Source organism: Dromaius novaehollandiae, chromosome 22 (genome assembly GCF_036370855.1).
Source record: "Dromaius novaehollandiae isolate bDroNov1 chromosome 22, bDroNov1.hap1, whole genome shotgun sequence".
Classification (NCBI taxonomy): domain Eukaryota; kingdom Metazoa; phylum Chordata; class Aves; order Casuariiformes; family Dromaiidae; genus Dromaius; species Dromaius novaehollandiae.
This window is the reverse complement of record NC_088119.1, coordinates 8,673,539-8,743,217: the sequence shown is the minus strand read 5'-3', so window position 1 is coordinate 8,743,217 and position 69,679 is coordinate 8,673,539. Positions and strand designations below refer to the sequence as shown.

The 69,679-nt window shown below is 45.8% G+C and overlaps 3 protein-coding genes across 16 annotated transcripts; 1 reads left to right on the top strand and 2 right to left on the bottom strand.

The window, feature by feature from the left end:
• Nucleotides 1-12,451: 12,451 nt before the first annotated feature.
• Nucleotides 12,452-16,541, bottom strand: SLC35B1 (solute carrier family 35 member B1). Of its 2 annotated transcripts, none has more exons than XM_064524616.1 (9): nt 16,316-16,541; nt 16,115-16,218; nt 15,879-16,009; nt 15,263-15,293; nt 14,885-15,042; nt 14,403-14,529; nt 13,442-13,548; nt 12,907-13,153; nt 12,452-12,803 (listed from the first exon to the last, which is right to left on the bottom strand). In XM_064524616.1, exons 1-8 carry the CDS (start codon nt 16,513-16,515, stop codon nt 12,923-12,925), a joined length of 1,089 nt encoding a protein of 362 aa, XP_064380686.1. In that variant the 5' UTR covers nt 16,516-16,541; the 3' UTR covers nt 12,452-12,803; nt 12,907-12,922. The 2 variants fall into 2 exon arrangements, with proteins under 2 accessions (XP_064380686.1, XP_064380687.1); XM_064524617.1 differs by having other exon boundaries at nt 13,000-13,153; nt 16,316-16,539.
• Nucleotides 16,542-17,081: 540 nt separating this feature from the next.
• FAM117A (family with sequence similarity 117 member A) lies at nt 17,082-51,608 on the bottom strand. Of its 12 annotated transcripts, XM_064524609.1 has the most exons (13): nt 51,517-51,608; nt 51,257-51,353; nt 50,672-50,750; nt 48,546-48,765; nt 47,609-47,746; nt 45,090-46,513; nt 25,710-25,876; nt 21,933-22,049; nt 21,273-21,386; nt 20,784-20,918; nt 19,862-20,084; nt 19,350-19,470; nt 17,082-18,812 (listed from the first exon to the last, which is right to left on the bottom strand). In XM_064524609.1, the coding sequence occupies exons 7-13, from the start codon at nt 25,728-25,730 to the stop codon at nt 18,473-18,475; spliced, it is 1,071 nt and encodes a 356-aa protein (XP_064380679.1). In that variant the 5' UTR covers nt 25,731-25,876; nt 45,090-46,513; nt 47,609-47,746; nt 48,546-48,765; nt 50,672-50,750; nt 51,257-51,353; nt 51,517-51,608; the 3' UTR covers nt 17,082-18,472. The 12 variants fall into 12 exon arrangements, with proteins under 12 accessions (XP_064380679.1, XP_064380681.1, XP_064380678.1 ...); XM_064524611.1 differs by lacking the exon at nt 51,517-51,608 and having other exon boundaries at nt 50,644-50,750; nt 51,257-51,441; XM_064524608.1 differs by lacking the exon at nt 51,517-51,608 and having other exon boundaries at nt 51,257-51,441.
• A 73-nt stretch (nt 51,609-51,681) lies between these two features.
• Nucleotides 51,682-64,335, top strand: KAT7 (lysine acetyltransferase 7). Of its 2 annotated transcripts, XM_026106938.2 has the most exons (15): nt 51,682-51,815; nt 52,719-52,866; nt 53,871-54,047; nt 54,221-54,460; nt 55,023-55,105; nt 55,348-55,437; nt 56,276-56,374; nt 56,540-56,650; nt 57,529-57,720; nt 58,060-58,149; nt 59,111-59,251; nt 60,045-60,138; nt 60,831-60,977; nt 61,748-61,854; nt 62,527-64,335. In XM_026106938.2, the coding sequence occupies exons 1-15, from the start codon at nt 51,801-51,803 to the stop codon at nt 62,626-62,628; spliced, it is 1,836 nt and encodes a 611-aa protein (XP_025962723.1). In that variant the 5' UTR covers nt 51,682-51,800; the 3' UTR covers nt 62,629-64,335. The 2 variants fall into 2 exon arrangements, with proteins under 2 accessions (XP_025962723.1, XP_025962722.1); XM_026106937.2 differs by lacking the exon at nt 51,682-51,815 and having other exon boundaries at nt 52,447-52,866.
• Nucleotides 64,336-69,679: the final 5,344 nt, after the last annotated feature.

The window sequence follows — 69,679 nt, the reverse complement described above, 5'->3', positions numbered from 1 at the left end:
CCAAGGAGACTGTGCAACCTCCATCCTTGGAGGTTTCCAAGGCCTGTGCCTTGATTAACCTGGCTTGAGGTCATAGCTGACCCTGCTTTGAGCAGGACATTGGACCAGATGACATCCTGAGGTTTCTTCCAACCTGAATTATCCTGTGATCCTATGATCTTCTCTGTGTGTGGATGCTCTCCTGTTCTGATCTGCAATGCTTTGTAACCATAGGAAGCAAAGCTCTTGGTATTAGTATTCTTTAATTACTTAAATATTTGGAGAGAGATTTATCCTGAGCTAGCCTATCTTTCCTGCTTGAGTTTTCAGTCTCATGTTGAAGCGAATTAATACCGTTACACACAAAGTACCCAAACAACTAAATTAGGCATGTACAAATTATTACAGAGTTGAGCTAGGATACTGATTAGTACCAACTGTGTAGTAGGAAATAAATTAAAAAGAGGGTGGGAGGCATTAATATCCATGTATTTTGGTGAATGTGAAGGTAAACTGTTCATCGCATCTACCCTGTACTATGGTACACTGACACAGTAGCCTATGACCATTTCTGAGAAACATGAACTCCTGATTCTCTCTAAAATTCTAATAGATGGTGAATATACAGAAGGGACATATGCAAGATGATACCTGTGCACTAAAGCTCCTACTCATACACTTCTGCACTGAAGCATAGTCCTTTATCAGAGATTCAGTGGATTTGTGAGTGGTAGTAATTGATGAGAAACCCTATTTATGAGTAAAATTGGAAAGGGATTTTAGTTAATTCCATGATACATAAGCCCCAAGGCTATCTCAACTACCCCTACTTAAAAAAAAAAGTGCATGAGATTTTTATTTCACAAGCTCAGATGAAAAATGAAGTGTCTCATAGCACAGTGGTCCTATCCACCAGGTTTCCACATTTGTCCAGTACTGACTCAGAGAGTATTGCCTGTTTTATTACTAAAATTTTCTGCAGTATCCTGGGTTTTCTTGGCAAGTATCTCATCCAAGGCCTCACCAATTCTTGGACTCTGCCTCGTTCCTTTATTTCACAAACTGCTGCCCATGGTGACAAAACAGCAGGTAATGCTGCATTGTAATGAAAAAATGCCATAAAGCTGCCTCTTGGAAAGTAGAGAATTGGTATTAGCATTCCTATTCTGGATATGCATTTCTCCTAGAAACCTATTTTCATACCCTCTCCATTATCCTGACTTCCATATTTGCAATATAAACTGTGGGATTTTACTGATGTACTCATTCTCTTACAGTTGGAGCACAATTTTAGAGAAAACAGAGATCTTTTTTCCCCTCTCAAGCACTTAGACCATGGAGTTTTGATCCAAGGAGTTTCTAGATAGAATAAATGGAAATTTCTCCTTTAATCAAGACTGTCTATGTGTCGCTTAGCACTATGGAGGTCAACCTCTTTTGTAGTTTATGACGTTCTTCTGATCAAAGTTTTCATGTTCTCAGGAAGTGGAAAATTCAGTCAGGTATCTGTGAAAAAAAGAAGGTGGAATTTTACTTCTCCAGCACATGAATAAGTTATCCAGGGTCAGTCAGTGGCAGACAACTGAAATACTGTCACTTACTCTTCACAAAACATACCCTCTGTCTTTAATATATTTCCATAATGAAATTACTGGACAATTCCTAGATGCAGGTACTGCTTTGAGCTAGGGGTATGCTGATGTGTGTTCTTTGACACTAGTGTGCATGTGAGAGTACCAAATCCTCAAGTACATATATTTGGGGTATAATTCCCTGTACTGTCTGAATGATACAAGACAGGTTGTTTATCCTGCATGAAAAGATCCAGCAAATGCTAATGTAGATAGAGCTTTGGAGGTGTTACTTCTACAGCTTTTGTGTAAATACAAGTTTTTTTGTGTGAAGCTGATTAAACTGATGTCCTTGAAAGAGTTGTGTGTAAGAATTTTAAATAACTCCTGCTTTTTATTATTCACTCCCTCTTTGGTTTTAATTATTTTGTTCCTACATTTTCCCTTTCAATTTACTAAAAATCTAGAAATGTAATTAGAGAGAGGCTGAACTCAGAGAAAGCTGCCAGCATTTCTACATCATGATTAAATATATCAGCCATCCCTTTAGTGAGAGACTGAAAAACAGGATTCTCATAATTATCTCCCTGTTATCCAGGAAAGAATCTGCAACACGTACGGATACGGAGTTACTGAAAATGCAGCACTAATTAAAATCTCATATAAGCTTCTGATGATTGGGAAGTATGAAAACACAGTTATTTAATTATTTCCCGTATTTGCTATCTTTGTTACAAAAACAAACAAAACCATTCTAAACAAAACCCATCTCCAATCACCAGAGAGACTTAATGAGGCTTTTATATATGCAACAGTCAAATGATGTGAGTTACTTGATTCACCTCTCCTTATGCCAGTGAGGAATCTATACACCTCATTTTCCATATGTAATCTGAAGAGGAACGCTGTGGTGTATTCACAAGCAGTAACAGAATCATTCCTTGGTTTGAGGATATGGTCACTGTTTGTATGTTTAAATTTTAGAATATAAAAAGAATCTCAGTATTACTGGCTTTACTATTTCACAGTGAAACCACACAGTATTTGTGTCAGAGCCATTTGAAAAGCTAATATGTTATCCTTCCAGTGCAGCTTCTTTCTAGATTATCTATTATACTGTACTCTCACCTAGTCCGGTACGAAGCCTACATTGTTTATCTTGTCAAAGCAGTCTAAGCTTTGGCACCAGCAGAACACACTAGCGGACAGTAAGTGCTGATATGGTTTGTGATGAAAGGAAAAGCTTCTGAGATACAGGCTTCTTTGAAACCAAGGAAGTCGGTGGATTCTCCAGGGAAAGGAAACTGGTGAGACTTTTCTTCTGCATCCCTCTACCTTAAATTGAATTTGCAACAAAACAGCAAGTACTGAGCTAGATAGAGTCCAGTATTCCAGCTTTTGCTTCATTGTAAATAGAATAGTAATTAACACATTTTCAAAATGTTGTACAAATTAAGTAATCCTCAGTTTTGCATGGAGTAGGAAGATAAGTTAAATATTTATCTGTTTCTTTTTTTTTTAACTGAAGTGTAGAGAAGATAAGCATCTCATTCAAGTTCATGGAAAAAAAAACTACTGGAATAAGGACTACTTTAGAAACTGGTTGCTTCTGGTTCCTAAGCATAGATCCAGAAAAGAATATAGGAATTAGGTTGTTTTCAGGCCTCCAGATACAGAACTGTGACTGAAAACAATTCTTGTTCAACAGCTGTATAAAATGACAGGTGCCTGAATTTTCCAGGTACCACCCTCCCTGACCTGAAAGTTCATGAAGTGTTGCCAGTTTCTGGTTATGCATGTGCTCAGAATCGTCATTGACTGAGTACATTCCCGGGTCTGAGCATACAGCTATGCATATTTCTTGTCAGAATTTGCTTTCCTGACTTCAAAATACTGTAAGATAACTTAACTTACACATTGTGGCTGTGATTCAAAACTAGTTTTACTTATGAGTAAACAAACATTGTTTAAGAAAACTTGACCTCCTTTGGAAGAACGCTGACTCGAAGACTTTAATTGCAGGGAATCTGTTCATAGTTCTATTTTTACATACACTGGAAAAGTATCAAAGCTAATTTTTTAGTGGAGGAAATTATACTTTAAAATGCACTATTGTGAGAAAGTGACTCCCTAATGTCTTTGAGTTGGTGCTTTGTTTCTCGTTAGAAGCATCTCCTGTCTTCCCTGATGAGCCTGCTCTTGTTTTCAGTGCTGGTTTGCTTTAAGATGCTTTTGATCCTGTATTCATTAAAATCTGATCCTGCTGCTTCCCACCAGCCCTAATGGTCTGTGAAATTATTTTCCTTTCTCTAAGACGCTGTTAACTCTGCAAGTGCCTGCAGAGTAGAGAAGCTCAGAATATTGTCAAAAGTCCTGCAATTTATTCAAACCAGCTTTTCTCCACAAACAAAAATTAATCTTCGATGTTATCAAAGTAATCTTTAGTGGAGAAGTGGGAATGGACTGGAACAGAGTCTACAGGTTTTTATCACTGCTGTTTTCCCCTTCTGCAGGTACAGAGAGATAACTGGTCAAAGACTTGAAAATTGAGGCTAAGATTCACTCCATATAACAGGGCATGAAAGTATGAATGAGCAATAAAGGGCTCAAACAGCTGCAAAAAAAAAAAAAAAAAAAAAAGAGGAAATGAATCACGTAAGAGAGGAAAAAGTAGGGAACAATGAAGAAAAAGGATGTAGTAAAAGAAAAACATAAAACTGCATTTGCTTTGAGAAACTGGAGAATGGAGAGAAAACAAAACGAAGTCTGGACCTTGCAGGGAATAAAAACAGGTAAAGAAAAGGCAAGATTTTAAAGAAGGTATCCACAGACTAAGAATTTGGCTTTCAATTACTTTGTGTCAGGATATATAAGTGGATAACAGTTTAATCATGGCCTGTTTTTTTGGTTTTTGTTTTTGTTTTTTTTGTATATGTTGGTAAAAGGGAGGAGAGTTGTCAAAGCTTGTGTTTTTGATTAGACCACAATGATGAAGGTTAATATTAGTTGTCAATATGCACTTTATTGCACAAATTCTAGTGACTACTGTGAATTGGATAATGCTTCTCTATAACATTCTTATAGAACTGACCAGTTTAACGTGGAACTAATGAGCTTCTTGTTTATGCCTTCTCCATAGCCATGTCCTGCAATGACTATTACAGCATTAAGTTATCGCAAACAAAATGGCAGTAATAGGTATTCAGATCTTTAATTTCATTTAAAGATGCACTCAATTATTGCATCAAAAATTGTTTTCTAGAACAGTGATTTCAAAAGCAAGCATTCAGAAGTCATGAAGGCCAAATTCATTTTGGTCTTTTTATAGCCTTTAATTGCATACTAAAGTCTTTAATACTATGATTACATATTATTCTTAACCTGATTTCCTAAGGAAACAAGGCTTATATTGTTGATGTTCCTATCTTCCTATCCCATCCCTCAATAATTTCTAACTCAGTAGTGATTTCCATCCAAATTCAAAAAAAAAGGGGGGGGTCTTAAAGATAATTGCATTCTACCGCATTCCGTGAAACTAGAAGTTGGATAGAGAAAATGGATACCCCTCTCCCCCAAGTGCTCTAACACACTACTCTATAGATTTATAAACGTTAGTGAATCCACATGAGAGAGAAACCTTCTGAATATGCTAAGTATGGAGAAAACTTGAAACAGGAGCCACAGTCAACCACAAACCGCAGAGCTGGAGGAAACTAGGCTTTGCTAATTCCAGTGTTGACAGAACTACTTTTTCACTGGACTGAGCTAACCCTTTTTGTGAGTGGGTAAGTGTGTAGATAAAATGAAATGCTGCCTTCTGTATGTGTCCCCAAATTTTAACACACAATACCTAAAATATTTACTGAGTGCACACAATCATTAATCGCCTCCTGGCCATTTCCTCAATAATCAGATAATGGTATCTGACTGCTCAGAAATATTAATGAAGTTATCTTAACCAGTACCCCAGTGATTTTCAGTGATAATATGCTTTACAGAATATGGATGGGTGAAATAAATCCTCTTAAAACATAGGAAACCAGAGAAAATAAAGCTCTAATGCTGTCAAAAGTGTGCACTAATTTAAAGTGCCCAATTTGAAATACTTCAGATCTGATTATTCAGAGAACTTGGTAATTTAATGGTGTTTTGTGTATTCAGAATATAGTTCTAGTTCTCTACAGCTGTGCCTGTGAACACTCACCTTTTGCAAATCTAGCCCCGCTGTTCATACAAAAATGAAGAACTACTAAATCTGCAGAGCCTTATGTTGCCACGCAGGTCCTAAAGCAGGGGCAGAATCTCCTAATCCAGACTGGTGTTCAGTTTCTTAATCCGGAGACCATTCTTCCCTCTCCCTGCTACATTCACTGTAAAACTAATCAATTAACAAATTACTGCCCATCACACTCACTGAGTTCTGCCAAGACCTCGTGAGAAAGTGACACTAGAATTCTGAGAAGAATAAACTAAATCTGAGCAGGAACTTGTAAATCTGTTTTGAAAAATAAGAAAAGTGCCTTAAAGCTGATAAAAAGTAAGAGAGGCAGTGTTTGCCTGGAAAGCTGAACACGCTGTTCTGAGGAGAAGTGATTTTAAAAACTTTAGCTAATGAGTGTCAGGCGATCATGCTGCTAAGGGATACAAACTCAGCTCTCTGCTTTTTCCACTGCTGCAGTAGATGGAGAAAATGATCTCTATTGTTTGAGTGAACATGAGAGGGGTGAGATTTTATTGTCTTGTAATGTTTAATTTTAGGTAGGAAATAGTCCTTTGGAGGACAGTTTTCTGTCATCAACTGTAAGAGGCTGTTGCAAAATGGGCCTGTTATGTTCTCTATTCATGTTCCAGGCGCGCTGCAAGATTACTGTGTTGTCTCATATAATAGTCAGGATTTAAAGGGGAAATTATAACAACAACAACGTTTGATTAAAAAGTGTGGGTTGCTTTGCCTAGTCTCATCCCCAGGCAAACCTCCCTATGTATGTGTACCATTATGGAAATCTTTCTTTGCTATCCCCCAAATTATGTGTGCCTATTAAGAAGATATTTCACCTCATTCCCACTCATCTTTTCAAGCCTCAGTCAAGCAAAAGACTTACTCCTCATTTCAAGTAATGGAACGTTTCCACGACTGACCTGGTTGGATTTTCATTTTTACGGATTCTCCAAGCATCTCGTCTGTGCTAATCGAACTGCTCTTGGGAATGCCTCACGCATGCGATATGTCTGTGCTACTCTTGGGATATCTGAAGACCCAGTCAAGGACTTGAACCTGCTTGCAGAACCCCCCCCCCACACACACACACAAATCTGACCGTTATTTTTTTGCATTCTTAGAGCAAAACATCTCTGCTAAATGAGTCAATATTTCAATGTGTGCTAGGCTGGGTATGAAAAGCACATTGTGTCTTTTAAGCACTTTTTTTTTTTTTAAACCAGGTTAACTGCTCATAAAAATTCTGGAAATAGGCTATTAGCTTACCAAAGTAAGATAAAAAACATGCTAAAAATATTCAGGATCATATATGTGTATGCATATACAAAAAGAATGAGAGTGACAGTGCAAGCAGAAAAGCATAGCAAGAGAAGGAAAAAAATCCTTATGACTTTTTTTGCTGTTTTAATTTTGAAGCCTTAAGTGCAGTCTTAATTTTTCTTTAAAATATTAAAACCCTTAAATACCTCATTTCAGTGTGACATCCAGCTGCCTCAATTTCAGTCTGAGGTAATTACCTTTGTTTTGCCTGTTCTTTAAATGCATCCCTGGCTCTCTGCTGCTGAAATTCTATTAGTTATGAACTATAAATCTGAATATGAAACTGTTTATCATAAGAGCATATATTTCAAATGCATATCCCATCCCGCTTGCCCTTACAAGCTTTTTCTTACTCCCAGTCAGCATACACTTATTATGTGATGAAGTGGGACTCTGAAACGTTTTCCCCTATGGGTGCTGTTTTAATTATCATGGGTGCTTATCATTCTGTGGCAATCGACAGGGATTCTTGTTTCCTTTGAAAGAATACACAGAACCTTGCAAGATGAACTCATAATCAGGCATTTTGTACTTTTCTGGGGCCTGGGTTTTTTCCTCTAGAGTTTTAAATACAGGCTTGTGACTTCATGATACAAAGGTGGCTTTGGAGCAAAGCCCAGGCTCAGAGTGAAGGTACCTATTCTAGGCTTAGCTGTAGGGCCTGAATTTTAGCCATCTGTTTTAAGTAACTACTGATTTTGTAGGCCTGCAGGGAGAAACCCTAAGGGGAGGCAGCTTGGGCTGTCTTAAGAATCAAACCTATCAAAATGAATATCATGCTGGGGACTCTGACTCTTTTAACTGAGTGGCAAAGCACAAATCCTCATTTTTGAAGAATGAACTTTTTTTTAAGATGTGGTAGCTTTAAGACTGATAACTCATTGATTGCAAAGCAGTAATGATCACTTCCTTATCCCTTAAACTGTTTTCATCTGAGCATGAGCCTTTACTATCCTGTGAGAAGAAAATTGTGTGCTGCAGTTATATGCACATACAGTACCACCTACCTTATTCTATATGCTCTCTAAACATTTTATATTTTTAACATCTGTTGATGCAGTTGCAGAGGGAGCTAGTAAAGACAAGGAAGATGAAAGAACAAGGAAAGCAGCTGCCAAGTTTTCCCCCTGTGGATGCCATGTCTCAGCTAGCTATGAAATAAAACTTCACCTTTCTTAGCTCATACATCAACCAGTTCCTCCTGGAAGGACAACAGGCACAAACAGTGCAGCAGTATAATCTGCTGTTTATTCGCAGTATGTGCATGACTCTCCTCATCTGCCCTGAACCACCACAAACTGACAAGGTTCCTGGGAGGATTCCGGCAGAAATGCTTTCAAAAACATCGACTGTGATGCCTATGGCTGCTGTGCATGAGAGCAGCTGTTTGTGTTATATGAGGACAAGAGGACATGCAGGTGGGCACATATGTATTTATATGCATGCTATTGGTAATGAAGGACTATCCTGCTGAAAAGACAGTGACTGTTTTAAAGCTTCTAATGACTTAGCTTCAACATAGTCTTTGCTGATGGTCAAAAAGAAATAAAGTAAAATCAAAATGGAGGAAGACCTTGATTTCCACATTACATTTCTAGTCTAAGCGTGAAGACTCAGGTCAATTCTATCACTAATTAGACAGGAACTGCTTTTTTGTTGTTTTTCTTCTTGTATTTCTTGAAAATGATTGAAATAAGAGTTCCCCCTGCTGGTAACTTGCTGAGCCATAAATGGACAGATGTGTCAGGGCTGGAACTCTGGACCCACGAGAAGATGACAGAAGATGGAGTCATTTCATAACTTGTCAGCCTGACCCTCATCTTTCGCACTTGGAGGATTTTGTTTAAGCCACTTAATAAATTTACCTCCTATTCAATGGATTTCCCTTCCTGTTTCTACTCAGCAGAAGGTCAGTTGCACGTGTAAAGGAAGGAGTCAAACCACAAGCATTCCCTTTAGTAGCTCCCTTGACAAGTCAGCCCAAACTCAAAAGCTGAGATTACACAGCAAGCATTCAAAGTATCTGCAAGGTTAGCTGCAAAGGGTGATGTTTTACACCCTAAGAAAGATTTTCATTTTGAAAAATATTTCACTACCACAATAAAACTGTTGCTTGCTTGCAGCTGGGGAAAGGAAAACAAGCGACAGATCAAGCACACAAAACTAAAGAGAGCAAGGTAGTGATTTTTATTGAAATAGGTTTGCACCCTTCTGACAAACTGCAGGATGTCTTAAAAAGCAAAGACAGACACAATCTGAGTCCCAGCAGAACTGGCCAAGCCTCAAGTTGCTAAAGGGCCAAACTGTTGGTAGAGAACACCTGGGTACTGTGCTTTACTCCTTGAAACCTCTGAACTGCTTATAGGTGCAGATGCTACCACAAAACTCTTCCTTCTTTGAATAAGCAAAATATAACTTGCCAGCAGCAGTTAAGTTAAAGATTCTTTTGCACAGCCATATCCCAGATTTTATTCAATTTCTAAATCATATCAGATAAATTCCCTCTAAACTTTGCAGACTATTAACCTGTTACTTCTAAGACAGAAGGCTTTTCCTGACATTTTAACAGAACTGCATTGCATCTCATTGAAGACACTTGCACCGTTTAGAAAAAGGAACAAACCCAAGAAACTATTAAACCTAATTATCCCTCTGCAAGAAGTGCCTGACTGAAGGAGCTTACAGTTCTAATAGGGAAAAAGTAATACAGAAAATGAAAATCTTACTAGATCCTAAACCCAGCTCCTTTAGAGTTTACCTGCCGTACTGCTCTTTACTTATACAGAGACAGCTCAACTCAGGCAGCAACGTGTACCAAAAGCCACCAGGCAAGCCTCTCGAAATGGGGTAACCACTCTGCCAAGGCAGGGAGTCATTGCAGCAGTGCTCCTGGCAGTTCAAAGCTAGGGACCTGTTCTGTGGCATCATCCAAGAAGAAAAGTCTGTGCCAATTGGAAGATAGCTTCTTCAATTGCTTTTGTAGCCTCTACTGATCTCACAGTACATGAGGTCTGGAAAAAGGACAGCAAGCTGTCCAAGGAAATCCAAAGGGTTCAGACTCTGGGTAGACACAAAAGCTGCCTTTAAGAAATTTTGATTGACTAAGAGTTGGAGGTGTAGCAAGAACCAAGTTGGAGCAATACCAGGAATAGGCTTTAGAGCTAAAGTGGGTCAAGGGAGCCCGCAGCAATCGGGATAGAGACAAATCTGCAGTTCCTCCATTTTCTTTCTTCTTGGCAGAATGATCCTTAAATCTGTGCTCTGAATACAGACAAGTTGAAGATATTGGTAAAGCCATATCTTGGCTTAGAAAATAGGCCATAGGAAGCTCCCAACTTTTGTCTTTCTGCTGGTCCTCCAGGCTGCTGCAGTGTGGGGCAGGAGACAGACCTGTGAGCTTGAGGAAGAGTTCCCTTGAACCTATGGTGGTTTCATTTCAATGGTTAAGAAAACAATTGAAACGAAAGCTTTGTGTTGCTATACTCAGTTTTAAGACCCTGTCTCTCCTAGAGCTGCAGCAAGACTTGGAGGGGAGGGAGAGTTCAGGAGGAGCAACCTTCCTAGCATATATAGAGAAGTAGCTTGAAGTAACCTGCCCCTACCCAGTTCTCAGGAGGTAGTTTGGCTTGAGATGCTGCAAGTGAAGAGGAGATCATCTATAACTGACACTCAGTGAAGTGGAGAAAGGCTGCTAGTATCTCAGTCCCACAGTTTGTGATTGTGATAATTACTGCTAAAACAATCAGAGAGATTTCCCTTTGGTAGTCAGAACAGCAATGACTCAAGTATTTTAACGGGTGACATGTTTGAATGGGAATTTCAAGATGACCATGAAGAGGTGGATGGAAAGGGAGCAAGTGCATTTTTTTCAGCTATTTGAATGTGAACACTGACAGGGGTACCTGGGTCTACTCCTACATGAGATTACTAATTTAACAGAAGAGAAAGCAAGTCTGTTAAACTAATAGAACTGAGAGCTGACCTAGGATCTTTTTGCTGCTTTTGGTTACCGAGTTTGGGAACTGGTTAGATTTAAGATACACTCCTCTCTGTCTCTTAGCACTAAGTCCTTTAAACACAGAGAAAGGACAGTTTCATGATTAAGACACAGGAAAGAAAATTAATACCCACCTCTGCCACAATATTTATGTAAAAGTCATGCAGTTTCTCTGTTCCTTCTTATAAAATACAAATAGTATTTTTTTACCTTAGACATACGGGGAAAGATAATTGTCTTCAGAGAAGTAGGAATCTCCATACAGTAGCAGATGCCAGCAGATGGCATTCATTGGGCAGGATTTATGGAGTTAAGTGACAGAAGCTTTTACTTCAGGATTCTCTACCACTGAGAACATGTTTGCTTGCTACTTATCACTTGACCTTTAAGACAATAAAAGTTAGCAAAGAGGTGAAGGTGGCAGAAAAAAAACTCTTTGAGGTAAACTTCAATATCCTCAGGTTTAATTTTGCAAAACCCACATTTTTTGAGTAGAGCAATGGGATAGTAAGAAAGATTAAATCAAAACCAGATTTGAGGCCAAAGAAGTTGTAAGAAACACTGGAGGGGTGGGCGAGGTGGGGGCTAGAAAAAAAGACTTACAACAGCCGCTCAGGAAAGAGATCAAGATCCCATCTGGAGGGGCAAAAGGCCAAAGCCACAGAACAGATGGAGACCAAATGACAGCTGGTAGAAACATGCTTTCATGTGTAAAGTTTGCTCTTTGGAGAATTTTGCTCTCCAAGTCTGAAGGCATCATTATGATAATAACTCCTCCCCTACAACGCTGGGGAGCTGGCAGGTGCACTCGGGAGCAGGCGCTTCCAAAGCTCTCAGTGACAGTGGTTAATTAACAAGGCCCCTTTCAACATTTAGAAGCTGTTGCCACACAACCTTGGCATGGCTTTAGCAGCAAAGGGTCTTGTTCCTTCGTCAGCAAGGGGGATGAAAAGAATTAATTTGGCCCCCAGTGGTTAAACAGGTTTCCTGTAAACTTTTACATATGCCAAGAGTTATTTCTGTTTTAGAAGGGCTCAGGTGAAGGATATAATGCAACTCAATGTTTATATGTATTATCTTAATGGAAGAACGTCCGACTGGCTGCTCTACCAGCCAGTTCTCGGTTATGGAAAAGTCATACAGTCAGAAGAGTGGGTTCTGCCTTCATCGCACGCATTTAATCCTGAGGCCTTTCCAGGCTACACCAAACACACTAAAATAAATTGTCCTAAAACTAGTCCTCTCCTTGGAGTAAGGTGTAGTATTTGCACTAAGCAGATTCAAAAGAGAATGCGGCAAGATCCAAAGATAGTTCTTCCCCAAGATCAGTCAGCTGTACTGAAATTAAAGTTCTGGAAAAATGGCCATTATCTCCTTTTCTTTAATAAAGATATGAAGTCTTTCCTCCTGTTAAGGCAAGAATTTCATCCTGCTGCTAGAATCTAGTAATGCAGCTTTGATTACAGAAAAAAAAATTAAACATTTGGTTACAGTTAAAACAAAAGTATTACACTTTAAGACAATTCAGAATTAAAAAAAAAAAACTAGAAAAAAAATCCAAATGCTCCCCTTCTAATTACCCATCCTGAGTCCAGTTTCATAACAGAGTTTGAGGTACAAGACAATAAATTAAAAGTTCATTCCAACTGCAGAGTTCAAACATCTCAATGGGATGTCTTCTTCACTCCCTTTCCAAATTTGGCATCAAGTCCAAGGCCTGCAAAGAAATAAAATAATCCATATGCATGGCAAATTCACATTCTTCAAACAAACCTAATGCAAGGGACTACATGAAAATCGGCTTAACAGCACCAACTTACTACTGAGTCACTTTTGTTAGCGCTCTCCTCTATACATCATCTCTGCATAAGTTAGTGGCGGGAAGACTTCAGATGTCTTCTTCACAGACTTACCCAAGAACACCAGGACTGTTCCCACCCACTGCATTGTACTGATGGGATTAGCAAATAGAATGACGGATGCTAAAATCGTGAAGAACTTCCGTGTTGTGGTGATGATGGAACAGGTCAAAGGTCCAAAGTACACCACAGTCATGAAAATGAAACTCTGTTAGAAAAAAAAAGACTTTTGTCACTCTGCCTGGAAAAAGCACCCCACATATCGTCTTCATATTTTCTTTTTTTGGCAGGAAAAGCCATAGTCCTAGCCATAAGAGTCTGTTACAAATCTTGATTATTGGCATACAAGCTTAAACCAACTTTAATCTTGTAGGTAGCCTGTACAAAACCAAGCAACAACCAAAGCAAGGGAAGGTGAGGCAGCTTTACTTTTTAATCTAACTATGCAAGCAAATCCCAATTAAGACTGCAGAATAGGGAAGGGAAATGTATTTACCTGACCCAGTGCACTTGTCAGGCCAAACAGTAGGATATTGTAAAGGATGCTGGGGTAGCGTTCAGCAAAACTCAAGAACTCCCAGAGCTCTCCAGTGAACAGTATCCCTAGAAGAAAGATTAAAATGAGAAACATGAATTAGCAGCCCAGAGACAACCTGAGTAGCCACTGCCTACGTGGCATAATTTCAGTTAATATTCATTAGCTGACAAACACTAAACTCCACCTAGTGAAGGCTGGTGGCAAGCAGTGAGCTTCCCCTGACAGCAAACTTGTCACATGAAAAAAACCCAAACCCTCAGAATCCCTCTCCTGCCAGTTTTGCAGCATCTCTCCCTCACACACCACTTACTGGCTGAAGCCAAAGTAAAAGGGAAGCAGAAGGTGCCCCAGCAGAACACAAAAATGCTTTTATGTGCTAGGCATGCACCTTCCACCAAAGCAAAATTATTTAATAAAACCCAAAAAAACCCAGGATAAGTGAAGAAGATCACCTTCCTCATTAACTAACAAAAGAAGGCAGTCATTACGTGCATCTCCAATTCTGAGCAAGCAGTCCTGAGCAATCAGTTAGAAGCGCTACTTCACTGGAGCAGAGCTACAGGGACAGGGCTTCTGTGCCACAACAAGAGGGCCAACAGGCGTAAGCCCAGGTGCTTACATCTGCATCACAGAGCCAGCAGGCAAGCAAGAACTTTTCAGAAGCGAACAGGCTTTGGGTAACTAAACTGTGCATGGAGCAGTGTCCTCTAGCGGGCATTAAAAGAGCTACACTGAACAACCCAGATGGTATTTTCAGGTTAAAAAAAAATACAAAAAAACACCGAACAAACCCAAACTAATACTGTGTGCAGAACACATTCTAGGCCCTTTTCAGAACAGGACAGCACGTCTCTTCCCCCAGGGTGTCACACCGCAGCCTCGGGGCTCGGTGGCTGTGCTTTCGTAGGCTGTTCCTTACCGGCCCCTAGGAACAAGGTGGACCATAGATTAACGTTTAACATCATGTGATTGGAGCCAGTTTGGTAGTGAGCTCTCATGTGGTCCTGAGATACACCAGTCAGTCCATCCAAAGTCAGAGACAGCAGCTAAGGAGGGGCGGGGGGGGAGGCAGGGAGAGAGAAGAGCAAAGAAAATCTTTGTTATTTCTTCCTTATAGGGAAGATCTTGAAACACCCCCTATTTTTCCTTTACATTTCAATCACCTGTTAAATAGCAATTACGCAGCCTCAGAACTTCTGCTAGGAGAGACACACGTGTACTCATGCACCGATCCCCTGCCACAGCCTGAGAGCGCATTCCTCAAGCCAGTGATGCGTCCGTGTTTTAATACCAGCTTTAGAGCACGCTTGCTGTACAAAACACACAGCCAGACCTGCTTTTTCCTCATCAGAGCGGCCACCAACGCAGCCCCTGGGTTGTTTGTACTTTGGCAATACTCACCAGAAGGAGCTCTCCATAGCCAAAGATGTGATCATCGCTTCCAGCCCCCTTTTTAGGCTTGTACATGAACAGGGCCACACCTGTGACTATCAAGAGGACGCAGAGGTATTTGGCCAGCGGATACTTCTTTCGCAGCAAAGTCACTCCTAAAAGCATGACTGCAAAGAAGAAGCAACGTTGTGAACTGCTCCCAAAAGCCTCTCATGGGAATTTAATTTTGCCCAGTAAAAGGTTAGGTGGATACTGCACTGCCTGCTCTTGTTGCAGCAGCAAAGACAGAAAAAGAGAGATACTGTTTTTAGAAATTAGATCCACGGACTGGTTCAGAGCATGAGAAACCCACACAAGTATACGAGAAGATACATGAAGTCTGCTTACCTGGAATGGGCTTACAAGATTTGCCTAGGACCTATAAAAGAAAGAATACCTTAACTAACCACATATCACTGCTTGCCTACAACAAGCCAAGAGATCACGGAACCGCAAAGGTAACCGTACCGGAACAGACCACCCTGACACGCGCTTCTGGCAAAACGTACCAGACGCCTCAAAAGACAAGACAAGGGCCCACGGCAGGGAGACCATCCAGCAACTGTCTGTGAAAGTTTCAGAGACAGTCTCCAGCCCCCACACACCAGCACCAACCCCCACTTTCAAATTCCCACCACTCCTAAGTATTGTTATTCCCTTTCCCTTATTTCTCTTAACTCTATTAACCCACCTCCGCAACACACAGGGCTGCTGGAGGAACAGTGACAGGCCGCAGTCCCGCAAAGGCAGCCTTAGAAAGAGGAGCGCCAAAGGCACAGATCCCTCCCGATAATTATTAGCAGCTTGTGCTTTCACAACAAGAGCTTCTCGGCACAGTAGCTGCAGGGCGTATAAACACCTCAAGCGAAAAAAAGTTGCAGGAAAAGCAAGCGAGCTGTAAATCGGAGGTTTAACGCCTCCTTGCCCTCTCTCAAGCTCGCACCCCGCAGCCCGTCCCCTGCACCTGAGTTGGGTAGTTCACAAACTGCAGAGCCGAGTTGCTGGAAACCATCGCGCCCAGGTAGGAGAGCGAGCAAGCCGCGTAGAGCCAGCTCTGCGTCCGGTCCACCTTGACGGAGTCGAAAAACCGGATCACTGGAAGGGAGAGAGAGCACGGGAGAGTCGGGGGAGCTGCGGGCAGGCGGCGCCGCGCAGGTGCGGAGCGGGCCGGGGGCGGCCGCCGGGGCCGGGGGCACTCACGGAGCCGGGCGAAGGCGGCGTTGATCACGCACTGGATGAAGACCAGGGACAGGGCGTACTGGAAGCGCTCCTGCGCCGCGCCCTCGCCGTAGCGGCCTCGGGTGCTGCGGGCAGAGCGGAGCAGAGCGGAGTGAGCGCGGGCGGCGCCCCGGCCCCGGCGTCCCCACCCGCCCCGGCGCGGCGCGGCGCGGCGGCGCTCACATGCTCTCCTGCAGGATGCCGTAGTAGAAGTAGCAGGCGAAGACGCCCAGGAAGCAGACGGGCAGGCGGAGGCGCTCGGGCAGCGCGGGGCCACCCGCGCCCATGGCGGCGCCGCGGCCGCTCAGCGCCGGGGCCACGTCCAGCACCACATCCCGCAGCGCGGCCGGCGGCGGCGGCGGCAGCGGCGCGGGGGGCCTCATGCGGGCGCCCTGCGCCCGCCCGCCTCGCGGGGCCCGCCGCGCCGCGCCGGGGCCGCCCCTCGCGCCGCCGGGCGCGGGGCAGGGCGGAGGCGGGCGCGCGGCGCGGGGGAGCCGCGCAGGGCGGCGCGGGAAGGGCACATCGAACTCTCCGGGGGCGGCGCGGGAGCCGCAGCCCCCGCGGCCCGGCCGCGCTCACGGCCGCGGGGCGGCTCTCGGGCCAGGCGGCGCCGCGGTCAGCCCTGGGCTGGGGGCCTTCAGCGAGGGCGTCCCTGGTGGTGACGCACCCCGATGTGGAGCGCGCGGATTGGCTTGGCGGCCGGGTGCGGGGCCAGAGGGCGGGGCCCTGGTGGCGTTCGGGCGGTCGCCTGAGCGATTCGGGTGCGGTGCGCGCATACGCAGTACGGTGCCGAAGCTGACGGGGGCGGTCCCTGCCAGCAGAGCGCCGCGCAGGTCCTACCGCCCGCCGGTCCCTCCCTGCCCGCAGCCTCCGCTACCGCGGACCGTCAGCAAGCTGCTGCACGCTCCCGTGCCTCCAGTTTATATTAAAGCCCAAAGAAAAGAGGTACTCCGGATGCCTGAAATATTTATTCTTTTTTCCTTTTAACTGGCAATATCAGGATCTGCAAAAAAACACCCTCCTCTAAACACAAGACAAGAACTCCAAAGCTAACATTCCTCCTTTAAGCTCTGCAATACATACATAAAATACAAACTTCAAACAGCTGCAAAAATAGTGTCTTTGGAAGAAAATAGAGTTTCTACATCAGATACAAGAAAACAGGCTCCTCCAGTACAACCCCGAGCCTTTGCAACAGAACACAACTCAAATACTTTTGTTGTCAAGAGGCATTGCAATCAATGTTCCCATGTTATCGCTTTGCTGTCCAAGGCATCGTTTTGGGACAGTGCTGCTGGATTTGGCATGTTTCAGGGACTCCTGCCCAGGCACGGTCCCAGCCATCACTGCTCTAGGTGCAGCAGAGCAGCACCCTGCCCCCCCACCCCCAGCCCTGCTGCCCAGGCCCATGGCTGGAAAGCAGCACGTAGTTTCTCTATAGCAGCAGCCTCCCTCAAGCAGGACCTTTGTTATTGCCCACTTAATTTCCACCCCCTTTTCCCACAGGGAGGCCGAGGCACTGGGAAGACCCTCGCCCACCCGCAGGGAAGCCACTGCAGAGCAGCAAATGCCACCCTCACCCCAGGCACATGAGCAGCTTTCCAGCCCCCAGGGCCCCTGTGTGCTGCTTGGAGATGCACAGGCCTGTGTTTAGTCATCTGCATTTTCCCACACCTGGCAGGGGTTTCTCAAGGCTCCTCAGAGCTCCAGGCTCCCTTCGAGGTGTCAGTTGTCCCCAGGAGGCACCATCAGGGATCCCCAGCCCCCCCCCACCATCCCAGTGCTCCGCAGTCTGAGTGATCTGTCTTAATAGTGCAGATACACATCAAGTTCTGCTCCAATACGTGTTTTCTAGAGGCATCTTGCCCAGGCTCTGCCTTCTCCAAGAGCAGCTCTGCTACAAGCCCCTTCTCCCCACTTCCCACTCCCCAGGATTCAGCAAGGCCCGGCAGCCACAGGGGGAAGCGCTGGGAAGCTCCACCTGAATTCCCTTAGCTCAACCTCCTTCCGAGCCAGGGCGCCTGAGTTTGCCTCTGCTCGCAGCAGCAGGGCCCCGCTGCTCTTCACCAGCAAAACAATCACACAGGAAACAAAGACATTTCAACACAGGAAAGTGCTTTGAACGGGGGAGGCTCGGAGAAACAAGCCTCTCCAGCAGCGAGGAGTCCTGTGGCACACTGCACTTCAGTTTGTCACCCTCAGAGGAAGCCTGCTGCGCTTCTCCACCCCGGGGCTGCCTCTTAGCTGTCACGTCCCAACCTCAAGGCACTCGTCTCCGCAGGCTGGCTAAGCTGCGCTGAGGAGCCCGCGATGCTGAGGCCGGCCAGCCTCCCCAAGGCTTCACACCACAAGGGAGCTGTGGAAGACGACGCTCTCCTCCGGCTGGCCACGCTTCCAGTGTTCGTAGTTCAGCGAAGGCGATTTAGACACCTCACTAAAGCCATCTACCGCGGGGTCCTTCCGCACCCCAAGGAACGGGGTGGGGGCCGAGGACTGACAGGACGTAAACGAGCCCGTGCCAGGGCTGGAAGAAGCAGGAAATCCCCTGAAGAGGAAGCCCACGTTTGGGAAGAGAGGCTTCACCAGGCTGACCGGGCAGAAGGCAGAACCGGTGGGGTTGAAGTGCACTTTGTTCTTATCTGGGCAGGAAGGCTGAAAAGTCTGATCGGGGCTGGGGGATCTGGAGGAGAGAGAAGAGTGGAGGTGATTAGGAACAGACACTCCCAAGGGCACAGAGCTGTCAGGTTTGCAGCTGCAGGGAAAACACCTGGAGTTCTGCAGCCTTCGAAGAGCCTCACTGAAAGCTGTATTGCTTTTACTGTGAGCTGGCCCATTCTTCAGGCACAGAACAGGCTCTGCAGAGCAGCATGAAGAGCCTGTTGTTTCAAAAGCACACTTATTTATAGGAGAACCAGCTCTTTTTCTTCAAGATGCTGTGATGGCCGAGAAAAACCTACTGCCTGGGAAGGGCAAGGAACCAAGAGATCCCTGTGAGCATGTCTGAGGGTTAGTGATTTGGATTTCCAGCTCTTGCCGCAGGACCTGAGCAGGCACATTTCTGCTAGGAGAGCCTTTCCTTTAGAGGCAGCTCTGCACTTTCTAGAACAGGGGGTGGCAACAGGAGCGGCAACAGAAGCCTCAGCTGCCCCCAGCCCAGCATCCTGCTGTAGCACCACCTCATGTGAGCTCTCTTCTGCCAACGACTCCCCATACTTACAAAGCTTCTTCAAAGGCCCGGACTTTCTCACATCCCTCAGGAGGTTCCCGTTTAAACATGTAGCTGTGGTTGGGCCGAGGAGAAGAAGCAAAGGCCAGGACTGGAGAAGGGCTGCCACCCTCTAGGACAAAAGGAAGATTTTTTTTGAGAAGATTTTAGAAGAAACCAACAGAGCTCTTTAAATCAACACCAGACCTGCTTTTCTCGACCCCAGGGCTGCAGGCTATAACAATATCCCAAAGCCACAACATTAGATCTGTTTCGTTCCCAGCTTGTATCCCCCATCTAGTATTGGAAACCACCACCTGGAGGCTAATTACTGGAACTTTAAAGAGTCCATTATGGTTTAGCCAAATTGGCTGAGACCCTCTCCTCCCCCATCTTCACTGCAGCTTCCAACCCACCGTGCAAACAGGGATGAGACAGGAGACATTGCACTGGGACTGCCAAAAGCTACTGCCACCATCCGTCTCCCCTGAGCTCCCACAGCCTCTTAGCTTTCCAGCATTTACCTTTCTCCTTTGGATCTGGCTGCACCTCATCCACAGCAGAGGAGAGCTCTTCTGCCGCCAGTCTCACTGGGGTGTGCGGAGAAAGGCGGAGGGGCACAGAAGGGGACGGAGAAAGAGAGAGACTGCTGCAGCTGCTACTGCTGGGCTCCAGGGTCAGGGATGCGTCTCCGGAGCCTCTCTGGGCTGGTGCCGGCGCCCTGTGGCCATCTGGGACATCCAGGATCTAGGGAGGAAGCAAAGCGGATCAAGAAACTCCCTTTCATACTAGTGGAAAAGCTTAACAGCGCTTGCACCTGCACTGGCCAGAGGAGTCCTACCCCTCTGGCCCAGAAAATAGGAAGGGTGCTGGACCGGACTCATTTCTCCGGCTCCTACAGAGACCCCTTTTCCTTGCAAGCTGGATGCTTGCACATGGGGAGGAGCAGGCTCACGATGCAGCGGTAGCAAAGGCAGCCAGGTGTAGAGAGAGGAAAGCAGATAGCAGCTAGTGGAGGTGTTGGATCAGGTTACAGGCACAGCGTCCCCTTCAAGGAGTTAAGTCCTGAGGCAAACAAAGGGCAGAGGCCCCCCTGTATACTGCTACACGCTCCAGTTCACAAGCTGCCTGGGATCATCTCTCCCACATCGGCACAGTACACAGCAGCCTTTGGATGCCAGTCTAATATAGCACCTTATAGCTGTCAGTGAGGTGCCACCTCTCCTGCTGTCACCACTGGCTCATCTCCCATAGCATGAGCAAGTTTTAAGGAGAGAAGCCAGCAGCCACTTGGCCCAATTCCAGCAGTTTTAGGCCTAGCACAGAATGAAACTAGGCATGCAGACTGTCCTCACCGCCAAGGAAGATACAGGCAATGTCCTCAGACGAAAGGATTTCAGAGACCACCCAGGAGATTAGGGCAGTCTTCTAGTGGCCTTCACTCACCCTCAAAAGCTCTTCGTCTCCCTGTTCTTTCACAAACACTTCCTCCAGTTCTTGGTTTAGCCCCTCAAGGCTCCTGTGCAAGCAGGGGCTGAGCCTCAAAATGGGAGATGGAGAAAGGAATCCCGAAGGAGAGTCCTGTAACAAGCCAGAGTCAGACAACAGTTAGTTACCTCTGCACAGACTCACCACTGCTCAGAGCAGTTGCATCCTCATTTCCCACAGCTCTCCAGAGCCCAGCCAAAGCCTCCCAGGAGGCCGACTGGAGAAGGCTGACAGAAAAGACACAATAAACTAGCTGCAAATCAAAGCACTCAAGGGGATATGCTGGAGATAAGAAGGGGTATGCAGGGGGAGAAAAAATTCTCCCCTCTCAGACATGAGAGCAGAAGTCAGAGGACAGCTCGGGCACCTGCCAGCAGAAACAGGAGTTTGCTCTCCACCTCATTAGGGCACACAGTGACAGCAGAGCAAAGGGAGACTTGAACATACCCTGAGCGATCCAAGGACAGCATGGTCCCCCTGGAGTGGGGAGCTCTTCTCCTTTTCTTTGCCACTTCTGCCATTTAGCTTTGTTCGCTGGAGCTGTTGCTTCAGTTTGGCAATCTAGCAAACAAAGTTTCAGCTACAGAACCAGACAAGCCAACGCTCCTCCACCAAAAAAGGACCATCTTCTCTCTCCTCCCCCTTTCTTCCAACCCACTAGGAAGTGCCAAAATAGAGACAGTTTAATCACACAACAAGCAGCTCTGGCCACCTCTCAAAGGACAGGCCAGAAGTACTCTCAAGGCCTAGTCAAACTCCCCCATTAAAATGTGGTCCATGCCTTTCGTCTAGCAGATCTGGTTATCTTCCACCTACAGAAAGTTATGAAGAAGGCCCTGCTGGAACCCACATATGCTACAACACCTACGAGCAATGCACAGAGCTTCAGTGGTGCTTCTTTACGATGGCTGCTGCCAAAGGAAGCCAACAAGAAGATCAGCCTCCAGTTAAGTCAGAGTGTTAGGGATCAGAATAAGGGCTAATGTCTCATCTCCTATGGTAGCCTCTCATCCCTGTCCTCCCACTGCCCTCCCATGCAAGCAGGAACCTCCTACAGATTAGCTGCAAACACAATCTTGCTTAAGCATTGGGAGCGGTCTCTTTTACCTCTCTGCGGTGATCTGTGCTACCCCAAGAAGCAGAACGCTTGTGAGTACTGGAGCTGGCTTTCCCCACTTCTGCTTCATACCAGGACACTGGAGTCTGAAGTGACGAGAAACACGGCTGAGAACAATCACATTTACTGGTTTTGAGACTGGTAGTAGAGACCAAAGAATAAAAGTGACCAGCTACTGCCCGTCCATTGTCCTATTCCAGCCTTCCCCCATCAATGCAATGCTCAGTGAAATACACTAAGGGAATTTACCTTTCAAAATTTGCCAAAACTAAGATTTTGACCAGATTTGTGCCTGTTAGAAAACTGCACCTCATCCGGACCTCACAGAGGCACGTGGCAAGAGACCTACTCAGAAGTTAGCAGCTTAATCACAACAAGTACCTGCCAAGATCAAGTACACGAATGCATTACTCCAGAGAAATAACCACAACCGCCCCCTGCGCTGCCTGCACCGGCTCCGGACTGGTGAAAAGTGGCGTGGGGTTGCAGGCACTCAACGTGGGGAGAAGCATTATCGAGAGGAAAAGCCTCACCCAACGGCGAGAACGCACAGCTCGCTGCCGAGACCTCAGGCTCCCGTATCAGAGTTCAAAGGCGTAACCAAACCCAGCGTTTGGCCCGCGGACTCTGAGCGCTGGAGGAACCCAGCTGCCTCTCCAGCTCAGGGCTGGCAGTTCTCAGCTTACTCCCTTCATTTAGAAAAACAGCCTCAGCACCACATTACACAGCTGTTTCCCAAGCAACAACTACATTTCGAATATCTACGGCCATCAGAAAAGGGCTGTTAATCTGAGCAGCAAAGGGTGTGAACTTCCTTCCAGTGAGCTCGGTGCGCAGTGGGAGACTCCAGCATCACAACGGTCCCAAGGCGCATCGTTTGAGATCAGCCGCTGTTTCTCTCCCCCAACATCACATTTCTGTGCCTCTCACAACGTTCACCCCGTGTCACTCTGCTGCCTGCCATTTCTGTGGGAGGCTTTGGATGATACTTCCCTCCTTCCTCCTTCGCGACATGCTGCCAGAAGGTGCAAGGGCCTGAGAACAGTTCCTGTCCAAGCAGCTTAGCCGATCTCCCCAGAGGCTACTGCAAGAACAGCAGCTGTTTTAAACAACCCTGTTGAGTCAGGAGGATGACTGAAGCCTCTCCTCTCAAAAGGAGTTTTAAAACAACTTACTTAATCCAAAGGAACAAGGCAAAATACAAAAGAGAAACCCTGTACCTCTTGGGGCAACTGGATACAGGTGATTTTGAGGCAGAAATCCAGCCTTCTCCTGAGTTTCAGGCTCTGAACTGAAGCCCTCCTGACACAGCACTAAGCAGAGCGCACTAAGCCTTCTCCACTGCTAACACTAACTGTTGTCTGTGGCTCCTTTTTGCAATGCCGGTAAGCAGACAACACCACGGTACAGAATTTGTTCCATTTAATTTACAATGCTCAGCTTTTGTGGTTTGAGAAAAAAAGTTGGTTCAGCCTGAACCATTACTCTGAAGTCCTGCTGAACTCAGCAGTCCAGAACGCTTTCGGTCACTGCTATCTCTGTACGGCACCAGATAGTGCTGGGGAACAGGCCAGTGCTACAGGAAACCCCGTGGTCAAGACCAACCTCGCAGTTTTAGCATGCAGCACTTCTGATCTCATTTCCCACCTCGAATGTTCTCTCCTAAATGACTCCAACATCAGTATTTGTCATTTATCCCAAAACACTGTCATTTCACATCCCTGTAGATCACACATGCAAACAAGCTCACGAGAAGCATCAAAGACCTGAGAGACACAAAACGGACCTGGGCTCCATCCCACATTGCTGCAATAGGCAGGTCTGTGGAAAGCTTAGCTCCAGCTCCCGGGAGCGCTCCTGCACCGCAGCAGGTCAGAGGAACTCGTCATGAGTCACCAGAAGTTTCCCGAGTAACTGCACCCTTCAACCCCCTGTTTGAGAAGTCACTTATGCCAGTCTGACATGCACCTGGAAACAGAGCCCGATAAAACTGCTCTTGGTGCTGCCTTCCTCCCTAGGCTGGGCTCACAGCAGTGGTGTCCTTAGGCCTTAAGTGGTTCCAGATCTCTACCCTCAGCACCATCTTTGCAGTCGTTGCCTTGATACCCACAGCACTAAGCACTGTACCACGGCTCACAAAGAAACAGGGCCTAAAAAGGAAGAAAAGTCACTCTTTGCAATAGGAAGGCCTGAACGAGTGCAAACACCCCTTACCTCTCACAGGCAGACTGTCAAGGCAGAAGGAAATTACAGAACTTTTTGTATTAACTGTGGCAAAACCGCTTCCTCAGAAAAAGGAGAGAAAAAGTGCTTTGCACAGCAAGCTAAAGCCACAAGCTCCAATCATGTATATTGCTGCCATCCTCACCCCCACATAGAGCACCTGCACTTGCATCCCTCACTTAACCACCTTAAGATAGCAAATCTACAAAGCTCTGCAAAACAGCTGATCAGTAACTGCATAAGAAGGGAAGTAAACACGTACTGGCTAGCAGATAAAGTCCCAACTTTGATAACTTTATTAGGCCTGAAAACATGGAAGGAGTGGCAAAGTTCTGGAGGCGATGATGGGGAACATTCTGTTAATACACAGGGCAGTCTAGAAATCGGGCCTTTATTCCCAATTTCCAACAATAGGCAAGTCATTTAACAGCCCCCCCCCCTCAGTTTGCGCATGTGTGTAACAGCAGAGATAATTGCTTGTTTCACAGGCATGCTGCAAGGTAAAATTAGCATTTGCAAGACACTTCACATAACTAAGGAAAGACTGCCGCACACCTGGCCTATTCACTGCAGAGGCTGAGTGATCAGCTCCATATTCAGCAGAGTCAGAATTAACATAGTGCTATCTTCCATTCTGGGAAGGAGGAGGTCTCTCTTCTCCAGCTGTTTCCCAAAAAGGGGCCATGTGCAAGAAAAACTAAGCAGCTGCAGTTCCAAAACACTGGGGTTAAATGTTCCCACCATTGCCTTAAGACAGAAAGGAAGAGTGTGCTTCCCTGACACAGAAATAAAGTCAGACAGATTCTTTCCTTTCCTTTTCAGCATGCCCTCTGCCCTCAACAGAGAGCCTGGGCACCAGAACTGAAACAAAAGCAGGCAAGAACACATTGGAAAAGGACAATGGAAGTTGGAATCCAATTGAGAATTTCCTGCAAACAGCCCAGTAATAAATTGTTGAATAGCAAAGATCAAACAGCAAGTTAACAGAGATTGAATGTGCTAAATAAACGACTGCTTAACCAAACGGATGCTCTTATCCTTCTAAATTCTTTCACTTCTACAGATAGGCAAGCAGTATTTGCTGCCATACAGTAATATTTACAGGTTGCTAAGAGTTCCTCGAGGTCTGGACCTTTTCCATGCTACAGTAGAGAGCTGTGCTGTTCATGCGAGTAAGCCCTTCTGTGGGAGCACCCTTGACTTCTCAGTGTGTGGCACAGAGCCCGCGGGTGTTATATAAGGACTTGGCCCAGAACTGCAAGCCAGAAGAAAAAAAAAAGTAGCATTGAGCCAGTACTGGAGCAGAAAGCCAGAGGCCATCTGCCTCCAAACAAGGCCAAGGAAATTCTAACTCTGCACCAAAGTGGAAGGAATTGAAGCTGAGAAGCAAAAGAGGGAAAAAAAAAGTGTCTTCCTAGAAAGTTGCAGCTGGACAGATGAAAAATTTAACGCTTTCTCTACTTATCCCCAGTTTACAGTCTGTTTCAGTTCTGCAACCCTCTCCTGGCCCAGAGACTTCACGCGTAGTCTTTGAGCACATATACCTGGGTAGCTTTGTCATTCATGCACGAAGTGGAAGCCCCGTCAGCGTCCCGTGGCCATTGTCCCAAGAGGTACGAGCCCACGATGGTGTCTAACGAAGAGGTGCGCCGCACACGGGGCTGCCTGGGCCGGCAGGTCTTTTCAGTAGCAGCAGCACATGGGACGCTAGCTAGATGAGGGGAAAAAAAGAAAAAAGATTAAGACTTCCAAAGCCAAGACACAGTAACGGCTATCACAATTAAGTCCACATCCATTGCAAAGATTACAAGGCAGGAACTAGGATGGACAGACTGGAAAAGTCCATTTATTTTGTGGGAACCAAAGTCCTATTGCTTCTAACGTGGCCACTGAGTCTCCACTCTTACAGTAGCAGAAGCTCTTCTGGGCCAAGGCCATGCTGCTGCCCAGCCAGTACAGTGCAAACAGTTTTGCTGCCCATAGTTAGCTGTTAAAAGTAAACAGCACCAGAAACACGCTGCTTGATCAGAGCGGGCCAGCCAGGGCTGGTGGACAGACTCCCCAGTCCACCCTCCTACTCATTCCACTCCACTGCAGAAAGCCGTATTCACGCTTATCACCAAGAGATTGCTTCTCCAGAACAAGAGATTTTATTGCAGTCCTTAAGTGGCTGCTTGAAACCATTGCTTAGACATTCCAGCCGAAGTCAAGGGAGCTACTACACAATAGAGTGAAATACTCCGCATGTCCACAATTCTTTTGCATTAGCACTACAGAACTACAAACACTGCCTACAGGGCCATATTTCTTACTAGCCGGAGCACAGTGTGTGGTCAGAGAACCCAGGCTCTTACCCACGACAAGACCCAACACTGAAAGGCAGGCTGCGTGCCTCAGTTTCCCCCCAAGGAATTGGGACAGTGTTTGCTTCCAGTCTCAAGGAGGCTACGAAAACGTTTGCCAAGTTTTGGCTCCTCCAGTGGGACTAAGCGAGTCTCAGTGAGGTTAGCAGCTGTGGGCATTCACTCAAAGACCAAAAATGGAGATACGCAGTCTGCTCATTGCCAGAGCCCATCGCTGGCCAGGCCCAAAGTAAAACCCAGGGTTCCGGTTCTGTTTTCTGCAGCTTCCATGAGATGACTGCACTGTCTCTTCAGACAGTATTTTCATAACAGTAGTTTTCTGACAAACAGAAAAGCTTCGTAAACAAAGCTAGCTTAAGTTCATGTCAGTAATGATGCACACCAGCACAACTCCATTGCAAGCCATCAGCAGAGTGCGGGATGCCAAATGTCCCTCTTGGCAGGCTGAGGCGAGGGCATACATACAACACACGCTTTGCTGCTCAGATCACATCCTGGTAAGCTCCAGACTAGATGTGGTCTGCACGCATGGCCCATATATATACAGCACAGCTGCTCTCTTCTGTAGCTTTGTCGTCATCCTTGTAGTAGAAAGAAGGTGTTATTGCCAAAACCAAAAAAGGTAGCAACGAAGAGGCAAGTTCGAGCCAGCACAAAAGTTTGTTTGCATTTAGCTTTGATTAGGCATGCAAATTGCCATGCACATTAGGACCAGCCCTGTGGCCTCCCGGCGAGATATTAGTAATGCCACGAGCAGCTCTGCTCCGGGTCCTTTGTGTACAGACATTGTCTCCTTCCTCCCTGAAATCAGGGCACAGCAGGCAGGTAGCAAGTTAAACCACGCTAAAACCAATGTAAAGACTGTTAAGGACTCTGCCGTGTTTGCCAAATACCTTTTATACCCAAAGGCTCCGCAGCGCTCGCTGCGTGGCAGTCTGCGGGCTCAGAAACGGCCGAGGCTGCTTCCAGGACACTATTAAATACATCTTTTTTATTATCTAGAATAGCATTTGAGAAGAGAGCAGAAACAAAAAGCCAGGCAGGAGGGCTAGAGCAGCGGCAGTCCTTGCACCACAGCCACACCTCACAGGGTCCGCACAGGATTAAAGGCTTATTGTGCTCAGTCCAGCTGGCATTTCAAGACGTGCTGCCTGTTTCCAACACTTAACAGTCTAAGACAGCTACCACTAATTCTAATTTAGAAACTCATTAGCTTTTGCAGCTTCCTCTTTAGCACCTCATTGCCCCCGCCGCTGCGTTACTGCATCTCCATTACGTACGGCTTCAGCTGTCTCTTCCTCTCGCGCTGGTCTCCCCGACTAGGCTGCTGGCAGGAGAACTGAGCGCTCTCACAACAGAATAGCCCTTCTCCCACACCGTGTTTTGCCAGCACACGTCCACTGTAGCCAGAGGAGAAGCTACGCCCTCTCCTCCACAAAGCCCTCCGAAACGCCCTCTCAGCAGCCAGCACGTCTGGGGTCACCTCCATCCTCCAGACCTTCTCCAGGGCACCACAGCGAGCACCAGCTCTTCGGCAGCCTGCAGGGACCTCGAGGGCAGAGGAACAGGGCTGTGACAACCGCACCCGTCACACACGACAAGTGACAAATGCACACGTCCAAGGCCACTACAGAAAGCAAGAGCCTCGCTTCCCGTTTACGAAGCACGGCTCGGCGTTAAGCACTGCTTTGGCTCCAAGCAGCACCCAGGAGGGTGGGTGGGTGGGTGGGTGAGCCGGGAGGACACCGGGGTGCCGGCTGGAGGCAAGCCACCCTCACCGGGTGCAAAGGGCTGCAGAGGGCTGCAGGCAGCCGGAGAGCGTTTCGGGCTCAAGGAGAGAGCGCAGGAGAGGCGCTGGGGCAGGGTGGAGCGTCCTGTTTACAGCTCGGTTCTATTATCATCCCTCCGCACCGCGCCGAGCCGGCACAGCTGCCACCTGGCCACGAGCTCTGGATTTGGTCCAAGGCAGCCACACAGCTGAGAAGCATCAGGTTGGGGCACTTTTACTTTTCATGTGACAGCAAAGCTGCTGAAGATAACAGAACCGTCGCTGTATCTCCGAGAGCCATTTGGCTCTCTCCCATCGCTGCACCAGGCTTTCGCGCAGGCAGAAATTAAAGAGACCAGTGCGATACGTGCATTTAAAATTGGAAACTTTTTAGCTCTTTTTTAGTACTGGAGCCCTGGGCTTGCTTCTCCCTGAATTTTCCCAACTGTGTCAACCCTGGGGGGCTCAGAGCGTCCTGAACAGCCTCCCCAGGCCAGCCAACCTCTGCATCCAAGAGCAAATTGAGATCTTCAGTAAATTTATCAAAAAAGCTACTAAAAATGACTTTCAATTTCCCACCCCAAAATTTCCAGAGTGGCTTTTAAACAAATACAGCTGAATCCTAAAATGATGACAAGCAACAAAGTAAAGTTCCCACTACTTCTCCTTTTAGAGTTGTAAAACTTTCTTCCTTCCCTCTCCAGATTTCACCCTGGGGAAATTGACCCTTTAATATCAGAAGAACGCTTAGAAATTTAAGGACATGCTGTTCAGACCCTGACATTTCTGGAACATGTCCATGTAAAGGTCTATCTTAAAGTGAGGAAGCATAAAAGAAGAGTCCATGTTCAAGCATAGCCAGTGCTAAACCATGGGACAACGCTGTACCCCAGCCTCCGCTGTGCAGGGGGGCTTTGCTTACGTTCTGTAATATCGGGGCATATCAAATGGTTTTTGGATGCACTTTTCAGGTCATTGGCTCAAGCAAGAGTCATAAGCAGCTTCCCAGAGAACCTGCCAGGAAGGGTAGAGCTAAGGCAGAACCCAAGCAATTCGGCCAATAATCAACTTATACAAATATCTTCCACCCCAGTATTACAGAACGTCCACCTAATTATTTAAGTTCTGTATCAGCTTTCCCCACCTGTGCACCTTCTAATGTCCTTCACAACACACATCTTATGCAGATTACTGCTAACGCGGGGCAGTAAGACAACCTAAATACCCAAGCACAGTTTCTCAGGGGCTTGGCAAACCACAGCAGGACCCTGTGACGCAGAAGTTTCTTTCCTGACAAGGCTGGAAGCCTGAGAAACCCACAAACTGGGCTGGCGGCTAAGTATCGGTGTCCCCGATGGCACCCCAGTACCGCTTCCTTGATCTTTAACAACTTCCTACAACCTATCGCGGAGATCGTGATACAACACTGTTCTGCACCACAGCTACTCGGACACAGTTCAAACGATACAACCCAGATGCGCACAGCCACAGTTCCCACGTTCCTCTTGCTTCCCAGGCCAGGTATTCCTGCAGGAGAAAGGAAATGAGCTATCCTACCATGTCGGAGTGCTAAAGACGTGCACTATGTTCCTCTTAAGGACTGTACTGTTTAACAGTTCCTGTAGAAGAGGAAGAAGTCAGAGCTCTAACTCAGTCATTTCACTAGCACAAAAACTGCTGCATGGACCAAGCCGCAGCCACATCACCCTGCGCGCGCTGGATTTGATCTGACCAAGCAGGACGGTGAGGTTGTCTTGATACCCAGCAAGTGAATCTGCCATCTTCCCTTCTTTTTCATGTTTTAAAATGTAATTGGACATACCCAGGACTACCTAATGATGTATTATGAGTGATCCACGAGCCAGGTCAGGGAATCGCACTTCATCTAACCTCACTGTGAAAGATGCCGTTTCATCCCAGTGCCAGAAAGGAAGGAGAGTATCTCCTTTGAGGACCAAGAAATAATTTAGCTGGGCATTTCTAGTCCAGTGACTAGCAGTGGAAGCGTTAGCGAAATAAAGATCAAAACTGAAGCTTCAGCATTATAATGTGTTTAAAGCTCATTTCCATTTTTCTGCAGTTTCATTGCAGTGAATCAGGTTACCTGACAGGCTGCTGCCAAACAGGACTAAAGTATTCTTAGCAGCAATCAAGCTCCAGAAATATATTCTCTCTTTTTTTAAATTACTTTTTTGCTGGCTGAGCAGGTAAAAAGGAAAGTTGGTATGTTCAGACTAGCAAGTCTAGAGAAATGCAACAGAATCATCTATTTTGAACAGTCCCAATCTTTAACACAGCAGAGACTAAAAACATCGCTTTTTCCCAGCATTGCTGCTTTTACTGCACTCTGGTCCGACTCTGAAGAAGTGTTAAGATTTAAGAAACCATGCTTGCTACCATCTCAGTCAGCCCAGGCGCTTCCTCATGGCATGCTCCACCACAAAACACTGCTGCTGCGTGCCTCTTCACCAAAAGCACTCCCAGGGAACACTCTTAATCTATCAAACAATTTGAGGACAACTTAATAGTATGCAAGGAATAAGTATTTTTGCTCTGGGAATCCCAGAAAGCCTAGAAGGAGATGAACAGAGAGTTTTACCCATTCTTACTGAAGTTTAAAATCCCATGCTCCGTAAGCTACAGAAAGTCCACGTAACACGCTAGAAGACAGAAGCGTTTCACAGGAATTTACGGCACGGTCAGGAGCTAACGACCAAGACTGGAGCGAGAGCAAGACCAAGAACTGGAGGGGCAGCGAGATGAAAGGTCACAGAAGCTTGGAAGAAAAAGAATATCCCCTCCACAAAGAGGGCTACAGACAGGCCTTTTAAAGGGGAGAAGAAAAAGGATCTTGAGCTTCTCAAGAAACAGAAGTAGTAAGAGACCCAGAAAAGCCTGCTGGAACATGCTTACTCAACGCACCAAAGGACAAATGAGGCTATAAATCCACACCATCTGAAGGGTCTCCTAAAAAAATTTAAAAAGAGACAATGAAGCCAAGTAGGCATGCAAAGAAGATCTCCAGGACAAGACAGGAGGTGGGCTGACCAGTAAGCAATATCTGAAGGTTCAACGCAGTCTCCATTTTCTAGGGAAAGAAAATCTCACTTTATCCCAAAAGAAAAAAAAACGAAAAATTATGCTCAGCAGTAACACAACTGAGACAAGAATGCACTAACACAACCACTTGCAACTGATATGTATGAGTAAAGAAAAAGAACAATCTGAATGTTAAGTGGAATTTATAGGTAGATTAAAAGCTAGTGATAAACATAACCCTCAGCTGCTGCTACAAAAAAAGGACAGTTAACACCTCTAAAGCAGGATCAATCTAATAGCTCAGTAACTTCTGGCATCTTTTCACATCAAGTCTCCACAAAGGAAGTATTCTACCTCTCCACCTTGGCAATATTTTACAATTATAATCCCTTTGCCTTTAAGAAGCTTTATAACCAAAGGGAAATTCACACCCAGGTCAGAATGGGACTTCAGAGCTCTTTGCTCATCTCAGTACACATTAATACAGAAATGAAAAACCCTCAGAGCACTGAAATCCATTGCACCTTCCGGTGCAGAGACAGAAGCTGTGGTTAAACCACACTGCCCCTCATGACTCTTGCTCAAACTATATGCGCACAGCTCAAGACACCCAAAAAAGTACCTGCTGTTCCCAACGCAAAACCCTCTAAGAAAACCCACAAGAATCTATCTTTGTTTCGGAGCTCGTCCTGCACAGAAGACAGCAACCCGCTGACCAAGGACCGCAGGAAAGCAAAGAGACCACTCGGTTGTGGCCTCCAGCCAAGGGCAACGCGCATCCCACAACCACATCTCCAGGCTGGAGAGCTGGATTCCCATCTGATACAGCCCAGCAATGACTTGCCCTGCAGGCTTTGCTGAGCAGGGCTGCAGCCTTCGCAGTTGGCCCAAGAGCACAAGTAAAGAAATTCCAGGCCTTGTAATCACTCCCCTGGTTACGAGCTGCGTTAGAGTGCAGCTGGAGAGAGCTGCCCAAAGGACAGAGCATCTGCAGATATCATCGAGGAAAATTAATAAGGGACACCAGCAGTTCAAGCTTTGCTTTTTTCTTTTTTTTGGACACAGGCACTGCATTAAGAAGCAACTCCCTCAAAAACAGCTCAAGGCCTAAAGCTGAAGCTAAACACCCAGTTAATGGAGGAAATGAGCTGAACTTTTCACCTTTATCTTAATTCTTTCAAAGTTTGTTTTTCAAATGATAAAACAATCTGAAGAATTTCAACATCCTCAAACTTAAAGTCTTTGGTTGAAGTGCACATTTCCTAAGTCTCGCCTGATGCAAGGCACCACTTCAATAGGACCTTCGAGCAAGGTTTAGAAACAAGCAAAAACCTGTTCAAGCTTTAGATATTCAGGGCTCATTTCACTCTGTTCTGGGAAAATACACATGACTATGGAGCTGCTAGGATCATCCATGCCAGCCATACCAGAAGAGCAAAACCCAAGTGATGAACATAGAGCTGTGTTTTTTGTTTTTGCTAAACCTACTTGAATCAGCTGCTGATGAGCACCTAGGAATCAAGATCACTGCAAAAGATTCAGCTCTCAAACTCAAAAAGGTGAGAGAACCTGATTCCCAAGCCTTTGGAAGTCTTCCAGCACAGATAAAACAAAGTAAAACAAAGTAAAACAAAAAAAAACAAGACAGAATAAGACATTCTTGATATTTTTAGGGTTACAAACCAGCTGAAATACAAGGAAAAAGTGAAGGCTTCTCATCCTTTATATACATATATCTACATAAATCACATTAACATTTTATAGCAAGCCCTTCTCCCACACACTTTCAAAGTTGTCTTTATGGCTAATTTCAACTAAGCCACCTGCGTAGAAGGCCCAACATGAAGCTGCTGAAACAACTTTCCAGAGGAGAAAATACAGCAGGAAAATCACAACACCTGCCATACCTTACCAACATCTTTCCTTGCATATTTTCTAATTTGGAGAACACGATACCAAAGCTAAGAGCTTGCTGTTGCAGCTAACCTAAACAGAGCTTAAGCACAGCAGCATTCTGCATGTAGCAGTTGCACAAAGAAGCCTCAGGCTCAAGCATGCCAGGAACTGTACAAACTCAGTAATTCCTGCTCCTAAACGCTTACAGGCTGAAAGGACGGCACACAAGTTATGAGAAACTGAGGCACAGGGGGGAGAAGCTGCTTGCCCAAAGTCATGCAGCAGGTTCCGGGCAGGCATGGAAACAATTATCTTCCGTTATTTTTAAAGACTGGACTAACCACAGCATCATCTTTGATATTTTCCTCATTTCCTGTACAGTCACCCCTGAATTACCAACTGGTTGGAATGGCGACACCACAAACTTACTGATTTTTAAGGCAAAAAGGGATAATATAAATTCCAAGAGGGAACATACATTCTTTAAACAGGCTCAACACTGTTGGTCTGTTTACCTTTTCTTATACAACTGTGAATCGCACTAAATCAGAACTGTCATCATCAGCTGCACTAGTTATGAGGGAAGCGCCAAGATCAGCTTGGTTTAGTTAACACAGCTTAAAGGTTTTGCCATTTATGCAGCATTTCAACATCCGAGTTTTGCATGTTTTGCATAGAGAAAACTCATTGCACTCTGGCGCTCAACATTTCTGCCACGAGGCTAGGCGAAGCGCTCGTCCCTTACACCGTGCAGTCATTAGGCTGTAAAATGTTTACATGCCTTGGATAGAATTTGTTCTTCGCTGCACAAATCAGTGCCCAGGTTCTTTCAGTTCTGCACCCTACACGGCAGATGTCGAAAACTTTGCTACGGTCAATGAAATTTCGTTAAACTCCAGCTGAAAGAGTCGCAGAAAAAATCCACCCAGGGAAAATGACCCGTGAGCTCCCTAGCTCCCTCGGGACACACTGCTGTAGAAGGGACGGATCAAACTTACCGCACAGCCCTATCGCCCCGCTCCACAATTTCTGTTTTCAAATGTCATCTCCGGGATTTTAAAGCAGGGAAAAACTTGTTTCGCCCACAAAGTGTCAACACAAGTCAAGATTAGTTATAGATGTGTCCTTTGTTTCCCCCTTCCCACACCCGTATCCAGAGGCTACCAAACTGGGAGCAGCAAGTTTGGAGTGAAGGTATGATCAGTATCAGCTGAGGGCTGCAGTGCCATGAATGGGCTCCAATTACCTACCAGAAACTCGTTCTACATTAAACAAAGCCACCTGCAATGCTTCTGACTTCAAACCTGAGCCATGTATTGTATTCAGCTATGTTTTACACAAAGAGTGATTTGATTCCATAGGACAGGAGCGGGATTCTTTGGGGCTCCTGGCATCTTTGAGATGTTCCCATCCTTAACCGGTCTCTACATGACCACTTTTCCCATTCCAACACCCTCCTTGGGCTTCGCCCCTCAATTTTATCCATCTGTTTACCCATAATAGAACTGTAAAGGCAAAAGCAGAATTACTAAGGATGAATTCCAAAATTTGGAAAAGCAAAGTTTGTAGAAGCAACTGTTTGCGCAATGCAACAGCACAAACTTTCCCATGACAGAACTACTGCGTCCACACTGGAGAAAGGGTTTCTTTCTTTTTCTTCTCGCCTTTTTTTTTTTTTTTTTGAAGAGTTAATACTACTGAGATGCCCCTCTCCTAACACACGAGTTTTTAATTTGGACAAGCTCACTGCTGTAACTCCTGCTCAGTTCTGATCAGCAGAACCACGGCTTCACTCCCACTGCAGGGAATGACTCACTCCACACATTAATAAAAGCTGCTTAACAAAACCAAAACCAAACCTATCAATTTGTACATGATCTACCCTGAGAGCAGAAATCTAAAATGCAAATAATTTCAATAATGAAGTCATCACATTCCCATTTTTTCCTGAACACTTGAAGTAACCAACTCTACAGTTTCCCCACTCAGATGCAAGGAGAAGGGAAAATGGCAGAATTTATCAGCCCCAATATTTCAGAGCCATCCAACTCACACTGAAGTGACAGGAATAACTGACCACAGTAGCGTCCGAAACGTAGCAGCTCTGTACAGAACGACCCCTCCTTTGACCAAAGCAGCTGAGTTCAGGACACAAACATGATGAATCCATGCGTCCCCTGCTCATTTGTTTAAGCACCCTGAAAAACTACAGGTGTTATTTCATAGCATAAAAGAAAACTCAAGACCACATACACCACAAACACCTGGACCACTATTTTAGTAACGAAAGCCTTTATATGCATCCCCCATGACACAGAAACCCCAAGAGATAGCAATTGTTAAAGCAAACACTGCAAGGCCTGAAACCCTAAAGATGTTCAACTAATAAGACTGGGGGGAAAAGGAGACCCTCACACTTGCTTTGTGATGCCTGTAGCAAAAGAAGGGAGGAGAAAAGCATTAACAGCTCTGCTGCACCACTACCACGCAGGCAGCAACCCCACAGCACTTTCAAGTGGTAAACAGGCATTTGTATTCCTAAAGAAACATTTTCATTTTGCTAAACACACACTCGGACAGAATTGCCTATGAATAGCGTCACACTAGTCTGCATCTATAATATACACCGGGCACGGGTTTCGTTCAGATACCAAATAAAGATATTTGGCAGCCTGCTCCCTTCGTCTCACTCTAGCAGGATCCGCACAGCAAAAACAACTGGACAACTCAAAAACCAGGCAAGTTAGCAGGCAAACAACAAAATCCCAAGTAGATGAGTCACCTCGGTTAACACTAACTTCCTGAAAAGCTAAAAGGCACCCCATAACTCTCATAAAGGTGGGGTGGTCACGGTGGGAAATGGGCGGAGTTCTCTGAATTCTGCCGAAAGGAGACCATCAGAAAAGCTTCGGTTTCACGGAAGGCTAATGCTAGATCTCTCATCAAAGCCACTCCTGAAGTCCCCCAAATCAAGCAGGTAGGTTTAAAAGATGAAGACTTGCACCTATACATCTTACTGCTGTTCCTCTCCCACGCCAGTGTCACTGATAAACATACGCAGGATTTGAAAGATGTAACAGCAGTTGTCAACTTGTCTTCTCCCTGCAAGAAGTTTACTCCAAAACCAGTTCAAAAAAACCCAGGTGGTAGGTAACTCCCTATCACTAGCTATTCATCCCATCCTACTCCCTCAACTTTTAATTAAGAGTGCACAGAAAAAGCCTGCGGAACTACTAACATATGAAGTTGCTTTGCTTTTCCAATGAACTCCCTCTTCTCCCTCTGTGCGTGATCCAATTTAGACAAGTAGGCAGAGGAGATTACTTACCAGCTCACACAGTCAAAATACTATGTTCACAAATTAAAATTCATATCGGAACCTAAACAACCCCATTTTTTCAGTATCATACTGATACAAAAAAGCATAAAGCCTTTCTGATATCCCACTTTAGAATATTAGGTTTAAGTCATGCGGTAGGTGATGAGGACTGGGGTTACGACCAAGCAGAAGATTGGCAAGCGCAGAAGTCCTCCAACTAGCATGCACTTTGGTGTGGACCTTGGAGGAAACAACTAAAGCCACAAACAGCATGAGTATTGCCACTAGCTGGATTAAACTTCAAAGTTTCCACAAAGCTCATTCCGCCCTGGAGAACACACGATCGTGCCAACGTTACAGCACCTGCAGAACTCCTGACTACCCCAGCAGGCACCTCAGAGCCATCTAACCTGACATAAATGGATGCAGCAGGGAGGGGTTTGGCCTGCACCTGAACAGGATCAAACACTAGTAAATTATCTGCTTCACCCCCAAAAGCCACATCACTGAAGAGATAAGAAATTAAAAAACAAAAAAAAATTTGACACATAGGCCACATACCAGATTCATGGCTAGAAGCCCTCACATCTTGATTTCCAAACACCAAGACAACTCATTTTTAAGCATTCTTAGACCTGCTTCCTGGCACCCCCCAGTTCCAGCTCTTCCTTTTAACAGAAGCTCTTTGAGAAATTCGACAGCTGCTTCTTATTTCAATGGGATTCTCTATTAACAGAGCAGCTGCAGGATCAGACCCCGGGTCACCCAGCACCTCTTCTTCTAAAACCACAAGTCAGAGTCAAGATACCCCCGAAACCAGCCACCAAGCAGCTCTAGAGCAATTCAAGAAGCCAACGGAGCAGAACGAGAAAAGATGTGATAAAGCAATAGATTTCCGTGCTGAGCTCCCGAAAGGTAATAGCAAAAGCGTTAGATTACAAATCACTGTGACGAAGTTTCAGTTAAACCCAGCCGGTTACCGCTACAGCTCCCACACGCAGGGAGCGGACTGAAGCACCGAGCAATGGAAATTCAAATACTTCCAAAGCTGTATATGAAATGACTACGATCAAGAGGAAAAATTCAAGCTCCTGCAGCTTGAACAGCGAGGCACGGAGCCAGGAAGAAATGAAGACCAGCAATTCTGGTTCGTGTCAGCGGAGCTCCTGCCTTCTAACCCTCCGAAAGCTGCAGTGGGTTCACTGCACTTCAGAGCAGCCACAGCCCAGAGCTCTAACACAACCGAAGGACAAGAGGCAGCCTGGCTGCCTTTCTTTGAGATTTGCTTTATTTTGGGCAACATCCCAAACTACTGAGTAATTGCCCTATTAAGAGCAACTTCACCTCAGAGTTTCAGACAACCACGGGGAGGGAGTAAGAGATCAGCACTCAAAGAACATGCAATTTACTTCATGAACTTATTTCAAGCATAAATTGAGCAAAATGCTCTTTAATGGCTTCTCTGATCAATACCAACCCTGCAGAGGAAGAACTACCCTGAGCCTCCAGGAATGAAATGCACAGCGCTTCAGGACTGGCCGTTAATTCTCACTTTAGGATGGGCTACAGCACCCGCTTCTGCAAAGCGGATTAACCGGCTGCTGGCTTAAACAAGAGAACAGCGTGCTAAATGGATGCTACCGAGATCGGCCGGCCCAAAGCCTGACAAATGTTTCTTGCTGTTTAAGAAGTCTGCTTAATCTCATATTTAACCTAGAAAAAAAAGCTGTAAAAGAAGTATTTTAATACTTCTTGTAACAATGAAGAGCCAAGTAACGATCCTACGCCCAAGAGAAGTCCCGCAAACAGCCGATAGCGATGCGGACGTGAAGAAAAGGCAAAGGTTAGTATCAGGTCACCGAAAAGCTGCACTTGAATAAGGATTTTTGAAGCGGTCAGACAAATCTCAGCAATGCAATCGGGGATGGACTGCTATTAATGCAAATCAAATTGCTGCTGCTGTATCGAGCCAGCGCGGCTGTATAAAACAAAGGGCTCCGTTTTTGCGAAACCGCCTCAAAACCAGGCAAGTCCCGTAACGGGAGACCGCGGGAAGCAACGCGTCCAGCCTGCGGAGGCCCCGGGGCTCAGGCGGCGGCCGAGGGCAGCCCACGTGCGGGGCCGGAGCCGCCGGGCCCGGATCCTCGGAGCAGCGTGAAGTTTTCCGCGGCTCATTGTCCTTCCCGCCCCTCCCCCGGGGTTTTGTTTTCCCCTCTCTCCGCTCCAGGGTCTCTTATTCCTCTTTCGCTTCCACCCCCGAAGCGCCGCTGCAGAAGGGCCTCGCGGCGCGCCGGGGCCCGGCGGCTCCTCTGACGCTGCTTCGGGGGTTGGGGGCACCTGCGGACGCGCAAAAGCGTTAAGGGGGCTCTGCGCGGCGGCGGGGGGGGAACCTCGCTCGCACCTTCCCGAGGCCGCGCAGCCGGGCGGCGCCGGGCCCCGCGGCAGCCGGGGAAGCGGCGGCCGCGCCCGCCCCCCGCCGCGGCCCCGGTGGGGCCGAGCCGGCCTGCGGTGGGGGCTGCCCGCCCCGCCCCGGTTACCTGCCCGGCCCCCGTCTCCGCGGCGCTGCTGCAGCTGGAAGGGCACCGTGGCCCGCAGCGGCTGGAGCCCCCCCGCTCCGCCGCGGCAGCAGGAGGCGCCCGCCGCCCCCGCCATGCCCGGCCCGGCCGCGCGCCCCAACCGCACTGACCCCCCGCTGCCGCCGCCGCCGCTTATCAGCGCTCCGGGGGCGGCGCCGCCGGGAGGAGCCGACGCTCATTGGGCAGCCGCGGCCGCTGGATCCGCCCTCCTCGGGGTAGACAACTCGCACGCGCTGTAACGGCAGCCAATCAGAAACGCAGGCACCCTTGGACACGCCCCACCCCAGCCGCCAGAGCCAATCAAACGAGGAGGGAAGAGCGGGTCAAGCCCCGCCCCCTCCCCCGCAACGAAGCTGAAATACTGCCGCAGCTGAGCGGCCCCGCCTACTCCGCTCGGGGAAACCAATCACAACAGCACATCTGCGGAAAGCCCGCCCTACTGCCCGAGACCAACCTCAAACCGTCCGCCGCGCCCCGCCCCTTCCCCGCGAAGACCAATCGGAGAAACGGGCAGTGTTTGTGTACTGGGTCCCCGCGGCGGCGGCGGCCAATCAGCGGGCGGGGCTCGCGCGGCTCTCACGCGCCGCAGCGCTGGTTTCTCTTTCACCTACGGCGGCCGCGAGGGCCCCGGGGGAGGCGGGGACGGGTGCCGCAGAGCGCCGCTGCCCCGGCCCGGTTGGAGGGGCCTAGCGGAGGTTTCCTCAGCTTTCCGTTTTACCTCCCCGTGGAGCTCACACTGCACGTGCCCTTCGCCGTTAAACTAGAAAAACCTGCTGTGGAGAATCGGAACACAAGCTTCACGAACGAGTGAGCTTCCACCTTTTTCGTAGGCCTCACCTCCGAAATTCAAGACACGTTGAATTAAGAGTTTAATAAAACCCACAGCTGGAGAAGGAGAACAGAAACCAAAGTGTCATGGATTTTTTTCCCCTGCTAGTCCCGCAGCATAAATAACTCCCCTAGGACCAGGCAGAGGCTGGAAGGTGCGGCCCCATCATGCCAGCGGAGCCGGACTGGTGCTGTCCCTCAGCAGATCCCAGACAGGAGCAGGTCCGCTCTGCCTCGCTGCTCACGTTAACAAGGGTCAAATCGGTGTGAAATGCAGAACATCAGCTTCAGCAGGGGCTAGATGAGGAGCTCCCTTCTTAGGCTCCCCATCTCTCCCACTGCTGCCTGCCCTTGACTCCAGCGAGCTTTGCTGAGCTCATTAGGCTTCCAAAGAGTCTCTGTGCCTTCCGCCATTTGCCATGTTATGTAACTCGCAGGAATCAACTGCTAATTAAATGAGGAAAACAGCCTCAGGACTGACAAAAGTTAAAGCTCTGGATAGGACCACAAGAAAAAGCATGCTCAGGATTTGGGGTGCTAAGGATTTAAGGGGGAAGAGGTGCTGAATTTATTTATGAGCACTGCAAAACATTGCCAGTACTAAAGATAGCACTTGCAACTGAAAAACCAAAATATTCAGAAATCTGCCCCCCACCCCCAGCCTTTTTGAAGGCTAGGCTCCTGGAGTCTGCCCCATCTCCTGCAGTCTCATAGCTGCAGATGCAGAGGAAAAGGTCCTTCCACCTGCCCAGGGCTCTTTCAGTAGCCAGTCATTTACCATTCTCTGACTTTCTATTCCTGAGGTATCATTTCTGATAGTTTCCTCCATTTAAACAATATATTACCTTGTTTGATTTATTTGGAAGACTTTACAACATGCAGTTTTCTTGTTTTAGTCCCCTAAACCACATTTTAGTCTAATTAGTCCTCAAATGAAGGTCATTATTATAAACCCTTTCCCCTCACTGTACCTCAACTAAGCCTTTGAGCAGATTTTACCAGCTATGGGTCCAAGGATATTTTCTGCCTCCAGATGGGCAGTTATGTGGGTTTAGGGAAAGGAAGCATCTGTCCAAGCAAAATGGGTGTGGCAGATCTATCTAATACAGGAGCCTGGGAAGCTGTGGCATAGCTAGATAAGAGAAGGGGGAAAGGCATGAGGTGGCAGAGTAGTCCGGGCTTTGCGCCAACCTCTGGAAAGGAGAGGTTGCGACAGCAGCAGACAGTTGGTCTCTCCCAGTGGCTATCGCAAAAGAGCAGCACTCCCCATCTTCTTCCTGTATCTCTGCTCACAAGGCCGGCTGTTTCTATTTGCATGTAATCAGGCAACAGATGGGAAACTAGACAGTGCAATTTTCTTGTTTCAGGAACTCCCCTCTGCAGGGTTTAGGTGGCATATTGCAATAGTTCAGTTACTGAAGGAAGAGACAGAATGTACCTCCTGATGGAAGCAAAGATGAGACAGAAGCCACTGCTTTGGTCATGAGATCTCTGTAAACAAACAAAATGCCACCCACCAAACTAAATCAGCCCTATCTCTTCTAGCAAGGAGTGCTGCAAGATCACTGATATTGTGGAAACTCAAGAAACCCAATCACACAAGGAGGAACAGTCTGAATATTCCAAGGAAATTTTCCAGAATAGCAGTAGGGGGCATTGCCAGAGGCTAACAGCATTCACTGGAAAATTCAAGTATTTCTCAGTTCACCCCATTTCTCAACCTAAAATTAAGTTACAAAAATAACACGAGTCCTCAAGTGTCTGTTCTCCCAGCTTCTCCCTATCTCAGCTTGCACCGCAGAAACAAGGTAAAAACATACCCAGGGGATCTTTAAAATCTTGCTGCCCCTCTGCATATAGAGTTTTCTTCAAATCAAAGACACTCTTCCTGAAAATATTTCCTTCAAAGTCCATTGCAGCTATTAGTAAAGAAACAGGAAATTAAATGCAAAAAGAGGAACAGACAAGGGACTACCAAAGTACACATGTTCAAAAGAACATTAAAAAAGCAACATAAAATAGAATTATGATTGCAACATAGAAGAGTTGACTGTATTCTTCATTGGTAGCTCAACTTTTCAAGGAACCCTACAGAGTCAGTCCTTCCAACCTGAAAATTCAAATTCACCTTTCAGTTTCTTTGCCACACTGTCTTTTTAAGACACTGCCATTTGAACCCAATACCTGCAGCTGGAACAAACTAAAAATATTCACTCCTCTATGCCATTTTGTTTTAACAAAAGGGAGGTCACACAGCTGTGCCTCTGATTGTTCTGACCATATCTCATGCTATAAATACAGCAAAGAACACTGAAAAAATTAAAGTGGTTCAGCATGATACTGCTAAGCACCACTCATAATAGGCCCATATTTTGCTCTCACTCAGTGCTTCCCTCAAGTTTAAAAACTCGCGTTTTTCTTTATTATGAAGAAGCAAGAAAGCACCAGCTGTTACCTATCAAGTGGGTTACAGCTATTTCAGCTCAGATGGGGTTGCACATTATCAGCCAGCCAAGTTTGTTTCATTTGCAACAAGAACAGGCCTTTCTATATCTTCCCCAACAAAGACACACCACAGAGCAAGCATTATAAAATTGGAGTTCTTACGTTCCTGGAGGCTACACTCTTGCCTATGCAAGGCAGTCATCTCCCCATAATTGAGGTGCCTAGCGATGTGCTGCATAGTAGCAGAAGTAACACAATCTTTTACAACTACTCAAAGGCTACAGGTCAAGGATGCAACTTCTTATCATAGTGTCTGCTTGTTTCCATTGCTACTGCCATAGCAGTTTCTGTAGCCTTCTCTCCTTGCACAGAGAAGGAGAGCTGACCTACCACGCCACCAGTCAACTATTCTCAGTTTTCAGAGCCCCAGAGGCCAGTCATTTTGTCATGATTAGCAGACACTACAAAGCTTCAAAATTATCAAATATTTCCTGTGGCTGTGTACTGACCTATTCAATGAGCTCCAGAAAGCAGCCTTTTAATGCAGCACAGCACTGTCCAGTTTCTCAGTATTTATAAGTTTAAAAGAATATTCTCCTAGATAACAGGCCCTCCCTTTCCCATTCACCCTTTCAAGTACACCCTATTACATGCCCCAGAACTGCTACTTGCCATTCTTTAGCTTTGTGTCAGCTTCACTTGAGGAAGTTGCAGATAAATAGGAAACATGTAAGAATGAACAATCTCACTGCAGTCCTATCATTCTGGTCCATCGCTCAAGTCCTAAATGAGATTATATTTCTTGCTGTTTGCTATGGGTAGGAGGGAGACAGAGCTAAGATTTAAAGTCCTGATCAGCTGAGCATGAATGTGGAAGATCAAAGGGTCATTTAGCATACAAGCTAAGCATTCCCTCATTGTCCTTGAGGAAAATTCCTCTCACTCTAAACTGTGGAGTAAAATGCCTGCCTGGCTGCCTCCCACTCTATCCCCATGAGAGATGGCTGCATTTTACTACTGGACAGTTTCTGCACTCAAATGTTTTGAGATGAAAAGCTCTATAGAAGAGTAAGATAAATAAAACTTCAGTTTATTTATTAAAAGAGACTAACAGATTATTCACCAGACCAGCCAAGCTATTTCACAGTCTGATCATGCTCACAGTGAATACAGTGAGAGTTTTGGGAACAGAGTAAAGCCCTGTTAAAATTAAGGAGACATTATTAAACAGATCTTTTCCACTAAGTCATGGAAAGGCAGGAAGCCTGTCCTAATAGTATGAATCATCAATACACCAGAAAGGAAGAGTGCTCTTAAAAGTAATCACTGATGTCCAGCCCTGCCAACATCGTAACAAAGCATGCAAAGGAATACAAAATAAGACCAAGGAGAGGAAGTTAGTCAAGCACTGAGGAATCAATACAAAACAGGAGAGAGATTGAGAAGTATGAGAACAGCCTTCATTTAAATAAATACTCTGAGCAGTGCTGTCTAGTGCAGGCAGAGCTATAACAAAATGTGTCTGACACCTCTGACATCCTCTGCTGCTGCTTAGGTTTCTTCCACCCGCTGCAACAGCTGTCTGATCATCCCACTGCTGTGACCCTGCATCTTCTCCTTCTGGAGCATGGACGCAGCAGGGGATGAAGTTTATTAGCTCGTTTGGGACCTTTCATCATATACTTGCTGAAGCTTGGGCACACTGTTTCCAGTTTGCTGTGAATGCCACCAACACTAATGGTGCCATAAAAGCAATTTCCAATCTGCAGGCCGTGCATCTACGCAGGAGCTGGCACTTGACTGTTCGAAGGGGCACACAAAGGCTGCCTGCAGCAGGACACACAGCACAGCTCCCTGACACCAGGACTTTTGATCTATGCTGGTGGATCCCACTTACCTAGCCCTAAAGAAGTGGCCTTGCTTCTCTTCCTATACCTAACCATATGGATTTAGGAGTCAGCACTTAATACAGAACTACATCAGAAACTTAATACAATTTCATGAATAAAATGGACATTAGTTTTAATAATTAAGGACTGACAGCTTGCTCAGGAGAATATGCATTAGAGAACAGCAGGGGAAGCTTTACATGCTCGGGAAAAGCCATGGATTCTCAGCTGGCACAGAAGAGTCTCAGCAGTTAGAGCTCTAGTTCACCCACCAGATGCTGTCTGGCAAAGTATGGCTGCTCAGTCACACAACACTACCTTTCTACTTCCTGCAACTGAATTAGATTAGAAAGTGTTAGAAAAGTGATATAGAAAAATATTGTTTATTTAAAGGGCTGTATTTGGCACAAGAATACTGTTCCCTCACAGATGCAAGGCAGTCCCAAAACAGTCTCTCTTAGAAACACTGCTGAACTTTTCCGGAACATGGAACCCATGAATTATGAAGCATAGGTAAAGAAAACCGTGTGGTAACTGGCACAGCGTAATTAGGAAAAAATGCAGACATTGAAAAAAAATAACCCACTTGGCTCACCTCGGAGCTATACCAGCCAGAAGTTCATATGGAAAGGAACAGGTTTTTGCCATGAATAAGTTATGAGAACAGGAGTACTAAAGGAAATCATCAGTTCCAGCTGGCACAAGTGTTATCCTAGGAATAGCCATTTTGCTGCAGTGTACTTCCAACAGGACACAAGCCCCCTGGAGAGTGCCAGCAGCACTCACCCAAGCTGTACTTACCTGACAAGCATCTTCCCCAATACAAACTGGTATAAGAGTTGCTGATCTATCTCATAATAGATTTCTTCGAGATAGATGACCCTTCTCCAACCATTTTGTACTGGCAATTTGCATTCAGTCTGGTATTTTTTTGGCTCCTACAGTCTTTAAGGCCAGAAACCAAGCAGAGAGGTAATCTGGTAGTAGTCAGTCTCCTAGGAAACTAAGGAAGAGATAAAACTGACTAAACAGAGAGGAAGCCAAATTGATGGTATGTTTGATATTGGAGTAAGTCAGACCATCCCAGCAACTGTGTTGCTCAATATACCGACCTGCGGGTAGTTATTCTCCAAATTTTTTTTGTCTGGTTCTGGTTCTTACTTCCACCTAAATCCAGCTTCCCTCTTGTCTTATCGCAATCCTGTCTGCTCCTTGTCTCAAGGCTTCTTGGTTTCTTAACATTTGGCTGAGCATACAAGCATATGCCATTCTTTAGTTCAAGGTGACTCTTGGTTTCTCCAATTGCTTGCTGCCTGCCTCTTCTTTTCATTTTGGCCCTAAACATTAGGCACATCCTAAATGTGCATCCCTCTACCTCCACTACTCTAAGTGACTGCCTGAGGCACAGAACACCGATTTGGGACCACTGTTTAATCAAATCAAAGCCAAATTCTGTCCCCGCTATACCCAAATATAACCTGTTCTTAATATTCCCAAAGTTCTTACTACAATCAAGCTATTCTTCATGGCAGCCAGAAACTGAGCTGCAAAGTCTCTGCTGCTCATTGCCCATATTACCACAGTCAGTTTTACGGAAAAAAACTGCCCACAGGATAGGCTCAGAAATGCCAAAAAGGATTAGAGTGTCACCTTCACTTCCCACATCAGTGTCATCCTTGGCAACAAATGCTTCTTACACCTGTGAAAGGTTGTGTCATTGGGCTGAACAACATGAGCAGAGTTTTCCTTTAAGGAAGCATGCAATGAACTTGACTGATTAGGAAGCAAGACATTAACATCAGTGCCAGGCAGTTGGAGAGCACTGCCTAGACTGGAAGGAATGTATTAAAGGAGCAGATCACAAGTCTAAAAGCAGACAAGAGAATCCAAAAAATAACCAATTTTGGCAGGATCAGGACAAGGATGGCATAAAAATATCTGGCCTATCAAGATGCTTTGGTCCTGCTGGGGCACAACACTTATTGCAGCTGTTTAATAAATCAGACCATACCATGAGACCCAAGGGGAGAGAGAGAAGCAGGAAGTGTGGCTATATTCAGCTGTAACTAAGTGAAAAACTTCTGCTTTCAGGAAAACTCAGACTGGATTCTTTTTCTGCTAAAATTAAAAAAGAAAAAACCCCACTGATGTAGGCCAAGCTGGCTTGACCTTGCTCCTGATGCCAGAAGATGCTGGCTGTACTCAGATGTCTGCATGCCGGAGCCCTAGAGGAAAGAGTGAGTGTAAGGATTTTGAAGTTTACTGACATACTCCTATCCATCTACAGCTAGTTGGGTTCTGCAAGACCTTCAGCTTAATGCATGGCACGTACCCAGGACTCTTCATATAGAGATTTTAGTAGCTTATTTATACTTCAAGTCAGTATCCACCCAAATCTAAACCACCTTCAAGCTAAAAAACACAAAACCAAAAAAGAAAACCCCACACAGAAAACCCACACCGCAGAACAAATACAACATAAGCTTCCCAGACAGGATTTGGTTCTGTTGTGCTTTATGGGAGACCAGCACATGGAAGAAGGGAGGAAAAAAAAAAAAGATTGTCTAATCAGCCATTTGCTGCGCTGTCTGCAAACACATCCTCTCAAAACTGAAGTCCTCCTGATGCACACCAGCAGATGAATATTTTAGTTCATGTTGCAGTCAAACAAAAAATATTATGCCTATCTGCAAATAAATCCAAAAGCCTAGACTAGCTTCATCACTACTATTGTCTGGATGAAATATATTCATTCCTCTAGAGTTTGCTTCTGAAACACAGCAAGGCCCACTTGAGAGCTGGCTTCTGCACCTGTAAACAGAAGTCAGGGCTCAAAAGTACATAGGGCCAAGCCTAGTCTAGCTTCAGCAGCAGGTCTCCTACCACATTTAGAAGTTTTGAGACACGGAAGCTACCCTTTGCATAAACATATTGACATTTAGCTTGTTCGCATTTAATCCAATCAAGAATCAAGTTCAAGCTTTGAGCTAGTGACAGAGTAATTTAGGTTCCAACCCCTGCTCAAAGCAGAGCCAACTTAGATCAGGTTGCCTGGGGCCCTGTCCTAAAGCACATCCAGCAGACAGCAGCTAGACCTCAGTTATTCCACAGCAAAAGTGCATTTGTGAGAGACAGTGACCCATGTCAATATAGGCCTTTAAGATGCATCAAACTGGGACCAGGAACTCTTCAAGCTTTACATGCTTGGGCCAAAAGCTCCTGTGGTGCTGCTCCATTGCCCAGCCCTATCATACCTAGAAAATAGACATTTTAAAACATTAAGCTGGAACTCAAAGTGAGTAGAAGCCACCTCTACTCACCCTCAGAAGATGTGAAAGTAGGAAAAACAACAGTCCTGGATCCTCACATCTATATAGTGATGCCCTGGATATTTGGAGTGCTCAATCATTAGGCTAGCCTTTCTTTAACTCTAGTCCACAGGGCTGGACTGACGATACCTAAAAACAAGTAAGATTTGTTGAAGTATAGCATTTCAGATATTTGTTTCATTATATAGCCTCTCTCCCACTTCACCTGGGCATGCTCAAGCAGGTAAAGTAACCCTGTAGGAACATATCATAGAAGTAACACACAAAGCAACTACCAAAGTGAACACTAATGTTTCTGAAGTGTTTAGCAACAAAAAATCATGAAGTACTTTACAAGCATTTATTCTGCTTCACAACAATTCCTGTATAAGCCTACTTTATATTATCACCAACATGAGTGATGGCTAAATCAAGACAGACAGATCACTGAGCGCCATGTCTCCAAAACAAGTGGGTACCAAAGAAGAAGTTCAAAGTTAACTAAATTTCTACCCACTGATGCCTCTGTCTGTTTATGGAGATTTTTTTTGTGGAAATTCCTTTTTCATTGGCTATATTCCTTAAGATGCAGGAAGGGATTTTTTTTTTTAATTAGGATAGCAAATGTACATAAGCCTAAGTTCCAATGGCTTTTAGTTAGACCAAAGGCCTAGAGAGATTTCATGAGATTTGGATAGACTGTCAGAGCCAAGAGATTTCAGGTAGCTGACATCTGTGGGAATTTACCACTGATGTGCCTTCAAGAACCTAGGATTTAAGAATTCAAAGGAAAAGAAAAAGAGAAAAATGACTGTGCTCAACATTAAAATGTAAAGTCATCAAGCACTTGCTAAACTTTCTTCTGATGTGACATAAGGAAATTCCCCATTCTAGGTCCTACTTGGAAAATTCTGACACAGTTAAGAGACTACAAGACTGTCTCAAGAACCTGATTATGGGAATTCACCCTCCAGTGGAGAGCCTTGTAGCTGGAGTTTTATTAATTCTGCGCCCTGAGGAATCCGCTTTGCTTCCAGGCTGACTCCCGACTTCATTGGCTTGCTCACGGTGAAGAAGTCGTTTCATGCACTGACATCTAGCGGCAAACCCAAGGCAGAAGGCTCCCGTAAGCGTGCGGCCCCTCAAGTTTCACATCCATTCGTGTTTTGCTGTGGAACAGACCTACAATTTAGGCTTCAACAAATGCCAGTGATGAAACTTCCACAATACCAATGACTGGGACATGGCTAAGGGCTGTACTCATCCTGCACATACAAATTCAAGAGAAACAAATTTTAGTTTTTGCCAGAAGTCTCCCAATTTTGGGCTGGATTTTGAACTGAAATGCAATAGCAGTGACTCCTCTAACAAGCACCTGAGACTTTATATCCCTACAGCTAGTACTACTCATAGGTATATACATACAGGAAAAAGTTCTTTCAAGCTCTACAATGGCTTTAACATGATCTGACCCTTTGCTCTTCCTGAGAGCGTAAGACAGCTCAGCCAGCACAGACAATCTTCCCATCTCGTTACCCACTTCCATATACATACACTGGGTACTGTAGTGTTTTAGTTTCCCTTCCTCCCCCTCAGCTATGTCCATTCAGTGTACAAATGGCAGAGAGGATTTAAGGTTTGTGTTACCAGTTTAAATGCTAGGAGTCATTCAGAGAACACGGGGAACTGGCTTCTATTCAAGTATTGCCACCTCTAGGAAAGTTACTGAACACCACCCACTTCAGTTTGCCTGCTTTGTTTTTCCAACAACATCCTGCTGGTGGTGATAAATCTGCTAATGTGCAATAACAAACATGATTTATTTCAAACATGAGTTTCATTACAACCTGGGAGTTCTAATGAGTATTTTATTTGCGTATCCAATATAACTAAGAGCTACAGCTTTCATATGATGCATAGTTTTAAAAAGAGAAATCCTTCAGCTATCACTGATAGGCAAATACTGCAGCGGGATGTAGTGATGTGCAGCTTCTTATGTGGTCATTATAGTCTTTACTCCTTTTCATCTATGCAAATGTGCAAGGGAATTTAACACATCTGGACTTTGCAGATATCCACGTTACAATCAGCTTTTAAGCTAATTATCGGTTTTTGTACCACAGATTTCTCTCTTCTTGCATTAAGTAGAATCTAAGACGAAGGTGCGATTTAGAAGTCCTTTTAAGTCTTTTTTCATTGCTCCTGACTGCCCCACAACATTTCCATTAGAGTCCTCCATCGGTTTGGAACACTAGAAACACTTGCTCTTTTGTGAGGCCTAAGCTTTGTCTCACAGAAAATTACAGATGAGCAATTATAAAGTGTTCAAATTAACTCCTCCCTTTTCCTTCCACTAAGAAGCTGCACACTGCTCTTCTGTTCTCATTTCTACTGTTCTTTGGAGCTATAACTTTAGTTCACCTTTCTCTGCAGAATGTTATCCCAAGTTAATCATAAACTAAAAGTTTCAAGGCAATCTAATAACTTGAAAATATAATGTCCATTAGTCTAGCATAAGACTGCCTCAACTGCAATCTGAAATTCCATTAAATCCCAGACTATCTTAAATGCTATTTTTTTTGTAAGGCAAGAAAATTCTGCAATCTTATTCTAGCTCCTCCCCTCACAGCAAGAATCCCTCCTTCACACGTCGTGCTATGAACTCAGTCCTGCACTGTAGCTATGCTGATGTGCATTGAGTTCTTTGTAAATTGGGAATGGGGTTTCAACTGTGCAGGAGGAAAAAAAAACAATGTAATAGGAAGAGGAGAAAAGCATGCTAGTTTTGTTAACAAATCTGTTTTTCCCTTTAAGACCAGAGTCATAATTATACCATAACAGGCAGGTGTAGCCTGGGAAAAAGCAAAAAGACAACATGTTTTCTTCTGCAATCACCTCATCAATAGATTTGCAATTGGTCCATTAAAATAACCAGACTACTAATGAACTATTCCCCCATTCCTAGTTTTCCTCTATTTCATGTGTGCAATTTTTATATGAAGTGTATGCTGATCTGCAACCAACACATGCAGCCCCACATAACATACCACACTACTGCTTCCCATTCCTCCCTACCAGGGCAAAGCAGAGGTATTCCACTTCAAGTTCTTCCGTAAGTTTGCCTTTCAGCATTAAACAGGAGACTCTGATACACCTAGGAGCAACAACAATTTGGAATGAAAGAAACAGTATTACTTGCATGACTAAGGATGACACGCACTCATAAAGATTATAGGATTAGGCCCTAAGAATTTCATAATCCTTAGAGATAACCACAGCTGCAAGGAAGTCATGTGTTTGACTAAATACCCTTATTTTTCCACAAGTCCTGTAAATAAAGCCACCCACTGCTGCTGTTAGGCAATGCCATTGCCTTAACGTTATTGAGATGCTATGTCTAACCAGGTGTTGGCCTGATCACAGCTAAGACAGCAGCAGAGCACTTGGCCGGGCCGGCCTGCAAGCCCATCACGGGGCTCGGGGCAGAGCGGGGCTCGCTGCAAGGCCGGTCGAGGCCCCCCCAGGCCCAGCCCAGGCAGGAGGCAGGGCCCAGGAAAGGCCTCTCCTTCCAGCAGGCCCCACGCGGGGCGACAGCGGCACCCCCCCGGCAGGAAGGCCTCCACACTGCCCGCCTCCGCCGCGAGAGCAACGGGGACTCACCGCCTTCCTCCACCCACGAACCCGACGGCGCGTCTCTGCCACGCCTCAAGATGGCCACAGCGGGAGGGCTCGGCTTGCCCGCATCCAACATGGCTCCCTAGGGAAAACAGCCGCGCCAGTCTCCGGGCGTCGCGGGGAAGCCAGATGGCTTCACACCCGGACCCAAGATGGCCGCCGCCTCCTCACCCCTGTGGAGATTCCCCAGCCCGAACCCAAGATGGCCGCCCGCAGCTTCACCGTCAGCGGAGCCGCCAGGATACCTGTCCGAATCCAAGATGGCAGCCCCCGCTGGCGTGAGGCCGGCTCCGGGTCACGTGACGGGGGTGTGGACCGTGTCCCGGCGGAAGCGTGAGGGACCGAGCAGGGAACAGGGACTGCTGGCGGCGGAGGGAGCGGGCTGGCGCCGCCGCAACAGACGTGCCGGAGAAGGGGAGACACGGCTGTCACCACGGAGCCCGCCGGCGCTAACACGGCGGCGACGGCCGCTTCGCGGGCCGGGGGCGCTGGGGACCAACCCGCCTCGCTGCCCCCGCCCCCGCCGAGGATGCCGCGCAGGAAGGTGAGCGAGGCCGGGAAAAGCGCGGAGGCTCCCGGCGGGAGGGCGGCAAGCTCGGGCTACGGCCACCCCCCTCCCCTATGCTGCCGAGCCGCCTCCCCTGGGCCCAAAATCTGGGGGAAAATAGCGGCCTTCACCCCCCAGCGCCCGCCCCGCCTGCTCCCTGAGTGGCTCCCGCGGGGGCCTGCTGGGCGCTGATTGGCCGCCATTGCTCATCACTCATCGCCCCCAACGGTTGCCGTTTCCCCTCCCCCCGCCTGCAGTGCGTCCCGCCCCTCGGCTTTTCTGATTGGGCGGGTAATTGAAGAGCTGGCCGCGGATTGGCTTTACTTCGTCGCCGGACTGGCCGCTGATTGGTCGTCGCAGCTGCCTATACGCTCCCAACGGTCACCTCCCCGCGCGTGCCTTGTTTCTCCCTCTTTCCCTTCCCCCATCCCACTCTTCCCCCCCCGCCCGGGGTGGATGTTTCTGTAGGAGCGAGGTTCCTCCGGATAGGCTGGCGACCGCCGTCAGTCACGCATCGTGGCCACGCCCCTTCGCTCTGCAAGGCGCCATTGGCGGGCTCCCGCATCCGGCCCCGCCCACGCGGTTTGCGATTGGCCGGGGCCGGCGCGTCCCGGCTGGGCGCAAAACAAAGCGGCGCGGCGGCTGCGCTCGCGCCACGGTGCGCGCGGGGCCTCGCAGGCGGCCTCGCTCCCTCGCCTGAGGCGGGCGGGCGGCCCCGCCCGCGGCTGCGCTGAGGTGACTCAAGGGAGACTCTCCAGAGTAAAACACCTGGCCCTTTTTCGTTACAATATGGCACTGCGAACTTGAGATTGCCTAGAATCAAATATCCTCTGTGTACTGTAAATACAGCATGCCGGTCGCAGTGCTCCCGCGCTGATGCCGGGCTCTGTGGTGTTGCAGAGGAACGCCGGCAGTAGCTCGGATGGAACGGAGGACTCCGATTTCTCCACCGATCCCGAGCATACAGACAGCTCGGAAAGCGATGGCACGTCCCGGCGGTCGGCCCGCGTGACCCGCTCCTCAGCCAGGCTTAGCCAAAGCTCTCAAGGTAAACGTGTTATTTTCCTCAACGCCTAAGTGGCAGGAGGTTGATCTTCCTGAGCATTAAATTAAATGTGTTGAGTTTATACCTAAATAAAGGTATTTTATTTTTTGTCTTTGGGTATTGTGGTACTGAGGAAAAGAACAATCTTTATAAGTGCATTTTGCAGAAATGAGGTGATATAATCTAAAGATTAAACTGGTGGTGAAAGTCAGGAATCCAGTATTTTCTGCTTAAAAAGTAAGGTTGCCTATCTATTAAATGAGAGAGGAATTAAAACCTTGATTCTGCTGCCAGCTTTGACTAATTTTTCTGAGAACTCTAAAATTTTACTTTCCATCTAGTTATTTACATAGGTACCAGATTAGTTACATGGTACCAGTGCAGAGAGGGTGTTCAGGAGTGAAAGTTGGTTTTGTTTGCTTTGTTTGTTTTCTAGGGGTTTTCTGCATTGCAAGGCAAGGTAAACTTTCGTGACTTGTTGAGGCTATTCTGTAGTAAATGTAATCAACGTATTGTTAGTTATTTTGTGTACGTCTGCTTTGGCATCTGGATTGTAAGAGGAGATGTTGAATCTTTCTATGTAATCGTTTTTAGTTTTAGTTTAGCTGTTTCTTGGCTGGTAGTTAGTAATAGGAAATCAAATGACACCTGGCATCAAGAGGAGGAAATGACAGTAAATATTAAAATCTTTACCTTGTTCTGTTTATACACTTTGACAAAGAACCTGTCTTGTGGCAAATTTCCTTGCAGATAAGAAGTGCACATGTATGAACATCTGATGATTATGTCTTAAAAAACAAAAAGAAGTGTGATTTGGATCAGTGCATGGGATGCCTGTGATTTTCCTGGGGAGTAGAAGTATCACTTTCCTGCGAGATAATAACAGACAGAACTGTCTGTTGATATCCAGCTATCAGATGTTGATATTGCAGACTTTAGAGCATACTTGAGTTAAGTTACTTGCAGTGTTTTTTGTGCGTGTAATTATGGTGTCTCTGTTGAATTAGATTCCAGCCCAGTTCGTAATCCACCATCATTTGGAGCAGAAGAGCCTGTCTATTCTACAAGGAGAGTAACTCGCAGCCAACAGCAGCCCACTCCTGTGACTCCAAAGAAATACCCACTCCGGCAGACCCGCTCATCTGGGTCAGAAACTGAGCAAGTGGTTGACTTTTCTGATAGAGGTATGTGGGATGCAGTGAGGCTCTGAGAGTTTGCAAAATGCTGTCGGAAAGGGTGCGTGATTTATTCTCTTGAGGGCACGATACAGTACCCTGAGGATACTCAGGAACTGCTTTATTTATTTTGTTGAAAGCTTTCTTCCATATAAATTTGTAATGTCTTGATCCCTATTCAGACACTAAAAATGCAGCAGATCATGATGAGTCTCCACCTCGCACCCCCACTGGGAATGCCCCTTCCTCCGAGTCCGATATTGATATCTCCAGTCCAAATGTGTCACACGATGAGAGCATTGCCAAGGACATGTCCATGAAGGATTCAGGAAGCGACCTGTCTCATCGCCCTAAGCGCCGCCGCTTCCATGAGAGCTACAATTTCAACATGAAATGTCCCACTCCTGGTTGTAACTCTTTAGGTAATTTCAGCTCGAGCATTAATGTATTGGTTTTGCCTTTCTGCTGTAATATTCAAAGTCCTACTTAGCTGAGTTTATACATCCTGACAGTATGCATTTAATTAGGATCAGCAACATTGCTGGGAAGTGGGTACAGAGAAGGGAGATGGAGTACATCTGTAGGTGTACTCTTTCACAAGGTGTTTTTGGCTAAAAATATTTGGAGGATGGTGGAGTGAAGAACAGGTTAAGAGTACTAGCACAGGCTTGGGAGGAAAATGCAGAGTTCTGCAGTCGAGGTGCTGGTCTCCACCAGAAGCAGGTATTCAGAAGCAAATTAATGCAGTCCTCTAATATGTCTGGCTGCTTGTATGGAGTGCAGCTTTTGAGCCCTTGTGAAAGGGATTTTACTCCTTTTTTCTAAAAGATGTGCCATGAACTGTGAAATGTGTTCATCCCATCATACTGATAATAAACTTAGCATACCCCTTCAGAAGCTCATATGTGGTATCTGACCATCTAGACTCTTCTTTAAACTTCTTTATTATCATATCTTAAAAGCTTTTTTTCTGATCCTTCACAGGACACCTAACTGGAAAACATGAGCGGCACTTCTCCATATCAGGATGCCCACTATATCATAATCTCTCAGCAGATGAGTGCAAGGTAATTGAGTCTCCTGTTTTGGCTTCCTTATGCTTTTATGAAGCAAAATGCCACGATGTGTCATTTGTCAACAGATAGTGGAGCTACCATGTTCTGACTGATGTCTTTAACTGAGACAGCAGCATGGGTGTGTCGCATCATCTGTGAATTACAGTTCAGAGAATTCACCTAGACAGAAATGGGAAAGATGAAGGCTTTGATATAGTTTGCTGCAGTATTGACAGATGAGTTTTGACTTGCAGGTGCGAGCACAGAGCCGGGATAAACAGATTGAGGAGAGGATGCTGGCCCATCGGCAGGATGACAACAACAGGCACGCTACCAGACACCAGGTAGGCAATCTGCACGTAATAGAGTGGCTTCTCAATTAGGAGTAGAAAAACTCAGCTTGTGGCTGCCAGTGACAAGTACTTTAGCTTGATCTCCCTTCTTCATGTCTCAGATAAGCTATTGTGCTCAGTTCTGGCACTCCCCATTTGTCACCTCCGATGTGTTTGAGCATGGGAAATGCATTGTATCCCTTAAATGAGAGACTGGAGCAGCTAGTGAGAGCGCAGAGGTGGCATTTCCCAGTAATATTACAAAGGAGGCTGGAGCTCTTCTCAGGATAATCTTTTCTGTGTGCTTTGATGTATATGACAAGAGAATTTCTGCAGAACTGTACAACTCAATTTTACTCTGACTAAATCCAAAAGAATAAAACCAGGGGAATTACATTTTTCAGTTCATGAGCCTTAGAGTCAAATCAGGATGACTTCATGAATCCGTTCTGAGCTTTTCCACACAACTGATCAGTGGAACTGAGGTGCATTGGCAAAGAGCTGTGAGAGGAAGAAATATTTCCAATTTTACATACTTGTGTTGTACCTGAAGTGCTCTCTCAGCAGCACTGAAATCTGTAAAACTCAGTTTCTGAAACAAAAAGAATATAAGTTGTTGGGATGTGCAGCTGTCATACTTTATCAATGTAATACTTGGACAAAAGTATTTTTGTTGTGTGTTGTGGGGTTGATGTTGCATGCCAAATGTCTGTGATGGTTCACTGACAGGATTTCATTCATGAGCAACAAATCTGATAAAATGGAAGCCAGGACAGAGGTCCTCTGGGTGAATAAAAAGCTTTGAAGTAGGTGAAGCCTACAGAAAGTTTCCACCTCTGGTTTCTTTCAGGCACCAACAGAGAGACAGCTGCGGTACAAGGAGAAAGTAGCTGAGCTCAGGAAGAAAAGGAACTCAGGACTAAGCAAGGAGCAAAAAGAAAAATATATGGTAAAAATAGCAATTTTATTTTTTCATTCCCTCTTCTCTGGAATGGGACTATTAAGTGGGAGTTTGGCTTTCTCAGACATCCTGCAACATTCAGGGCCAAAAAGCGTTGAGAGTCAGCAGTTTACTAGCAGCATAGCTGCAAAAACTAATGTTTTTTTCTTCCAGGAGCACAGACAAACCTATGGTAATACTAGGGAACCTCTACTTGAAAACCTGACCAGCGAGTATGACCTTGAGCTTTTCCGAAGAGCACAAGCACGAGCTTCTGAGGACCTGGTGAGATTTCTGTTCATAGTATATCTTACAGCAGATGTTCAGAGATCTGAATATTTCCTGAGTTTTGTGGTACTTGTGCAGATAGAATCAGAGTTTGTCAGAAGAGGAGCTACAGCCCAGCCAAGGCAGCAAAGTTATGCTAGGGATAACTCTTTAGTGCCAGTCATTCAGAGACTTTTGTGCCAAAAGTACAGGTGGAGCTAAGTATTTGCAGTCATGAATTCTGCAGTGGTAGCAAGAGGAATAATTGGTAATGGTCCCATTTAAAAGGTGTTTGTTTTTGTTGAGAGAATGGACAGCTTTACTTGCTGTGAAAGGACAGCTAAGGAGTGATGGAAATGGAAGACAAAAATGCTTTGCAGAGGGTCATCTTGACAGTAGCCTGTGACTGTGGAACAGAATTCAATTCCTGATATTGCTAAGGTTTCTGCAGGTGTTTTTCAAAGCTACTTTCCATCTCTGGAGATGAACCAGAAGATATTTTGATGCTCCCTAGTGGCAGTTGCATCTGGGGCACCTCAGGCAGAACACTAGGCTGTATCTCTCCCTGCAGATGAGGAAAGAGGCATGAAAAGGCAAGGTGGTTACATTGCTTTGATGACGGAAAGAGTAGGATCCCAGTGTTAGTGTGCTTCTAAGTGCTGAGATACAAAAGATGAAAGGAAGGCTCAGTAACTCTACTGCTGATGGATAGGGCTTAGTCTGAGGTTGACTGAGGAGAGGTGCGTGGGAGTGGTCATTAGATCTGCTCATACTAACGGGTGAACCTAGAAGACTTGAACAGAAGGATTTCCTCAAGGGAAATAATTAGGGCCCCTTCTACCCTCACATCCACATCCTCTTTTATTTAATTAACCGTTCACTTTTCTCATTCATAGGAAAAATTGCGGCTTCAGGGCCAGATCACAGAAGGCAGCAATATGATTAAAACAATTGCCTTTGGCCGTTATGAGTTGGATACCTGGTATCATTCTCCCTACCCAGAGGAGTATGCTCGGCTGGGACGTCTCTACATGTGCGAATTCTGTCTCAAATATATGAAGAGCCAGACAATACTGCGTAGACACATGGTAAGGCTTAGGGCAGATCTGATTCTTGAGCTTTTAAAAACTGATGTGAGCACGGAGATGCTTTACAATATTATTACCATTGTTAGGTCAGTTGTCCACTTTAAGATCTGTTCTTTTAAACATGAGGTGAGAATATTCAGTGCAGTTTTGAAAGGAAGACAGATTTAATTAGATTCAAATTTGATGTTTGTTCCACTCATTGGAATATAGGGAAACAGAAATGGGACCTGGAATTAAATTTGATATCATAGCTAAGAAGTGTTTCTTGCTATATAGCTGTTGTGACTTTTTCTGCCCTTAAAACAGCAATGCCACTCTAACTTTGTTTTCCTCTTGTAGGCAAAATGTGTGTGGAAACATCCACCAGGTGATGAAATCTACCGCAAAGGCTCCATTTCAGTGTTTGAAGTCGATGGGAAAAAGAATAAGGTAACTAACTTTGGTCATGGGCCAGTCTTGAATGCGGATTCCATCGTTCAAATGTGCTGTGCACTGCTTTCCCTGTAGAGCAACAGGATGCGAATGAACCTTTCTCTCTCTAATTTCGGAAAGGTTACTAGAGTCTAGTCTGTCCATTCTTGCAATTCTGGCAGTAATTTTGTCTGCATTTTCCTCGTGGTTATTTCTCAGCCCTGTTGTGCATCAGCAGTTCCATCTGTTGTCTATCACATCATGCTGGACTAGTAGCTTTTGGAGTTATATGTCAAGATCCGTTCCTGAAAGTTAATGGGGAGATTTGAAGCATGGCCTCAGTAGATTGCTGCTACGCATCTCCCATTCCAGCCAAGCCAAGCTTGGGTTAGAGTTTGAAGCAGCCCAGCATTATTGCAGATGATCTCCTTAACAGCGAATTTAAGGGCAGAACATGAGACTGCACCTGCAGATTAGCTGCTCAGTAGTAGTAGTCCACCATGCTTGTGCCCTGTCTGTAGTTGTGTTTGGTCTTGAAGGCTTCAGAGGCAAGAACAAACAAATAAATTCACCAGCTAAATTTTGCACTGTCAGAAGTTGGGAGGAGTCTTTTCCAGTCAGTATGGGTGACCTTGAATTATGGGATTAATACAAATGCAGTGCAAGCAAGCAGACATCCTGTTTTCTTTCAACCTTCTGTTCTCCTTCTCTGAGTAAGTGATGTTTCAGGTGTTCAGAGATTGATATCACAAACTTAATTTCCCACCTTTGGGAATTCTTCTGTTTGGTACATAGGCTTGTCAAACTTCATCATAAAGGGAATTGTTTCCTGACTCAGCTGCTCTATCTGAAAGACTGTATGTTATTTCTCAGATGGTTCAGAACTTTCTTCTGATTTCCCATCTATGCTTGTTTTTGTCCACTTTGGGGATGTTCCACTGTAATAAACGGGTGTACCCTGTTCTCTCTTTGGTTCTAGATATATTGTCAAAACCTGTGTCTGCTGGCAAAACTTTTCTTGGACCATAAAACTCTGTATTATGATGTTGAGCCTTTCCTCTTCTATGTCATGACAGAAGCTGACAACACTGGGTGTCACCTGATAGGGTATTTCTCCAAGGTTAGTTGAAAAAAATATATATATTTATTATTACCTCACTGGAATGAGATTTAGGATGCAGATTATCAGTACTGAATATACTTTCAGAATTTTTGCAGTCTCGGGATTTGTTGTGTTTAAGGAAAGGTAAAGTTTCAAAGCTGATCTGCATTAGTGTCTGTGTTCTGTTCCCTGTTTGCTCAGTCATGTAGCCTAGCTAATAGATAGCCAAACTGTTTGTTTAATCCCTGCCGCCTGTTCATGAAATACATTTCCTGGTTGTCCTTACTTAGATACAAGAAAAGTGAAATTACCTGAGTCAAAACCGAATAAATATCTAAAAAAAAAACGCTCTAAAGAAAAATCTGCATTGATCTGAGCACAAGCGTGTCTGGAATAGTCTCTTCTTTGTCTGAACACTTCAATATATCCTCTGTGCTTATTATATTAGTATTATGTTGCTTTTTTTATTGTGTGTAAATCTGTTAGATGACAGAGGTGGTAGTTACAGGACTGACGTAAAGTGTTACTGGCTTTTCCCCAGATACGACTCCAGTGCCTGCCATCCTAGGCTTAAAATTGTGCACCAAACACCCAATTTAATGGCTAATAAAGTAAGACACTAAGCCAGGTTGGTAGCCGAAGGATGATCATTTTACTTGTTAGTGGTTAGGCAGGTTTTTCTATGGCTGTTCCGTTCACCTTGTATTATATCAGTTGCACGGGCTTGTTCAGTCTGTCAAGATTATGATACACCCCTTGTTCGTACAAATCGAGACCTGTTAAGCTATCTTCTCTGTGTTCTTGTTTTTAGGAGAAGAATTCTTTTCTCAACTACAATGTTTCTTGTATCCTGACAATGCCTCAATATATGAGGCAAGGTTATGGCAAAATGCTCATTGATTTCAGTAAGTATAAAAACTGCAATAAAACCTACTGATAACGGCTGTGGAATGAGGAAAAAATCTCTGTCTTAAGGAGTTCGGTTTTCTTATACTGATGTTTTGAGGATCAGAGTTGCACGGCTGACTTGTTTGAAGGGACTTTATCCAAAAGTGTGTATGTGAATACCTAGGACTCGCTGAACTTTAAAACACCTGTTTAACAGAGGCACATGCACTGCTGCCTGCCAGTGAGACCATTCATCACGGACTCATTGCCAATATTTGCATGCAGAAGTAGCCAAGCAAATAAATGCCTTTTATGTGCTTCATATGCATGTACTGTTATGTGTTAGGAAGAGAAAACATGTAGATTAAATGCCCACATTAACCCCTCATTGTTGTTTTCAAATGTGTCTTAAGTAATACTGATATTGGAAAGTCAGCAATACTTTCAGTCTGCCTTTTAACTGCCCACCAACTGACACGTAATAGTTAATTAGAAAAAGAAATTTGAGCTCCTTTTGCAGTACTGCATGGAAGAGTGATATTTTGGAAGCATTTTCTGTCCAATGTGTACAGTTTCACCCAGAAATGTAACATATCTCTGGTGGCTGTTGAGCAGTTTTGGTTATAGCTGATTTCTGCAAATGCTAAAGAGAGTGACAGTCAGGAGAGACTAGTTTAGGAGAGATAAACAGGTTTTCTTTCCTTTACAGGCTATTTGCTTTCCAAGGTAGAAGAAAAAGTTGGCTCTCCAGAACGGCCTCTGTCTGATTTAGGTCTCATCAGCTACCGTAGTTACTGGAAGGAAGTTCTCCTTCGTTACCTGCATAATTTCCAAGGAAAAGAGATCTCTATAAAAGGTTTGTCTTCAAGCTGAATAAGGTTGAGGAGCAATTCTGTGCATCTTACTCTCTCATTTTCCTCAAATATGAGGCGGGTCATGCTTGGCTCATTTTTAGAAGAAACAACACATTAATACAGGAGTTTGTGTACCGGCATGGTTCACCAGAATATTCTTACAGCCAAGTGTTGCCCTTCTTTCCAAACCTGCCACCATTAAAGATAAGCCAGCTTGCTGAGCTTTGAAAGCATGTACTGGTTTCTTTTTAAAATGATTTTTCAAAGAAGATTCTGTAAAAGAACTTCATCTCTAAATTAGAATGTTAATTTTAAGAAGATAAATGGCTACACCAAGAGGCTTTCAAACACTTTGGAAAAGTACTAAGACTGTTTAGATTTCTGCTAATAGCATTTTCTACACGTATGGTACCTAGGAGTATGCAATATTTCGTAGAGATGGGCTGTTTCTATACAGCTCGGCCTGGCTTGCAGCCACAGCCTGTGGTTCTTCAAGCTGTCTGCAATCAGTCAGTCATCAAGAGTAAAATGAGCATAGGCAAGTTATGTAACAGTGCTACAGATAACCAAGATGGTGTAAGGATGCAAGTCAGGCAACAACAGCAATACTGTATGTGCCACCTTACTGTCTGCAAGGCATTTTGGGGATATGATTACAAAGGCAGTTGCCTAAAATTTGTAGTTAAAAACTAACGAGTATGGGTGATTGCAAAGGACTTTCATGGTAGACTGGCTTGTTACTCTCCTTACATAAACTGATATTGGTTTGCAGAAATCAGCCAGGAGACTGCAGTAAACCCTGTCGACATTGTTAGTACGTTGCAGGCACTTCAGATGCTCAAGTACTGGAAGGGAAAACACCTGGTTCTAAAAAGACAGGTAAGATTTCTGATGGCTTATATTTAGCTATTACATTTGAAGTAACAGAACTTACCAAAATCAGTATTTCCTCTGCCTTGTGCTGGGCTTTCCAGCCGTTTGATTCTAGTGGGGGAGCACTGTAATTTTGAAGTGAAAGGCGCTAACTGATAAAATATGATATGGGCATCCAGCTTGATTCCTCAGTATTGTAGAAATATGCTGCATTGATCTTCCTTATTTTGATGTGTGGAATAACATTGCTCATTGTAAGTGGCTTGTAGGGGAGCAATGGATCAACATTCCTGTCGTGCTCCTCCTCGTGCCTGCCCTTTACTGGGCAAATGGATGACCTCGTAGTGGACTGAATTCATTGAATCCTGAGTAGGTCCTGCTTGTATCCTTGTAAGATATAAGGCAAGTAGTGTGTAAATACCCAAATCTATGACAGCTTCTCTCTTTCATTTCCCCCTTCCTGAGACTTTGCTTTGTACCTAAAAGTAGCCTTATCAGTGTCTTTTTGGAACTGCTTCTAGAAAGCACTGTGGAAGAGATGTTGTTATTGTCATGCTAAGCAGATAGCAGGCTGTTCATCTTTAGATTTGTGGACTTAGATGTTTGGTGTTGTACCATGGATAATTCTCCATCATAGATCACTTGTTTTAACCTGCCCTTTCATGCTCTTTTCCCCAGGATCTGATTGATGAATGGATAGCCAAAGAGGCAAAAAGATCCAACAGCAATAAGATAATGGATCCCAGCTGTTTGAAATGGACCCCTCCTAAGGGAACTTAACTACCTATCACTCCTGAAGCCAGTGAACCCCAGCAGTAGGAAGTACCCTAGGGATCTCTGTTGTATCTGTTGCTGTTGTGATTGGCTGGTACAGTACCCTCCCGAAAGATCAGTTCCCCTTGGTACTGTTCTGGCCCAGATCTTTTGTGCACACCACAGACGCTAGTTCTGAGGAACTTTATGTTTCGGCCTCAATGAGGTTGCAAGGATTGGATCTGTATAGGACCCAAACGATGCTCCTAGCAGCGCTGGCCCAAGGAGTTCTGATATCTGGTACTGTACCTGTCCAGTCACTGGTCTTACCCTCATGTTCTTATTCCAATGAGGTTGTGTTGTGTCTATAATCTGGTTGTTTCTTCCTTCAGGCTCCTTGCCTTCTACGTAATGGATAACTTCTGTGGCTTTTGAACAAGGTTTAATAATGCTCGTTTGGGGAAAGTCTGGTTTCCCAACAAGCAGCAATTACACTGACTTCAGCATTTTTAACAAGTCTTGTCTGATGGACTGTTCCATTCCATGTATCAAATAGTTTAATAAGGTAATATACCACCTCTTTGAGCAGTGTTTTCCATATAATATAGCAGGTCTTCACATAGTTGATATTGTACAGTCAGAAGCTTGCATATCTTGTACCTGAGTGGTGTGATTGTTAGTGTAACCCTGGAGGAGTCAAGGCTAAGTGTATGAGAACATCATGGTCTGAGGTATTTCATAGAGTTGTTCTTGGTATGCTCTCCTGGAGCTAGTACTGTACCACATCTGTTGGAGAAACCTCTTTGGTTATACGTTATTGGTTTCCTGGTTTATCTGTTGGAGTTGGCAGATTTCTTTACACGAAAACAGTCTGTTCAACATATTTCAGCTTAAATGTTTTTCTCAGAGCATTCTTCCTTGAATTGTAGGTCTCTTTCTATTGGAGAGGATTTTTTCTCTACACTGAAGAGAGAAATCTCAACTTCAGACGCATTTTTGCTAGCCTTGTCCAAACAGCCACAGAAACTCTGTAATGCAAATATCATCAGTTGTTGGATTGCCTACAGTGTACATTCTGTGCATCAGTGGCAGCTCCAGTTAGCTGTGTGGATGGTTTGCTTCTCTGACAGTGCATCCTTGTTTGTCTTTGTAAAACAACAACAAAAAAGCTTTTACTTCCTCTCTCCCATCAGCACCACCAGAAGAAACTATCATACGATGGCTTTCAAATATAACCACTGTCCTTGTTCCTCAAGTTTCCTAGATGGCTCCAATGTGATAAAAAGGGGGGACAGTCTTGGAGTAGATAATGGCAGCATCATATAGTGCTGATTTCATTTAAACCTTCCAATGCTTTCTCATTGAATGGTGTCTGAAAAGAAGCACTTGCAGTGTACTGGTAGGTAGGAGCCATTTCCTGTTAACCACTGACCCATCCTAATGTGGAAAAGTTCTCCATGGCCCTTCTGATGGTTGTCTCTGCCTTTCTCTGCCTCCTTAAAAAAAATAGGTCATCAGTACATGATGTGTACTTTGTGGGCATTACTGAATTTTGCTGTCATATGCCCTTTGCTCCTGTACTAGCTACAGATACTCTCTCTATCCAACGAAGTAGATCTCTTGTGGAGTAGGGAAGAAGGCCATTCTTGTGCAGAAGCTAAACCCTGTTCCTATGATGTGGTAGAATGTGCTATTCTTGTATCTACTTCTCAATAAAGCATGTTCTCTGCTCAAGTCTGTGCCTTCCTGTTATTTTTTCAGTCAGATATGCTATTTTGGCTCTCCAGTTAAGTGATGCTGCCTGTCTGTATTGCAGGGGACTAATTTTGAACCTCTCTTTGTGTCTGGCATAATAAGGATTGTGACTGTAGCAGCCTTTAGGGTGGATGTTTTGGAAATACTCTGTTGCGTGTTCACTCTAGAACTGATCATGCGCAGGAGGCCACCATGAGAAATATATGATGTTACCAGATACTAGTAACTTAAGCATGACATGCAAAACTGGGACAGCATCTGTCAACCCAAAGTTCTTGTAAGAAGGAAGGAGTTACTCTAAAAGTGACAGTCCTAGATTTTTAGCCTTTCCTTCTTCCCCATGACCAGACCTCCTTGCTTCTTGTACTGTGGGAGGATTTGGGACAGCTTTGGTACAATTTCCGATCTAAATTGGTTAATTAAGCATGTCTGCTCCATTTCTTCCAGAGATCCTGCTTTTTTATGTAATTAAACGGGAGGGAAGAGGAGGAGGATGTTCTTTGGACTTTGGGCTCTAAGCTGCAGAGGACAGGGTACTGTTAAGAGCAAGGCTGACGTGTCAGTGATCGTGGTCTCAGATTTAAGACGCTCACCTTATGAAGGAGGAGCGCGAACTAACTGGGGAGATACAATGTCTTAGTAGTTTTGTTCTGATTAAGATACATGAACAGTAGTTAACCAAAACCAAACAAAGCCAGTTCCCTGAACAATGATGTTTGTTTACTCAAGTCATGTCACAGCTATTCCTGCTGCTCTCATGTTTTCCCTAATGACAAGACAGTTCTTAGAATTTGATTTGGGAGCATTGCTTTTACTTATTTGAGTGCACTTGTGCACAAAACCAGTTGCCTTTATTTTATTTATTTTATTTTTATTGCAAGTATAGACAGATGCAGCATGGTTTAGTTAATAGGTAACTGGACAGAGAGTCAAGAGAATAAAGGTTTTATTCCCCACTCTGCTATGCTGTGCGACAGTGAGCAAGTCACTTCCCAACTCTAGGCTTTTGTTTCTCTCCAGTCCTTATTCTGTTTAGCCTGTTTACACTGTGAGGTCCTCTGAGGCAGTGACTGTCTCACTGTATCTGTATGATTCTTAACATAATGGGGTCCCACACTTGACTGAGACCTCTAGGCGCTTTGGTAATGCAAACACTAATTAAGTAGTGAGTCATACAGATAGCCAAAAGCGTCTCTGGGTAACCAGAGGATGAGACATGCAACTGCTTACAGTTTCACTCACAGTTTATTCGCAGCAACTGCAAACTTACAGATGTTATGCACTGTATGGGCAGTTTGAAGCCCACCTAAAAAATCAAGATGCTTACCAAAAAGTAGTCAGTGCTCTCAGAAAATCATTTCATAGATTTGTACATTCTTGACCTTCTCTTTTCTCATTTATAAAAGACATTTGCCTTTAGTGTAGGGAACGGCGATCGGAAGATCTCGCGATGGCACGGAAAGAGGAAGGAAGAGGAAGGATATGACGTAGAGATAGCAGTGTGCTTGTAGGTATATAAGCAAATACATGCGTACAATAAACGCCATTTGCAGCATCCTCATATTGGTGTCAGTGCTCATTGGCCCGGAGGCTGGGGGAGCCTCCGTGCCGTCTCAGGCGAACGGGAGAGTGTCGCATCAGAAGGCGACAAGTGGTGACCCCGACGTGATAGCTGAGACGGCGGACCGCAGGCGGTCGAGAGGATCCGGATCATGGACGCGGTAGTTAAGGTTATACGCGTGGGTGCCCGGGAATGGGTGCTCTCTATGAGAGCGAATGCAGTTGCGAACTGCGTCGGGCGGCTCCTGAAAGATGGAGCGATAGTTAGAACAGGGGACATTTTTTCCCCTTCTAACTGGGAGAAGTGCACTCGTGCACTTGCTCAGAGAGCTATGGCCACTAAGAAGGCCGCAGAGCTTAAGACGTGGGGAGATATAACGATCATTTTAGAAAGGACTAGGGAGGAGCTTGAGACCTGGCAGGCTGCCCGCGCGGCGCTACACATGTCCGCGGAAATGGCAACACAGACAGCAGCAAACGCAGAGGAGCGAACGGAGGCGATAGAGGGAGAGGCGATAGTAGGGGATGAAGTGAAAACGGAGAGTGTGGAAACAGACATAAAGGAGGAGGCGGTTAATCAAGATCCAGAGCGGGGAGAGGGGGAGGCAAAAACTCCAGAGGCTTACCCAGTAACGCCCTCTTCTCCGCCTCCGCCGCGGTATCCGTGGAAAGAAATGAGGGCGATGGAAGGGGGAGAACTAGGAGAACCAGGAGACCTTTGTGGAGACCCAGATATGAAAAAGCCAGAGGCGGGTAGAGGAAAAGAAAGCAAGCTGAAAGTGGAGGAGGCAGAAGAAAAGGAAAGACTGCTTATAGTGGATGATCCCCGAGACTGGCTACCGGGGACCATGATTCGAGTGCAGTGGGAGGACGAAAGAAGAGAAGAAGCAGGGGAAAGACCAGAAGCAGGGGAAAAACCGAGGGTCCCGCACCCGGGAAAAAATGGCGCTGGCCGAGAGAGGAGTGGGCGTCGACCAGCACTGCGGAAGGAGGAGACTGAAGACTCAGGTGCAGCAACTAGGGCGGAGTTCCCCCGCCGCAGTCAGAGGCGAAGGAAAAAAAAAAAAAAAAAAAAAAAAAAAAAAAAAAAAGAGGAGGAAAGTCACAAGAGATATGGAGCAGATGTTTATGCTGCTTACAGCTCTGGAAGAAGAAACAGCTAAACAAAGAGGGCTATCAGAGGCAATAGCTAAACAAAGAGGGCTATTAGAGGCAACAGCTAAACAAAGAGGGCTATCAGAGGCAGCAGCTAAACAAAGAGGGCCATCAGAGACAGCAGGTTCTGCCCAAGCGGGAGGGGGAAAAGAAATTCCCCTAACAGACTGGAAACTGATAGCGACGGAATGTGCCCTGAGTGGCCTCAAGTTTCGTGCGCCAATAGGGGCCTTCCCAGTACGAGTTGCCCCGGGGGGGGGGGCAGTGGAATGGATGCCCCTCGATCCAAAGACGGTACAACAGCTATTGAAAGCAGTGCAAGAACAGGGCCTGCGACACCCGGTGACACAGACGTTGCTGGACGCTGCACACGCGGGAGGCCTAATACCGTGGGATTGTCGCGCCCTCGCGCGACTGGTTTTATCACCCACGATGGTCCTTATGTGGAAAGAAGCGTGGACCTCGCGCTTGCAGCAGGCGTTGATGGCCGCACAGGCAGACCCGCAGAACCCACTGGGCCAATCCACCCTACCGCGGTTAAGAGGAAATGATGCGGCCATGGCTACACCCCAGCAGCAGGCAGCGGGCCTGACACCTCGGGAGATACTGGTGACAACAGAAGCATCTCGAAAGGCCTTTGATGATATTGGGCCACTGGTGCAGCAGGCAGAGCCATGGACGACTGTGAAGCAGAGAGTGGGAGAGCCGTTTGACAAGTTTTGTGACAGGCTACAGGCAGCAGTAGAACTTGCATCTTTACCAGACGCTGCAAAAGGAGCGGTGATGTTGGAATGTATCAAACAACAGGGTTGCCACTACCATCAGCAATACCAAAGAATTGGCCAGTTGTGGTGATGGATATCCAAGATTGCTTTTTCTCTATACCATTAGCCCCTCAGGACAAAGCTCGATTTGCCTTCACACTGCCCTCAGAGAATCTGCAGGAGCCAGCAGCGCGATATCAATGGACAGTCCTCCCGCAGGGCATAAAAAATTTCACCTACGATTTGTCAGGCGGCAGTAGCTAAGGTATTGCAGCCGGTAAGAGCGCAGTTCCCGCGCGCGCTTATCATCCATTACATGGACGACCTCCTAATAGCTGCAGAGACCCAGCAAGAAACTGATCAGGCAGAACAGGCAGTAATTAACTGCCTAAATGAAGCAGGATTGTACGTCCAAAAAGCGAAGACGCAAAGGGGAGAATCTGTCGACTATCTGGGAACCACCATCCTCCCCAGAGCTGTGGTCCCACAGCCGATAAAGCTCAATAGAGAGATACGGACGTTGCATGATGTACAGCAATTGGTTGGAGCTCTCCAATGGCTGCGAGGGCTGATAGGTATTCCTAAGGAGTGGATGGAGCCACTGTTTGAGTTGCTCAAGGGCCACAAACCATGGGAACCGAGGCAGATGACACCGAACGCGTTAGAAGCCCTCCGAAAAATAGAAGATCTCATGGCAAAGGGCGGAGTAACGAGATACGACCCGGCCAGACCTATCAATCTGTACGTGGCAGTTACAAGAACAGGAGCCATAGGCGTTCTAGGACAAGGGACACCGGAGCGTCCGGAAGTCGTATGGTGGATAGTGTCAAACCAAATAAGTACGGCATACGTCACAATCGTAACAGCGTTGGCACAGATGATACAGAAGGGACAAACCGCCACCGTTCGGCACTTCGCGAAGGAGCCTGAGTCCATTTACCTGCCGGTAAAAAGGAGTCAATGGGACAGCGTGGTCCAGAAACAAGATAGTATAGCAATAGCTTTAGAAGGATTCCCAGGAACAATCAGATTATCACCTGTGCTGGAGATGTATACACACCTCACCGTCCTTCGGCCCCATCTGAAAGCCCGAGTGCTACGGCGACCTGCACCAGGGCGCACAGTGTTCACCGACGCGTCATCGGTGACCAGGGCAGCGGTTGTTGTGTGGCAAGATCAAAAGGCCCAATGGCACCGAGTGAAGATCAGCGAGCCGGACAGTAGCGTACAGCATCTAGAGGCCCGAGCTGTGGCGCAGGCATTACAAATGTGGCCAGAAGAGCATTTGAATGTAGTGACAGACTCCATGTTCGTCTTTAAATTGTTACACAACATGTCGTATCCTGGATGGGCCGGATCGCCCATTGCGATAATGCTAGAAGAAGCCCTACAACAACGGCGGGCCACTGCCTCCATTATTCATGTTCGGAGTCATGAGGCAATCCAAGGAGTGTACCAAGAAGGCAACAATAAAGCCGATCAAGCGGCCAAAGGTGTGTGGACAGTCGCAGAAGCAAGGCAGGTGCACGACCTTCTCCATGTTGGTGCAAAAGCACTGGCAAAAAGCTGCAACATCCCCCTCACCACGGCTCGTGAAGTGGTTGCGGTTTGCCCGTATTGCCAAAAAACCCCCCTGTGGGGCGCTGGCATCAACCCCAGGGGGCTGAAAGGAAACCAAATATGGCAAACGGACTTCACAATGTGCCAGCGACTTCGACCACGGCCCTGGCTGGCTGTCACAGTGGACACACACAGCGGTATCATCGTTGCGACCCAACATAAACGAGTCAGCGCGGGCGGCACAGTTGCATTGGCACACGGCAATGGCCTGGCTGGGTGCCCCA

Bases quoted from the DNA above. Each gene is read 5' to 3' on its own strand.
- KAT7 (XM_026106937.2), top strand. From the start codon at position 52,695: ATGCCGGGCTCTGTGGTGTTGCAGAGGAACGCCGGCAGTAGCTCGGAT. The intron at 59,252-60,044 runs GTTAGTTGAAAA...TCTTGTTTTTAG, and splicing joins TGATAGGGTATTTCTCCAAG to GAGAAGAATTCTTTTCTCAA. The intron at 60,978-61,747 runs GTTTGTCTTCAA...ATTGGTTTGCAG, and splicing joins AAAAGAGATCTCTATAAAAG to AAATCAGCCAGGAGACTGCA.
- SLC35B1 (XM_064524616.1), bottom strand. From the start codon at position 16,515: ATGAGGCCCCCCGCGCCGCTGCCGCCGCCGCCGCCGGCCGCGCTGCGG. The intron at 15,043-15,262 runs GTAAGCAGACTT...TCTTCTTTGCAG, and splicing joins ATCTTGTAAGCCCATTCCAG to TCATGCTTTTAGGAGTGACT. The intron at 13,549-14,402 runs GTAAGGAACAGC...TCTTTCTTCTAG, and splicing joins CACCTTGTTCCTAGGGGCCG to GGATACTGTTCACTGGAGAG.
- FAM117A (XM_064524604.1), bottom strand. From the start codon at position 39,202: ATGGCGGGGGCGGCGGGCGCCTCCTGCTGCCGCGGCGGAGCGGGGGGG. The intron at 20,919-21,272 runs GTATGTTCAAGT...GGCTTGTTACAG, and splicing joins CTGTCCTTGGATCGCTCAGG to GACTCTCCTTCGGGATTCCT. The intron at 19,471-19,861 runs GTAAATGCTGGA...CTTTTGTCCTAG, and splicing joins GCCAGATCCAAAGGAGAAAG to AGGGTGGCAGCCCTTCTCCA.